Source organism: Lynx rufus, unplaced genomic scaffold (genome assembly GCF_022079265.1).
Source record: "Lynx rufus isolate CCGP_SWC_20201006 ecotype Redwood Valley unplaced genomic scaffold, mLynRuf1.p SCAF_29, whole genome shotgun sequence".
NCBI classification, from domain to species: Eukaryota; Metazoa; Chordata; class Mammalia; order Carnivora; family Felidae; genus Lynx; species Lynx rufus.
Window position 1 is genome coordinate 5,072,671 of NW_025814844.1, and position 71,936 is coordinate 5,144,606.

At 46.3% G+C, this 71,936-nt stretch overlaps 1 protein-coding gene across 2 annotated transcripts; it reads right to left on the reverse strand.

Moving 5' to 3' along the window:
* Positions 1–6,314: 6,314 nt before the first annotated feature.
* APCDD1 (APC down-regulated 1) lies at positions 6,315–40,146 on the reverse strand. Of its 2 annotated transcripts, XR_006964207.1 has the most exons (6): positions 40,028–40,146; positions 26,927–27,110; positions 23,353–23,884; positions 9,850–10,171; positions 7,704–8,385; positions 6,315–7,091 (listed from the first exon to the last, which is right to left on the reverse strand). XR_006964207.1 is itself a non-coding variant. In XM_047090324.1 (5 exons), exons 1-5 carry the CDS (start codon positions 40,083–40,085, stop codon positions 7,934–7,936), a joined length of 1,548 nt encoding a protein of 515 aa, XP_046946280.1. In that variant the 5' UTR covers positions 40,086–40,146; the 3' UTR covers positions 6,315–7,933. The 2 variants fall into 2 exon arrangements, 1 of the variants encoding a protein (XP_046946280.1); XM_047090324.1 differs by having other exon boundaries at positions 6,315–8,385.
* Between the last annotated feature and the right edge of the window lie 31,790 nt (positions 40,147–71,936).

Here is a 71,936-nt window from a genome sequence, read left to right on the forward strand (position 1 = left end):
TATAAAACCACTTCACCACCACCACCACAATAAACTGATTAACAAGTATTGGAGAAGATGTGTAGAGATTGGAACCCTTGTAACTGCTGATGAGAATGTAAAATGGTGCGGCCACCATGGAAACTAATATGGTGGTTCCTCAGATACTTAAAAATAGAACTGCCATCTGACCCAGCAATTCCACTTCTTCCTATTTGTTCAAGAGAAATGAAATCACTGTCTCACAAAGATATCTGTACCATGTTCGCTGCGGCATTGTTTATAATAACCAAGATGTAGAAACAACCTGAATGTCCATCAACAGACAAATGGATACATGGGGTATATGCATACCATGAAATTTTGCTCGGCATTAAAAAAGAAGGAAATCCTGCAAAATGTGACAACACGAATGAGCTAGAAGTACATTATGCTAAGTGTAAGAAGCCACTCAGAAGGACAAATGCTGTATTATTGCATTTATATGTGGTATGCAACATAGTCAAACTCACAGAATCAGAGAGTGGAATAGTGGTTGTCAGAGGCTGTGGGGCGAGGGAAATGGTTATTGTTCTTCAATAGGCATAAAGTTTCAGTTATGCGAAACATGTAAGTTCTAGAGATCTGCTGTACAACATCGTGCCTATAGTTCACAATACTTTCCTGTACATTTCAAATTCTGTTAAAAGCCTAGACATTCTCAATCTTCTTACTATAATAAAAAAATAATACATGTAACACACACCACGTTTTGGCATTGAACTCTTCATATTGAAAATAAAAGCGTCAACTAATTCAAAGTCATAGTGACTATGTAAGTCACCTACGGGAAGATTAATAGAGCACGCAGGCAAATAGAAGAGAGCTTGGGGTGAAAATGTGAAATCTGATCTGAATTAAATGATCAGTTACTCCCCTCCCCCAAGTGGAGAGTGAAGTTTGTGTAATATGGAAAATATTTTTCACTCAGCATGCCCTCATGGAACCTGAGCAGTTCAGCTTCTGGTCCACGTCTCTCCTCTTCTTGTTTGCCCCCTCCCCCTGTCCAGCAGTTAACCTGTCTCCATGGAAATGCGATCTGCAGTGTGAGGGGCCACCACATGTGTGGGCATGGGCCCCGGAAGATTGGGTCAGGTAAGGAAGGACTTTACTGCTTATGAAAGGAGGCAGCTCCTTGGAAAGGCTGCCACCAGATTCGCCCAGATGTCCTAGAAGTGCTAAGGCATCGTCTGAAAAAAAAAAAATATTCAAATGCATATTTATGTGTTCCCTCTAATGAGATCAGATGTGCCACAAAGATAGAAAAACAAAGCTGGTCACCAAAAGTGGGGGAAATGAAGGTTATTTATGAAGGAATGCACCAAAAATGAAGGGCAAGCAACGAGGGCCAAGCCTGGTGGGGAGCCATGCAGGGTGTGGGAGGAAGGGCTTCCAGAGAGAGCAGAGAAGACAGCTGTGTGGAGAGGACTGTCTGGTAGGAGCCGTGGCTCTGGCAGCTGACCAAAGTGAGCCAAGGGGGAGAGAGCCAGGGTTCCTACCAGCCAGTCCTCTCCACACCCTCTCCACAGACTCTCCCACCCCTCTCCTCCCACCTATACCCCCATTGGCTGAAGTCGGTCGGATGGCCAGGGAGTGCATGGCTGCCGTCCATGTGGGGACCCAGGCGGGGAAGAGTGGAGCCCAGATCCGGACCTGGAGAAACCAGCAGATACTACCCTGCTCAGCTTACCATGGAGTCCTTCCCCTGGACTTTCCTCTGGGCCTCTCCTGCTGAGCATGGCTTCTAGAACTTCATCCTCAAGACGTAGGTGAGCCTGTATACCTGAAATGTCTAGGCTATGGCCTGGCTGATAACACCACCCCACAAAGGGGAGCAATGGCTGAATATTTGACTTGGGTGACAGAACTGAAAGGCACAATGGAGAGCTGAAGTGAGCGATGGACTGAACGATGGCTATTTAGTCACCCTGGCAGATGTGGCTTTACCTGGACTGTGTGATAAGCCAGGGCCAAGATGAAAGTTGGCCTAAAATATACTTTGGCCCCAGAGAGCACGGACGCTAGTTCATGTACTTCTACCCAGAGGATCCCTCCCATGCACAACATGCTTTTTCTAAGGACTTTCACTGAGTGCATTAAATATCTCCCCGGCTTGACCCGAGGGGCTCAAATACCTGTTCCTCGAACCTTAAATATCAAGTGTGTGCTCGTGTGTGAGGAGCCCATCCTGAAGGCACCTTTACCCATTGGTCTAGTAGACCTTGGACCAACCAGGAAAGATCAGGACGGAATCATCTTGGGTTGGCTGAGGAACTGAGGGTCGTCACTCAAGCCTGACGAGGTTTGGAAGTTGAAAAGGCCCACTTGTTGCAAAGAGGGCATCGGTTGTTCTGTCCAGATGGTTCCCGAAGCCTTCTGGGAGGAAAGAGGCTCCCTCGGCTTTCCCAAGCCTGATCCTGGGAAGAATGATTGGGAGTTTCACTCTCAAACTTAAAAGCAGAGACTAATGCCCCCCCCCCCCCGAGTCTCTCTTCTCTCTCTATCCTGAGATCGGGGACTAACATATGCTTCGTAAGCTTTGCTTGCTGCGTCTCCACATGTTCTGGAAGGGTGGGTGATAAAGTCCCAAAAGAAAAACTGGTTTGCTTGTAGGGAATTAGGACAAGCAAACCATGACCAGACTTTTCAGCAAGAACTCCAGACTGCAAAGCGTGGTACTAGGTTGAAGATTAAACAAAGCAATATATGTAGACAACCAATTATGATGCAATACATTCGGTGAGCATTCAAGAAACGGCTGCCGTGCTTGAGAAAACCAGGCTGAACTGCTGGGGCATAAAAAAAAAAACACAACAGCTCACTAAAAGCTCTTTGATTCCCTAATCCTTGACCTCAGGGAGCTTCACCTTCATCATCTATAACATGAAATTAATAACGCCTTTTTGGTCTGCTCTAGAGCTGATCGAAGTTTCCAGGCAGTTTAATGCTTGTTTAAGGCTATTCGCTAGCCTTATTTTAACAAACATTTAACACCTAGTCAAATTTCATGGGCAATAGAATCTGGAACACATAATGGGGAAGAATTGATTTGTACGTTGACAAAATACACACACGGTTAAAAAAACAGAAAGATCTTCCCATTGATAAAGGGCCGAAAAAGCATTGAAAATGCATAAAGATGTCCACCGGAATTGGATAATGATTGCCTCTCTTTCTACATAGGTGGCAGAGAACTCTATAAACCAGGTTCTTTCTTTTTAATGGCCCACGGTGCATGTATTGCTGTGCTCTCCATCCGATATTAGGAAGAGAATTCATTTCAAAAGCTTAATTTGTGCAAAGGGATTTTAAGACAAAGCAGCCCTATGTGTTCCTAAGGTGTCTTTTGTTTCCAGGGAGAGCAAGGCAGCAATAGCGGAAGAGGTGTTTTCTTGCAAATACGAGTTTCCCAGGACAACCTGCTTGCTTCTAATACAATGCAATATACTCTCTTTTGCTTCGAGACTGCACACTCTTTTCAGGAATTTTTTTTTTTTTTTTTTTTTTTTTTAATGCTCTACTTAGGCACTATGAGTTGAGAATACTGCAAGGCTGGTTAACTATTTTCTTTTACGTAAGTGATGCTGGGACTGAGAGGGTAAGACTGCAACATGCAACCGATGTCCTAATTTTTCCATCTATGAGATATCTCAGTTTCAATGAGATATTTCAAGACTTCAAACTGATTCCAGGGCAGATGCATTACCCTGGGCCTAGCATATGAGAACACAGCCTATTTTAGTTAGGGAACAGGAAGATATTCTGCAAATGAGCTTTATTTATTTTTAAAAAAATTTGTGAAATGTTTATTCATCCATTTTGACAGAGAGGGAGCACGTGCACGAGAATGGGGGAGGAGCAGAGAGAGAGGGAGAGAGAGAGAATCCCAAGCAGGCTCTGAGCTGTCAGTGCAGAGCCTGACACGGGGCTTGATCCCACTGACTGTGAGATCATAACCTGAGCCCAAGTCGAGAATCAGACACTGAACCGATGGAGCCACCCAGGCGCCCCATAAATGAGCTTTCTTAATACAGTGTCCCTCACCTGTTTGTTATAACCTTGATCTTCTGAAGGTTACATATGTCCTCTCAATTGTCATACCTATGTTGCCTTATCTGCTGCAGAAAAAGCCCGAGCCTCAAGTGCCTAAAGTCCTCAGGAAATACAGTTCCCAGCCTTCTGAGGATCCTTCCCAGCCTTTCATATGGCTTGAGAGGGAGACACTTCAGGAGGAATAAGAAGGCCGGAGCAGTCCCTGAGCGGCTGACCGAGCTGCCAGGAGCCCCTCCAGCTCAGGAGGATGAAGATTTACCCACCGGATGCCACGGCGGCATGGAGGCCTGGGGCTGCAAAGTGCTGCTCTCTGTGCCCGCAAACCCTCTAACCTCTAAATTCTAAGGTAAGAGCTACACAAGATTGATTAAGTGAAGGGGGTGTGGAATTTCTCAGGTGGTGTTCCAGAGGGCGTAGGGCTCTCAGAGGTGACTGTGTGGCAGATGTGAGACACCAAGAGACCAAAAGGAATCCACGGAAACCATGGGGGTGCCCACCAGTCGGATCCTGCAACCTGCTGCCCAGTGTGCCGTGCATTGGAGTAAAAGAGCTGTGTTTGCTCAGTGTGGCACCCTTTGTGGAGCACAACTTGGTGTCGGGTCTCCCCTGGAGTAATGTGGTTATGTCACGTGAGCAATGTGACATAATGTCATCACGTCTCAGTCAATGGAGAAGCTGGAGGTCATAACCCACCCCCCCGCAGTATTTTTTTCTCATGATAGTGTCACTTACTTCTGCCTGCTGGAACACCGGGGAAATGGGACAATCATAAAATAGGAGTCCCACGTACCTTCAGAGACTGTTTACCCTGCAAGCCGGAAACACTCTTGGACCATCACAGGGATTTAAAGAATTAGTACTTTAGGACACGTGATTCAGGAAAGAGTGCTTACACATTTTCTCATGAATCCAGATATCAGTGAGAAACATCTGCCCCAGCTACCTTTATTTATTCTTGACGCAGAGGTATCCTTACGGAAGATGTTTGGATTCATGAAAGCTTCAATGTCTCGAAATGGCCGGAAAGTTCTGTGCCGGGCAGAGAAAGTCTGTGTGTGAGAGTGGACCCACTCTTGCTTGTATTTCCACCCCACATCCTTGCTCCAATACCACCACCTCGGGATGGTCTGCGTTTTCCTTCGAGGACAGCATCCCAAAATGCCCAGTGAGGTGCCATCTGTCGGTTTCTGCACTCCATTGCCACGTGCCTAGTAAGTCTTGTAGGGACGGGGGAGGGGGGGTTACCACGTTACAATAAAACATGGCAACGTGTGTGTGGACTGTTTTGAACACCATCTTTGTTTTCAAGATATATTTAAAGAGTTGGTGGAATACAGAATGGCTTTTTTATGATTGTGAAAGCCGTCCCTTCAACCAGGAATCACAGGACTTACATTAATCCAGTCATGTTTACAAGGTGTGTGTAAAGCCCCATTGAGGATGCCCTGACCCCCAGCCTCTCTTGCAGGCGTCCTTGGTACTGGGCACTGCTGAGAGTCACCCCCGTGGGCTGCCACGGCACTGTGGCATCATCGCAGACTGTTCAGGATGGCGGGATGGACATCACAGACACTGGGCCCGGTGTCAGCTACTACTCTCAGCAGATGACCAGATCTGTCATGTCCGCACAAGTGGGGGACTGGAGGCTCCAGGAGGCTTCTGAGTCCAAGGTCAACTTGGAGTTTACAATGCTTGCCCAAGGAACAACTTCCTGATCCTGACCATCATCAGCTACTACCCAGGAAGGGAGCAAGTCTAGTTGTAGCAGGCCAGGGAAGTCTGGAAGAGCCGTCCTTTATTTACTTACTTCTTTCACCAAACCTAGAATTTACACGTGGACCTGCTTGCTACTAACTTCCTAACCCTTATGTGTGTTAGCATGTCATAACCAAGACAAGATGTGATAAATGTGGGGGATACAGCAAGTGACAGGCATACACCTAACTGGGTTGATAACTTGTGAATAAATTATACTGGCCATTCTCTGTATAGAGTATCAGAAAGTGATATGACCACATGAATGCCACCTTGTCCCTAAGACACATATACATACACATACATTGTATGCATGTTAATACCTATGTATTTGGATATGTGTGTGTGTGTGTGTGTGTGTGTGTGTGTGTGTCTGTGTACTTTTTAAGAGTGTGAGCAGCTAAGTCTAGGTGAATGGCTGTGAATTAAATGGCTATAAATCTATCACTTTTATGGCAAATCACTGAGGTATTCTTTAGCGGTGAACATAGTTTTCCACATAATTTTATTGTATCCTTTAAAGATAGCATTAGTATTAAATAGATCCACAGGCAAAATGTATTCTGTGGGAGTATCGTTGACATCTTTGTTTATGAAACTTGGCAGACATTTAAGTTAGTATTTGCATTTGAATAAACCCCCTCAGTATGCACCACAACTTAAAATATATTCTAAAGATAAAGCACTTTGGTGCTCCATGCTATCCATTTAACTTATCACCATCCTGAATGCTACAGCATTTCATAAAGTTAATTTTTAAATACAAGTATGACTCTTGACCTTGATCATGGTTTGATGCTCACTTCCGGTTGCATCCAGGCTTTCAGTGACTTGCTATTTCCCTCCATCATAGCACTTGGTGTGCAGACAGCACCGTTTGTAATAATCCAAAGTAATGGGCAGACGTGACTCAGGCGCCCTCCCAGTGCCTGTGAGGAAGATGCTCACAGATTCTGTAGAAGGTGACCCTGAGACTCTCTGCCACACGGCCAAGGCAACAGCAGGACAGAAATCGAGTCAAGCTGGCATGTCCGACGAGAAAGCGGCTTTACCCAGAGCCTGGGTTTCACACGAGTCGAGGGTCTAGTGCAGCCCCCCCGTGAGGGTGCCTTCACTGCACTCTCTGAACGGCCAGGCCCCTTAACAGCAAAGCGTGGTCTCTGAACAGTCATCTTTGAAGTTAGCAGAGATGGCAGAGTGAAGACGTCTGGTCGCCCCTCACCAGAAACACCATGAGCCAGGACGACGGTCCCACGAAGAGGCAACTGTGGAAGGAACAGGCACTTTCTATCAGTAAGGTGGCATTTAACACACTGTGACCATCCCAGAGGTCACTGTTCCTGTCTGTACTGCTTTTGATATTTGCTCAACCGCCCTCGTCAACGGAGCAGGAATAAAGCAGTGTGCGTCCTGCAGCCACCCAGAAACCGAGTCTCCTTTCCCCACCAGTTAAAACAATGATACTTTAAATTATGTTGAAACTTTAATTATCAATATCTCAATATCTCAATATCTGAAAGCTTGGATTCCCTCCTTTTTTTTTGCATAAAGGCTGTCGAGGTGGTTAAGCTAAACCCTGTGTCTTTCCCTATGTACATATCTACACCCAAGTCTCTTCTTTATTAATGAAAGGTGTCTTGATTGCAGTTCCAAACCAACTCCACTCTGGATTCCCAGGTCGTAAAGCAGTTTTGAGGGAGGACAGGAAGCGACTGCGGTATAGTGGCAAAAAACGCCATAGCTTGATATCCATTTAAGTTTAACTCGGAAATTTAATAATAATTACAGGGAAGAAAAGAAGAGGACTTAGCTGTCACCCTGCCCCCTCTACCACACACACTAGCTCGACACTCTCTGCGGTCTTAAAGTGCAATTACTCTTGAGAAGGCACCCAGGCCTGGGATCCCATGGACGGAGTTCAAAGCAGGAACTTCAAACAGCGCTGCTCAGGACTCAGGCCGGGAGGGAGGGGGCCGGACAGCAGAAAAGGAGCCACAGTTCTCGGCCATTCAAGTGCATCACAAGACGTGTCCTTCCTTTTTGTAAAGAAAACCTGTAAGTTGTAAGGAATCCTGGTGTGGAAAAACATATAGCTTTTTAACAACTTCTATCTGAGGACGTGCCACTGCAGGAGAGTCAAAAGGCCAGCAAGCGTGGCCAGGAGCAGGGGACGAGCGCGCCTCCCTGGCGCCCGGCTCCCATACTGGTGACCCCGGTGGTCCTCGGAGAAGTCCTCGGCTCTGGGCGCAGAAGACGCACACTGGACTAAGGGCATCTGATAGGAGGTGGCTCTCTTCTCAGGCCTGTCCGGACTGGACCCGTCGCTGGGCCTCTGGCCGTTGAACAGCAGATAGCGGCCGCGGGCATCCTGCTCCATTTTGAAGATCTCGTATTCGGTGTGAGGTAGCTTGATCCCCAGCGCCACACAGCCGTTGGTGTGGGTCACGTCCTGCTGGACGCCCACCTGCCAGGAGCCCTCGGCCCCACACTCGTTCCCATTGAAGACGTTGAGGAGCGAGGCTGTGGCCGCATCCATGGGGGTGACCTTCATGTGGTTCACTGAGAAGGAGAGACGACAGGGTGGTGACTCTAAGGGGGTGGCGTGCGGTGAAGAAAGCACTCTGTCTGCACAGGCCACCTGCTCTAAACCCGACCCCGCGCAGCCACCCACCTGTCGCGGCCTCCCTAAAAGCATTCCCCGGTGGAAAGAGTTCAACGTGTTGGTCCGAATGGCCATCACATTGAATACAATGCAGGTAGACTGTATTTGGTGTATAAATGCGGAGCCCAGACTGTGGTTGACTGCCTGTTAGTGTGAAATCAAACTGTCACACGGAGGGTCTCCAAGGAGTTGTCTTTGGGAACACTGACTCTTCGGGATTGACCAAATATTCGACGCAAACTGGAATTTTATTTTTATGAAAGGTTTGGAGGTTTTTAGTTTTGCTGTCATGTCACACACCTATACTAATTAGCAGTCTTGGAAATTAATACTGGCCCATAGATCAGGCAACTAAAATAAGGCTGCGAGCAAGGAAAATGTGAGTAAACGCATTAAATAAAAAATCCCAGCGCTTGGAGAGGGCTGTGTTTGAAAGACCCCAGGGGATTATATTTTATGTATCCCAAGGCAGCTTCGGGGTGGAATCAGACAGACATGGTTGTTCTCTTGGCCAAATCTAGCAAAGGTCCATATTTCCTGGAGAAAATCTTTCTCTCTAAGCGGAGGGTTTTTAAGATGCCCTGGGACTTATCTGGGTCAGCAGAAATACTTCACATTAAAAAGACTGAACCACGGAATGCCATCCTAGAAGGGGTCACACCCAGTTTCTGGGCCACCTCTCTTTTATTTGTCAATGACATGACTGACTCCATCTTAAAAAGGTGTACAAGCCTAAAAGATTCTAGAAATAGAGGCCACAAGGCCTCCCTTGCTGATAACAGCCTGGTGAATTTCACCCCTCACCTAACCTTCCTCGCTTAGGTAATCATTGCAAATCTCAAACCTCCTCAACCCAAGCACATGACAACTCTTAAGCGCGTGACAAACTCAGCGCTGGAAAGGACAACTGTGGGAGCACCTGCGGTGTGACTAACACCTGCTCTTTACTGCCCACTCAAGAAAGCACACTGAATGCAGCAAGTAAGTGTGATGTTATCACAGGGGCAGCTCTGAGTCGCCATGAGCTGTGCACAAGAAAGGAAACATGCAGACCTGAGGTTTCATTACTAGGAGAACATGCTCCTTGACCACATCTGACACGGTGCACAGCGGGATGGGCGGCTCCAGCACTGTGGCCCATGGGCTGAGCCACTCCTGTTGGCCCCATTCTGAGCAGAGAAGACCTCAGAGGCTGTGGCAAATGATGAGCTTGAAGCAGAAAGTCCTGCCTAATCTCCCCCAACATCTCTACCAGAAGAAAAACCCTTTCCCTCAGGCTCTGCCTGGACAAAAATGTCCCCAAACTGCCCACTTTCTCACCCGTGGGGCTGCTCCGTTGGGAGTCGAGGCGGGAGCCCTACCTTTGAACACAAACTCAGTTCCTCCCATGACCCTGGAGGAGTGCACGCCCCGGCTGTAGCGGCCCTTGGCGTAGATGGTGAAGGTGGGGTGCTTGCAGACGGGGTCGGAGTAGTGGTAGTAATGCCCTTCCCAGGTGTTATTGTTGTCATGGAAGATGAAGTGGCGCGTGAGGAAGAGGACCTCGGGCCGCACCTCGCAGCGCTGGCTCACCCACTCGCCGTGCAGCCCGACAGTCAGGTCAGCCTTGGGGGGCAGGAGCGGCGGGCGGTGCTCATCTGACCGGTGGATGATGCGGCAGGCTATGCAGGCGTGGTCGTGGTTCTGGAGCCAAGAAACAAACACACGGAGAGACGTTTGTCTCCACGACAGAGCAGCGCACACACGCTTCCTTCAAGTGAGGCTCACCAGTGGGGCCGGGCAAGGCACCATTACTAGCCACCTGGGAACCCAAGAGACACCTGGAGCTACGCCCTTGGGCACAGACAGGAGGGTCGCGGTGGGTGTGTGTACGCACTGGTGTGGGCTCAAGAGTGCACCTGTGAGCACCGACATCAGGGACTTGTCTATTTCAGCCGTGATGTGTACTCTCTTTAGAATCCTATCACACGACCTGGACACTTGACTTCAGAAAGGCGAGCCTCATCTCATACCCGTTGGGACAGCTACTCTGAGAAACATCTGAGCCTAACAGTGTTGACAAGGATGTGGAGAAACTGGAACCCTCGTGCACTGCTGGTGGGAATGGAAAACGGGGCAGTTGCTGCGGAAAAGAACTACCGTAGGATCCAGCAACCCCACCTCCGGTTTATAGTCCGAAGAACTGAAACCAGGGTCTTGAGGAGATGGCACCCGTGTTCACAGCGGCGTTATTCACATGGCCAAATGATGAAAACAACCCTATGTGCACTGACGAGTGAATGGATAAACAAGATGTGGTCCACGCATACAACAAAATATTATTCAATCTTGAAAAGGGAAGGGAATTCTGACCCACGCTACAACATAGATGAGCCCTGACGACATGACGCTAAATGAAATAAGCCAGACACACTTTGGCTCAGGTGACGATCTCGCGGTTTGTGAGTTCGAGCCCTGTGTTGGGCTCTGCGCTGCCAGCTCGGAGCCTGGAGCCTGCTTCCGATTCTGTGTCTCCTTCTCTCTCTGCCCCTCCCCCACTCGTGCTCTGTGTGTGTGCCTCTCTCTCTCAAAAATTAAGTAAATGTAAATAAAAAATAGGCCAGACACAAAAGCATGAATAACTGTACCATTCCACTTCTAGGAGGGACCCAGAGTGATCAAAGTCAGAGACAAAGGAGAACAGTGGTTGCCAGGGGCTGGGGGGGGGGGGGGGGAGGGGGGGAGGGGCGGAACGGGGAGTTAGTGTTTGACCGGGACAGAGCTTCAGTTCAGGAAGATGAAAAAACTCTGCGGATGGATGGGGGAGACGGCTACACAACGGTGTGAACGTACTCCATGCCACCGAACCAGATACCCTAACATGGTTAAGATGGAAATTCTGTGTGTGTATTTGACAGATTTTTTTTCCCACTAAAAACAATGATGAGACACACAAAATAACACACACAAAAAGGATAACGTTCTAATTGCTGGGATGACAAGGGGAGCTGCATAGTAAGGCAGGGGTCCTTTCAAAGGAGGGCATAAAGGAGGAGGCCGGAAAGAGGGCGAGAGCAGCGGCCTCTGAGAAGTCAGCACGCACATCCATTTGTGTCTGCTGGCCCCGAGGTTTCAAGGTTTATGGGCTCTTCATTTGCTTCCTGCTTTATAGCTTTAAGCCACTTAATTAGTGCAAGATAGCTGCGGCTCTTCCAGGAGCGCCTCCCTGTTGCATTTGCTTCAGAACGCTAACAGAGCCTCGGGGACAAGGGCCGTCTGTTTAGGGTTGTGGCTTAGAAAACCTCCAGTGAGTAGAGGTGGCCAGGGACTGCCAGCCACATAAATGCTGTCTGCCTAGACGGCTCAGGGCTCCCCTCAAAATGCCACGGTCTAGAAGACAGCAGAGCTGGGTTCTTGAGCACCCGCGCCATTGCCTGGCTATCTGACCTCAGTCAGAGGACGCCTGTGTGCCAGGGGCTGCCTGCCCCTGGCCGTGGAGAGCGTCTCTCCGGAATTCTCCCTCCCACACTGGCTGTGGCAAAGCGGACAGAAGCACGAGGCAAATCTAATCAGTGCCGTCGCAGGAGGGTGACAGTTGTGGCCCGCTCTCAGGGGGACAGCTCCCGGACACCGGCCTGGGGCTCCCCCAGCCACGGGGCCCAGGGTGTGCAGCTGCTCACTGGTGTGGCCCCAGGCCCGAGTAACAGGGACTGGTAGGAACTCCCAGGAGGGCACACATGTGTTTCCCAAAGTCAGGAATCCAACTTCCCAAAGACTTTTCATTTCCAGCACTGACTCAGCGTGATGTTCCTGCGCTTGTTTGGTTAAGTGCTCGGATGTCTCCGAGAGCGAGGGAGCTGCCCTCCCTCCACATTCTCCTCCAGGGAGAACTCAAGGCTCACTAACTTGTCACTGTGCTCGTTAGATGACCCTAGAGTTGTCACTGAGGGGAGAGAAGGCTTCCTTTGCTAATACCGATTATGGCTTGTAGATGGTAAGATCAAGTGGGCCACCACAGAGTGAGATGAAGGCCAAGTCCTCACTGTGTTGGGGTCCCGATGCATCTGTTCCACATTCTGTGCACAGAAGGAGAAGTTCTGGCCAGGTCCTGGGAGCCACGGGCCAGCCCCATGTTTTCAGCAGTGACTGCCGGCTGAGCGGCTGGTCACCTTGGGCAAGTTACTAATCTCTATTCCAATGTCCTAATGTATAAAATGGGGGTCATTCTACTTGCATAACTGCTGCAAGAAATTAGCAGTAGATTAAGATGGCTCCCACTCAGTGCATCCAGAATCACTTTGGGGAGAAACTTCTCAGATGAGGCCCAGGGAGCTGGATCGCAGGCATGCACGGCATTTGACAGGAAGACTAAATAAAGGCATGTCTCCCACTATAGGTGCAAACACAGGTTAGGGTGGATAAGATAAAAATGTAGTTAAAGCACCACCGAATGCAAACTGGTGCAGCCACTCTGGAGAACAGTATGGAGGTTCCTCAAAAAAAGAAAAACAGAACTACCCTACGACCTAGCAATTGTACTACTAGGTATTTATCCAAAGGGTAGAAAAATACAACTTCAAAGGGACTCAGGCATCCTCATGTTTATAGCAGCATTATCAACAATAGCCAAACTATGGAGAGAGCCCAAATGTCCATTGACTGATGACTGGGTAAAGAGGATGGGGTATATCTATGCAATGGAATATTACTCAGCCATCAAAAAGGATGAGATCTTGTCATTTGCAACGATGTGGATGGAGCTAGAATGTATTATACTGAGCAAAATAAGTCAATCGGAGAAAGACAAATACATGTGGAATTTAAGAAACAAAACAGATGAATATACGGGAAGAGGAAAAAAGGAGGAGAGAGGGAAATAAATCACAAGAGACTCTTAACTGAGGGTTGATAGAGGGAGGTGGGTGAGGGATGGGCTAGATGGGTGATGGGTGTTAAGGAAGGCACTTGCTGGGATGAGTACTGGGTGCTGTATATAAGTGATGAGTCACCGAATTCTACTCCTGAAACCAGTATCATGCTGTAGGCTAACTAAAATTTAAATAAAAAATAAATAAACATAAATAAATAAAGCACCACCAAACTCAGTAGTTTTGTCATTATGTATTTTCTTAGTCAACTATCAGGAGGGGAAGAATCCAAACTTCTTACCCTGGAATGGGGTTCTGATACTCAAACTCTGGGATGCAAAGTGAACATAATGTCTGTAACACATATGAAGAGGAAGCAGCCTCTTAACTGCTAACAAGTGTCATCATGACCAGCACCTTTACCAAACCATACCTGCTGTCCCTGGTCCCCTGCCCCTGCCCCACACAGTCTGAGTAAAACCAGCCCAGTACTCAGATCCAAATCCCTGAGATTTCACAGACAGGACAGCAGCGTTCTGGTGCCCAGGCCTATTGTAATAGGCAAGGATGCTGAGCTGTGCGGAAGACGGCTCTGGAAAGAAAGAGGACCGTCCAGCCTGGCCCAGGCGGTTCCAGAAAGGTGCCATGGTAGCACCTGGAGTCCACTTGGCATTTTTAAGAATAGTGGGGCAGGGTCCTGACCTTTGAGATGGGGACCTGGAGGAAGAATTCCTGTTTGGCGACAGAGAAAAGCGGGCCACAAGCAAAGGAAGCTCGCCGTCCAGGAGTTGGGTCGGTGAGAATTTAGGGACACAATGGGAAGAACCTGGCCCTTAGGTATTGATCTTGCCAAATTCTTAAACTATTTTAAATGTGGTAAAATATACATAACACACAACTTGCCATCTGAACCATTTTTAGTGCACAGCTCCGTGGTACTAAGTACATTCACTCGGTTGTGCAACCATCACCACCGTCTACTTCCAGAACTTTTTCCGTCCTCCCGAATTGAAACTCGGTACCCAAGAAACAACAACTCCCCATTCTCTCAATCCCAGCCCTCGACAATCACCCTTGTACTTTCCCTCGACGCTAGGTCCCTCACACAAGTGAAAGCATACAGAACTTACTGGTTTTTTGGGACTGGCTTATCTCGCTTAGGATAATGCCCTCACGGTTCACCCATGGTGCAGTATGTTGCAGAATTCCCTTCCTTTTTAAGGCCGAATAGTATCTCAACATATGTATGGACCACACTTTGTTTATCCATTCATCTGTTGACGAACACTCCATTTTTTGGCCACTGTGCGTAACGATGCTATGAGCACAGGTGTACAAGCTACTTAAGACTCCACTTTCAGGAACTCTGGGCATGTGCTCAGAAGTGAAATTTCTGGATCACACTGTAATTCTGTGTTTAACTTTCGGAGGAACCACCATACTGTTTTCCACAGCAGCTGCGCCATTTTACACCCCCACGCACGGTACACAAGGGTCCCAATTTCTCCACATCCCTGCCAACTGGTATTTTTTTTCTCTTTTTGATAACAGCCATCGAATGGGTATGGTGTGTTGTACTTTGATTTGTGTTCCCCTAACGAGGAGTGATGTTGAGCATCTTTTCGTGTGCTTATGGGCTATTTGTGTATCTTCTTTGGAGACGTGTCTATTCAAGTCCTTTGCCCATTTTTTAACAGGGTTGCTTTTCTGGTTATTGCCGACTAGTAACTTTCGATAACAACTTTTGAGAAGGCATTAAAAAACCAAAGATGTAGCAAACAGGGGTGGGATTTTTGACCTCTCTGTGGATATTATCACCAAGAGACCAGTTTTAGTCATGGTTAGGTAAAGGGGAAACCACTCTGTTTTATGGACAGATTTTTAGATTTTTGTGCTCTTCATTCCCACCATCCTCGGCTTGAATAAAACCCAAAAGGCCTATAGGAACAATGATGGGGAAGCAGAAATTAAGACCTATACACTGTACTGGCTCTAACGTTTCTCTTTTTCAGGATGCTTTCCTTAAATCGCAGCTCTTCAACACTACTAAATGAGAAGAGTTTTTCGACATGAAGGGTCATGTGTAGTATGGAATATCACTTGCTTTATGGAATTGCTCTCTTTTTTGGTCCACACTCTGATACATGATTCTCCTCTGAGAAGCTGTCGGTTTGTAGGCTCTCCCACTGGGCTTCTTTCTACATCACTCCCCTCCCTGATTCTTAGAAAGGGCTGCTTTGAAGTCTGGGTTTCTGAACACAAAAGATCTGAAGGTTAAAGCAAAGGGACCAGAATATGTCTCCTTGTTACTACTCTTTCCACCAACCATAAAAAGCTTTAATTCTGAAGGAGGAGGGGAGAAAAAAAGATCCCTATGTAATTAACATCGTAAAAGAAAACAACCAAACTTACTCTAAAAATGAAAGATAAACCTTCAACATCATAAGCGAGCAATGTTCTAGGCAAAGAGTGGGGTTTTGCCCACTCTGTTCTCCTGCCCAGCGCCCTGGCAACACGTCAGCTAAGGGCAGCTTTGCACACACAGGACATTTGATTCTGAGGAGGTTCAAGTACACCATCCCCTTAGCTTTACAACCTTTCAAAGAGACCACGGGGACACTTCATAGATGAGGCCACCAAGGCACAGAGAGATAGAATAACATGGCCCAGATGACTTTACAAGCCAAAAGTAGAATCTGGAGCATAATATGGTCTTGGGCTTTGCTGAGCGCTACACCCTGGCCCCAGGCTGTCTCTTAGGCTGAGGTCCTGCAAAGAACAGATGTCTCCCTGTCAAGGACTCGGGTCCCTGGGTAAAGGTCTTCTCTGGCCGATGACTGATAGGGATTCTCTAGGCTTTCTCTCGTTCCTTGCCAATATTTATTTCTGGAGAGATTTGGTGCGTCGACAACATTTGCTGACAGTATCCACTTGTTTCCAGCGTCTTCCCAGAATGGAAGAAATTACTTGATATCATCTTGCTGTGAACAGATCAACTAGAAAAGCAGGATGAATAAAACATTTCTTGGTCTAAAAGTTTTGCTCAAAGAGGAGAAATGGGCACAGATGATGGAAAGTTCCTTTCACAGAGTTTTCTTCCATGGGATAAAAAACATTCATGTTTCTCAGGAAGAAACCTGCCAATGACTGAAGCTGAAAGCTTTTTTTTTTTTTTTTTTACAACTCCGAATCTCCACACATTTGATTAAATTTCTACTGTAGGTATTCCTACACATACAGACTTCTCAGGGCCTCTCCATTTCACTGGAGAACAACTTCATCAAGCCTTTTGAAACTAAGACCAAAGTACTCTCCCTTTCTCCGACTTCCCGTGACATCTGGGGGGAGCACGGAGGGTATGATAAAGGTTCGAGAGTGACAGCCTGATTGCTTGAATGCGGTCACCGGCTATTTAACAATATGAATAGATTAGGCCAGCATTCATCACAAATGAGAGCTGACCATCTTGTGGAAGGGGCCTCACTGGGTGCTTTTCAGATCTGGGATCCCAGGAGTTTGTGAACTTGGGCTCATTCTGACCACCTCAATGAGTCATGATGATTCTGCTTTCAGGAGGAAGCAAGGGGAACAGCCACGGTCACAGCTGTTGTGTCTTAAAACAGCAGCTTTCGGGGCCACAAGCGGTGGCTGATGGTGCCCACGAAGGGACGGGGGATGGAAGGCGGATGGAAGAACACAGGCCAGGTGGGTTGCGGACTCTCACGGATCACATCTGTCTCCCGAGCCAGAAGTCAACTCCACACTGTCTGCATCCTGGAGTTTAGAAGGGGCACATGTTTGGGGGCGGGGAGGGGGGTGTCTCTGGGAGCAACCCTTCATTTCCTAGAACCGCGTTCTCTAAGAAGTCTAGAATCTGAGAGGTTAGCCCACAAAGGCCTTTCCAGTTTGCAAAACATCAGCAAATCACACAAAAGACAATTTTGCCTCCACCTTGCCTACACGTACACATTATGTACAGACTCAACAGCCAGATGTAAAGGGCCCTAAGAGGCTGGTTCTTTGAAACAAATGACTTCAAAAACGTTTCAGAAGAACATTTCTCATAGATGTTTTTGCTTGTTTCTTATACTCTTATCAATTTAAATTCACTTAAATAGTTGAAGTAGATTCATTGTAATAATTAAATTAAATCTGCTGTAAATCCAGCAGACCCCAAGGTCTGGCCCATCCAAGGGTCCACCCCCCTTCCACTCTTCCCACAGAATGGGCTTCCTACAGACTTTGTGGATGGTTGATTTCTGGCACGCCCAGGCTCTCACTCTGTCCTCTGGGCTCTCTTGGTTTTTTTTTTTTTCTTTTTTAAAAAATTTTTTAACATTTATTTATTATTGAGAGACAGAGAGAGACAGACTGTGAGCAGGGGAGGGGCAGACAGAGAGAGAGGGAGACACAGAATCTGAAGCAGGCTCCAGGCTCTGAGCTGTCAGCACAGAGCCCGACGCGGGGCTGGAACTCATGAACCGCGAGATCACGACCCGAGCCGAAGTCAGACGCTTCACCACCCAGGCGCCCCTCTCTTGCCTTTTAAGGGCTGAAATGTTTACCACTTGTTCCGTCCCTGACAACAAGTATTTCCTGGTCTGCTAACTCCTTAAATAAAGCAACCTTGCATGTCTGTTTATCTGCTGAAACACTCTGGAGTCAAGAAATGTAATGAACTGTTTCTGCAGTAAAAATGTATGCCAGCAGCTGTGAGGCAGAGCAACTGTATGGCATTTCATACTTTGGCCCAAATAAAAGGTCCACACAGGCAACCCTTTCACAGTCAAGACCCCATCACTCAACCCCGGTCATCAGCTCTGTCTTCCCTTATGATGTGCAACATTTGCAACACCCAGCCCCGGCGAGCTGGGCCACGCTTCTCTTTAGGATTCATCCTTAATGCGAGACGGGCTTTCCTAGGTCATGACTCCTTGAGCTCTCCGGTCCTCTATCACCTCTTCCGTTCCCTGTCGCCTCCACGAAGCCCGTCTCCTTTCCCTACGCTGGCGGGAAGAGAAGGAACACGAGATCTTCCACAAACACCATGCACGGCTCCCTCAACTGTTAGTTCCGTGACACCCACTCACCCACCCGTCCGGGGTCCCCGCCAAGCACATGCCTAAGGAGGAGCCACTTCCCACGGCACAGCCATCTCCCGGAGCTGGCCCGAGAAGTGCGCTGCCCACGGCCCTGGTCCCCAGTCTCTCTGATGTCACAGATAGCAGAAAGTCTCTGTATTTCTCACATACTCTGAAAAGGCTTGGAAAAGCAAGCTCCCTCAAAACCGAATGCTCGTTCACAGTCTAGAAGTTTCTACAGAATTCAGGACAGAAAGCCCATGAGTATTTCCTTCTTCCTTTTCAGTCCTCAGCTACTCTTTAAAACACTTCGGTGCTTGTCCTCCTCCGATGTGCTATGCATGTGCTGGGGCAGAATACTTGAGATACGCGGCTTGCGGAAAGTTGTCTGGTTTCAGACAACCCCTTTGATTTACGACCCTGTGGCTAAATCAGTGCAGGATTTTGGCGAAAGACCAATTCCATTTGCTTACAAGTCTGATCCTGAGGCTCTGGCGTTTCCCGGGCAATCATTTGCTTTTAATTACTATTTGATTCTACCACTGAAAGAATTCGGCTGGCTAACCCTTCAACTGCACAAAAAATCTAGGCAGAGGGTGACAGCTGCCCTGATGTTAAGCTCAGTTCAGGCAAAGCCTCTCCTTTCGGGGTTATTTTATGCAGCCCTGATTTTTCGTAGCGAAGGGTAGCCAATTTCATCCTGAAAGAATCCTCCCGGCACACCTGATTCTCTTCAAAGGCAATGTATTTGCCAAAGGATTCTGAACCTCACAGCAAAGCTGTATAAAGCTTAGAAAAACAAGTTGATTTAAAGTTTCTATTTTTACACGGTGTCCCGTTTCCAGAGGGGCTGAGACTAGTGGTTTCAAACTCAATTTAGCATTTAAACTAATTTTCAGCCAGGTCTCTACGGACCGGCAATTAGGGGGAGGCAAAGAGTTCAAAGAGGCGGGTGGCGGGGGGAGTGCGGTCTCTCCGGATGTGCTCCCAGCCCTCCTCCTTCCCGTTCCCAGCGGGTGAGGCGACCCGCCACTGGCCAGCAGGCAGGGAGCACCTGGGGCTTTGCCTGCGCCGAGTCTGGAAAGGCACCAATGGCCAAGTCCGTTTATTCTTCTCGTAGCTGTCCTGGGGAAGGATCTAAAAACTTCCTGAGGACCTGGCGGCACGCTGCAGGCCAAGACGTTCAACGCCAGGGACAACAAGAGAAGAATGGGCCCTTTCAGCTCCCAGAGCCACACAGACCTCACTGGCCTTCGAAGGACGCCCCTGGCCACGCGGGCTGGCAGTCGAGGCGGTGGACAGGGCGCATCGGCCCTGGACGCCTGCCTGGGTCCTCCTCCCAGCCCTGCCGCCATCTTTAGCTGTGGCCACTGCACTCCTCTGAGCCTCAGGGTCCTAACTTTCCTAATTCATTGTAAGTTTGCATGGTGATTCTGTTTAGATAATACGGGTTCATGGCACAAACTGCAAAAGGTACAAAAAGGTATACAGTGTTGAGGCTCCGTCCAACTGTCCTCCAACTGTTCCCTTCTCTGGAGACAATCATTTTGTTTCTCACGTCCCCTTCCAGAAATACTGCCCCCTCTGTAAGCTTATCTTGTTCTCCCTTCATTAGTAGTTTTACACAGTGGTATCATACTGTTCATACTCTTCTATACTTCTTCTTCCTCCACCCCTTGCCCGTCCCCTTTCACCCTCCCCCTCCTCCTTCTTCTTAACAGTATGCCCAAGGTTCTTTCTACCTTTAAAATTTCTTAAATCAGGGCATTAGGATTGGGGCTTACAGGATCTATGTCTTAAGAATCTGGGTAAATGTCCTCACAATTGCCTTAGCAGGGGAGGGAGCAGAAAATGGAAGGAGATGCTTCATAGTGAGTCATCATCAAACACCTGGAGGCCCGTGGTCAATGTCATCCCTCTAGGAGACACCTGCCCAGAAGGGCTACCTACTCCAGGAGTGGGGAGAAAGGAGCATTGGTGGAGGGCCCTTTCCAGATGGCAGGCAGCATTCTGCAGACCAATCCAATCGATTCTTATAGTCTTACCACTTTATAGAAGAAAAACTAAGGCTTCAGAAGGTCAGATGACACAACCAACACCCCGCAGCTGATGGACACAGAAGAGGATTCCAGGATTGGCTACCACCTCCAAAGTCCATATTCTCATCAATTTATCCAGACAGTGTTAAAAAAAAAAAAAAAAAAGCATGTCTCCCACTTTTTTGTTTACAAAAATCCTAAGGTCAGCCTTACAACTGTCATCCTTAGTCCCTGTGCCAATGGTAATAACTCACAGTCAAGACATTTTTCCTCCAGGAACCACAAGTGTGTGCCTTTGCCCTCCCAACAGACAGGCTCTGTTCAGTGAGTCGACTGACAGCATGAGAAATCCCTCCTACAGGTCTGGGAAGGAGTGGGAGAGAATCTTCCAGAGCTGTAAGTCTTAGGAATACTGATTTTACCTGTCAGGCCTCCTGATGAGGCATGCCACAAGTACCACAGTAAATTCAGAGTGAGGGGGCAGAGGTAAGAAGAGAAAGGTGTTATGGTTAAATCTGTTTTTCTTTTCAGTCCTAAAAAGAGCCTCCATAGGCATCTGAAGCTGAGGGAAAGGAATCTGAACCTGAATGTGTGCAAGCTATCAGCCCAAGGTCAGGTGCAGACAGCAGAGCAACCAGACTCCAGCTCGGGCAGCTCCAGGGCTGCACCTGCCTCTTCCCACAGCAATTCAGCCTCCTCCCTCGGACTCCCTCCTCCATATTCAGTTCCCTGCCTCAATGCTCCTGCCTCTTGGCTGTCTGTTGTTGAGCAGTGTCTCTCTACTGGTGGGTGAGCACGCCACGAAAAGGACTCTCTGTGCATAGCAGATCTTCATAAAGCTTCAGAGTGGGACCCGGTTGGTGCTCTTGGCTTGCATAACGTTTCTGGATTATCTGTGGGCCATGACATTCTTACCTCTCATTACCATAGATAGTTGAAGAGTTGGCTAGATTGTACTCAGAGAAAGCCAGATGTTTGGAGGAAAGCTCCTTACCCTGCTGCTCTCTCACACCAGAGATATCAAGAGCAGTTCTATTCATAGGGCAGCAGGTGGCTCAGTTGGTTAAACATCCGACTCTTGACTTCACCTCAGGTAATGATCTCACGGTTTGAGAGTTCGAGCCCCACACTGGGCTCTGTGCTGCCAGCATGGAGCCTGCTTGGGACTCTCTCTTCCCCTCTCTCTCTGACCACCCCACTCACATGCTCTCTCAAACTAAACAAACATTAAAAATAAAAAGGAGGGAAGTGCTGTTTAGCAGCAGCATTCAGCACCGCCTCTGGATGACACTTCCACCTGGAAGGGTCCCGCGATGGTACTGGGAGCCCGTGACTCCTAAAAATCTCCCCAGAAACCGCACCTGTGCCCAGGTGCCACTGTCCTCTGGATGCCTTTGTGTGATGTGCATTTGAGTGGAGCTTCAGCTTCTCAGCTCCTCCCCCATCCTGAGGGGTGCTGGGGGATCCCAGGCAGATACTGGGACGAAGGCAGGCAGGAAAGGCCACCCTCTCCCTCACTGCCCTAACTCACTTCTTCCTCCTCAGTGCGTCTGGCACCTTACGGCAGGACACAATCAAGCCGTGAGCCCAGGGAGCGTCTGGGGCCCTGGGCCCTCCGTCTGGCTTCACCTCACACGTGGGGACAGTCCCTGGTGAGACGCATCTAGAGGAAGCAGCCTCCGCCAAGTGGGCTTCCTCAGCAGATTTCCCACAATTATAATAAAGGCGACTTTCATTACAGGAGCTCACAATAACACAGATAAATAGAAGATAACACCAAGTGGTCTTTGGCAGGGAAAGTACTCTGGGATATCTCTACCAGTCATAAATGAACTCAAAGGACTAAGAAAAAAAAAAAAAGATGAAAAATAATGAGTAAACTGTCAAACAGAAGTCAAATGGGGCCCCTCATTTAGAAAATCATTGTTCTAGAGAAGATTCCACAGAAGCCAATCTGATGCAGGGGAGCACTGGAGAAATCTCCCCTGGCACCCTCTCTGCACCCCCTCCCTGTCTAGAGCTTCCCCAACTTCTGCGGTGGAAACGATCATGTTACAGGCTGACACGGATTCTGAGCCCATGGGAAGGAAATGCTTTGTGAATTCCAAATATAATTACTGGACTATCATTCAAGAAAAGAACATTATAAGGTTTTAATTGTTTCCTGCCCCCCTCCGTCCTCCCTGGTGATTACAGTGACTTTACATTTCACTTAGTCGAATGGAAAGAATGTGGGGTCTGGAGAAAGAGGGCTGGGTTCAAGTTCCAGTGCAGAACCTCCCTAACTGGGTGACCTGGGGCAAAGGACAACCCCTTGAATCTCTGCTGCCTCTCCCTTCAGCCCAATAGGGTGGCGACATCTGCCTCAAGGGGTCGTTGTGAAGACTGACAGCAGTAACGTGGGTGGGTGTAAGACCACAGCCTTACAAGAGCCCTGTCGCTTTCCCTCAGGCACCCCTCCGCCTCCTCCAGGGCTGGGATCATTGCTGTCGTTGTCTCTCCCAAGTGTGGTTATAACATCTCCGAATTCCCTTTATGCTTTCCTCTTAGAATCAAAGAAGATATTCCTGGAGGGTCAGAGCTAAACAGAGCCTTATGAATCTTCTAGAATAACCACCCCAGGATCCCCTAGCACACCAACAACCCCACTACCACCACCCATGTCAACAGGAAAACCACAGCCCCTGGTCGCAGAGCAAGGTGGTGGCCCAGCCAGGTCTCCTGCTTCTGCTGCGCGTGCCTCCCCGTGCAGCCCTCCACATCTCCCCCATGACGCCGGGTGCTTCCTCTCATGGGGCGCTTTGGGCCCCACTGACACGTCTCCCTGCGGGCCACTCATCTTACTTAATAAAGAACAAACAGCCCGTAGGCCGGGAGGGCGGTCAGCTGCAGGGTACCTTGGCATTCTGCAGCGGGGGCTGGTAACTGGACGGCCGATAGAACATCCTCTGCGAGGCGTCGGTGTGGATGTCCCCGAGGAAGAGCTCCTCCACCAGGCGGTCCAGGTTGTGCTGGAGGTACTGCTTCTCCACGCGGATGAGCTGCAGCTCGTGCATGGCGAAGTTCACGGCCTTGGTGCACTCGCAGCCATTCTCTTCTCGCCACAGGTCATAGGGCACGTCCTGCACCCAGGGGCCCCCGGCGGGCACGAAGCCGGGGCACGTGCGGTTCACCAGCTGGCTGAGCCTCTCGGCGACAGCCTCCGTGTGGCAGACGACCTGCACATTGTGCAGCTGGTAGTCGGCCTCAGTGCCCCCGCGGATGATCCAGGAGGCCTGGCGCAGGCGGACCTTGCCCCGGATGACGAGGGTGTAGGTGGGGCTCGTGCACCTGTTGCCGCCATAATAGAACTGGTAGGCCTTGAAGGTGTTGTTGTGGTAGAATCTGTAGGACCTTGTGATGAACTCTGGGCCCGACCTCACTTCACAGCTGGAGGAGAAAAGGGGAAGGAAGGCATTTTAAAACCCAAAGGCATGCGGAACAGATTCGTTACCCTGTCAAGAAATCATGGTCATGATAACAAACGTTTACTCGGCCGGACATTACTCTCTGCCTTCAGAGACACCAATTCATTGAATTCTCACGACAACCTCTGAGGAAAGTAGCATTGTTTCCATGTCACAGCTGGAGAAACCAAGGCACAAGAGATTAGGGAATGTGCCCCAGGCTCCAAAACCAGCCAGTAGCAGGAGCAGACCAGGAATCCAGGCAGTCTGGCTGCAGGTCTGTGTTCCTGATCTCTCTACACCACATTCTTTCATTCATTTTATGAACAAGCCAGGAGAGCCCAATCCTGCCAGCCTCACTTCCACCTGGGGGCCTGACTGCAGAGAAGTGTCTTCCTTTCTGGTGGGACGAGGGAAGAGTCTAGTGCTGGCCTATGAAGGAAGTATCCTTATGCTAGTGCAAAAATAGTTGATTTCCTGAACAATTCCCTTTTATGGACCTTGTCTAGAGCAGGCAGGTGCTGGATGTCTGTCATCCTGAAATGGAATCCGGTCTGGGGAGAAGTCACTTAGAGGCACTTGCACATTCACCCTCCCATCTAGTGAAAATTAATTTTCCCTCTCCTGGAAAAACAAAGGGTCCATTAGTGAAAAAGCAAAGCTAACATAACAACAGATATAAGGGTCCCTTCCGTCTGTGCTGACAAAATGACAATGACAAAATGGTTTTATGCTGTGGCTTTAGATAAATGCTGGATTCCTAGGCCGGAAATACTTGGATGAGGTCTACAGGGCACAAATGGCTCACAGGAACTGATCACCGCTGTACCTGTGGCCAGTTCCTGTCTCTGCAGCACAGCCCGCACCAGAGAAATGCTGGAGAGTTTCTTCAACACATCGGCCAAAGAGCCAAAGACTCCGTCCTCTGTAACCCTCTGCTAGATCCCACTCTCAGTTATATCATGACTTACATGTCATCAGTTTTGACCTTATAAACCTGCTCCAATCTGTGATATGTATATATATATATAATATATATATATATATATACGTATGTATACACACACACATTTTTTCATATATATATATATATACACAATGTAATATCAGAACTCAATGTGATACACAATATATCACATATCATGTTATATCTATAGTATTTACTATATGTTATTTATAATAATTTTGGTTTGAGCAGATCCAGCATCGCTAAATCAAGCAGTGGGGCTGAAATCTCAAAGGCCCGTGCTTCTCAAAATTGCTAACATTTCCTTTTTTCAGCTCACACACTGGAAAGAGGTAAACATTACTCCAAGCGGGCGCCTCCCTCTGGGGAGGGCAGTCAGTGAATGTCCGATGAGGGTGCATGCACAGAAGGCACTCAGAGGAACTCGGCAGAGTCTGCAGAGACGGCTTGGAAGGAGACAGACATAAGGCTCCTCCCCCCTAGGAAGGAGGCTCCCTTTGGCGTGAGTGGTAAATGCAGTTTAACTGCTCATCTGGGCACTGGTGGTGGTGTGCCTCGGGGGGCTCCAGAGCTCGGCGCTCTGAGCATCTCAAGTCCTCCACACTCCACGGACCCACCACCTCCCTCACCTAGGCCTCCTCGCCGCTAGATGCACCTGCTGCGTCTTTTAATTGGTCAACCTCACATCACTTTTCTACCACTCAGCCAGGGTGCCTCGTATGAAAGCATGGTCTTTGCTGCAAACTCGTCAAAGACCTTCCAGTTCTGCTCTTGGATGGTAAGTCCAGTTCGGACAGACGTGCTCTGGCTGGCTTTGCCCGCCTCAGGAGCCTCCTCTGGAGCTGTTCTCCCCAGATCAGACACCCAGGTTTACTGCACCTCAGCTACCAGGATTCTGGGTCAGTTGTTTCTCCAACCCAGCCTTTGCTAGTTCTTCCAGATGGAAAGCTCTTCCCTGGGTCTTTGCACAGCTAACGACATCCCAGCTCAAGTGTCCTCTCCTTCGGTAGCCTTTCCTGACCCCACCCCCATCCTAAAATAAGGTCCCTGGTATTCCCCTTTAGCACCTGTTGTTTTTTTCCCTCTTCATAGCACTTCTTTGCATGTTTATTTGAAAAATTCCTGAAGACAGGGACCATGTCTTGTTTTGTTCACTGCTATGTACACAAAATCTAGAACAGTACTTGGCACACAGTAAATAGTTGTGCAATCAATAAATATTTTTTTTTGAATAAAATGATAAATTATTAAAAGCACATCGCGTTCAGGCTGTGCAAATATTTACCATCTCCTTATTTTAAGAAACCCCATCTTTAGAAAAAAATAAAACCTCTGGGTCTTCATCATCTTATAAAATTCCTTTTTTGTCTTCTCTGTGTGCATTTGATCCCTCCCCAAGGTACCTGGAGGCTGCAAGGGAGAAGTGATTAGATCCCAGAGTGAGCCTTGTTAATTCTCAACAATTTAATGGGTAGGGGAAAAACTGCAGGTCTGCCTCTAGGCTATTTTTAAAAGCTCTAATGGAAGATAAGCCAGAGCTCAAACTGGGATAAATCTCAGCTCTGCAACCTGGAAAAGAGTCCAAGATCTACGCCCTGGCTAGTAGAGGTAGCCTGAGTACTTTTTCACGTACTCTTAGAACCCTGAAGCCGTATATTAAATTACCAGAATATGGCTAGAATATTTAGACCATCAGAACCTTGCAAGTCATGTTTCAGGGTTGGTGAAACACAGACTCCTAATTTCACTTGCTAATGGTTTCTTTTCATACACGAGTGGTCCCACAGACTTCGGTAAACAAGGACCCATTCACTCACACCCCTTGGTTAACAGTGGTACATCTCTGCTTTAGCTAAGATTTCTACAGTACTTAGCTCTGTTTCTTTACCAACCAGAGTTTCAAAGTGTCGCTTGGCTTTTAGTTAGAACTTAGATAACACCTACACCATTGCAGATAGGAGAGAGTCTCTGTGCATCTGAGAAACCCTAAGAAAGGCCTTCCATAGACATTGTGCTCTCTGGTCCCTCCCTGGCCCGGTCCAGCCCTGGCCCTCTTACCCAGTGGACACCCAGTGGCCCTCGATCGCTGGTGGCATCTGCACAGTGATCCTGGCGCCATTGTGGAGATGTTTGAGCATGTGATGGCACTGTGATTCCTTGAAAGCCCTCCAGGCACTTTTCTCTAAGGATCTGGGATGGGATCTGCTGTCAGGATGAAGGAGGGCAGAACCCTCTCCCAGCCCTGAAAGAGAAAAGTGGAAGTTCGCTGAAAGGAGAGCTTGCAGCAGACAGGAAGGAGTCAGGCTGAGGAACTGCTCCTTGGCTGGAAATCACTGCAAGTGGGAAACGCACTCCTACCCCGCCATGCTTATCACTGTCTCTGTTCTCGTGGAGTTCACATCTCAAAGGCAGAGGTGTCCCTGGAGACCGTTTCCCAGGTGGGAAAGCCGAGGCCCATGGAGACAACACGGACTCGCGGGAGGTCTCTTGGCTAGTTCCTGGAAAAGCCTGAGCTCAAATCCGTGCATCTGTGAAGCAGCAAATAAGGTCGTGCATCCAAACGAGCAGCTTACAGTGCAGGCAAATGAATGTAACAGGGACTGAAGAGAGAAAGGAACATGTCCCAAGGGAGGAGTAAGAAAGGGGTCGTGCAGGGACCCATTTAGGGGAGGAGGGGGAAGAGTGTGGAAATCAGCCTCAGTGGAAAGGGAAAGGGAATTGTGATGGAGGGGAGAAAGGCCCAGGAACAACTCGGATAGACTCCCATCCGACATGTGCTCCCTGGCTTGGCTCCCAGCTGTTCCCGCCAAGCCTTCCATCCTCTGGTTCTGTCTCTGGATGCACACCCTCCACAGGGCTGCCCATCAGTCGGGTATAAGTCGTATTACCCGCCCTACAGTGGGGAAGTGTGGGACACTTTCCCCCAGTTACATTCCCACTCCAACTCTTCACACCCACAAAGTCGGTGACAATACAGGGTTCTAATAGGAATAACTACAAGAAGACTGTACATTTTTATTTCCCATGGGTAAAGGGATATTAGGACTAAGTTTGTCTTCAGTATAAGTGGTTTATGTTGCCGGACACTTAACCACGCAAAATAGTCACCAGCCCCACGTTCAGAATAAAGCCATGCTGGCAAATGAAGTTATACTCTGAAAACCCATTGTTTTGAGATTCACTCCTGAAGTAATTAACACATTAATACGACTTCATCGTGGACCTACTAAGTACTCAGCACCTTGTTAGCAACCCCCCCCCCCCCGCAAAACACCAGTTAGACAAATGTATAAAAACAAAATAGAAATATACACGAAATAAATAAAATACATCTGTTAGAATGCTACCTATGAGGGGGCAATCATATATTTTTTAATCAACACCTTAATAACTTCATAGAGAAACCATGGCTTACAAGAGAAAATTTAATTTAATTTAAAAATGAAACGTTAGACCCAGAATATGGTGACTTACAGCAACATGATGAAATCTACTGGGGAAACTCAGACCCACAGGTTGATAACATTCAGATATTTGTAAAATATTCAGATTTTCAGATATTTGCCATGATTCAGAGGGCTGAACGGATCCTTTGTGGAAAGTCCTTGGTACTGAGAAGACAGCAGTCTCCACGTGGGAAGTCTGGGGCTTTCCTCTGAGCAACGTGCTGGCCGTGGGCTAGAGCAGGGATTATTCTTATGTATCTTATATGAAGCGAACAGGGAACGAGGCAGAGACACCTATGGGTACAGTTCAACTAAATGACAAGTGTGAAAAAAGATTCTAAAACGAGATGATGGTGCTGTGTTCAAATGGCATGCAACCTCACCACCAACCCCGTGTCGCCCAGCCAGGTGATTGGGACCCCAGCCAGAATGAGAGAAACACTGAAATCCGAAATCCACGTTGGGTGGTGTCGATGCTCGTGGCTGTTCCATGAGGACCTTCTTTCCCGTGGCCCCTGCTTCCAGGGAGGAAGGAAGAGTGGCATTTCTCGGTACCCTTTCTGCCTCCCTCATTCACCCTTCCCCAGTGAAGCCTGGTGCAGGATGGAGAAGGAAACAAGTGTGTGTGACCACGCCCTTTTCTCTTTCTTTGCCAAACTGGCCTGTTTTCAAAATATAGTTCACCCTTGAACAACATGTTATATGTTTTATGTACTGTATTCTTACAATAAGGCAATCTAGAGGAAAGAAAATGTTCTCAAGAAAATCATAAGAGAAAATAAATTTATAGCACTGTAGTGTCTTTATTGAAAAAAAAATAGTCCACATGTAAGTGGACCCACTCAGTTCAAACCTGTGTTGTTCAAGAGTCAACTGCTCGTGTATCTTGATCAGCTCCCACACTCGCCACGTAGTAAGGACCCCACCCCTTCCGATGCTTGACTGTGGCACTAGGCCAGGTGGAAAGTCTGAAAACTTCAGGGGTGAACTGTTAGCAATCCTATCCTGGCCATCATCTATACGGTATCTTCTGATTTTTATCACAATCCTCATGTTTTCATGTCTTCATCTGTCTGAGACCTCTGTTGATCTGTCAGTTGGCTTTGAACTAGAGGAGGGAGAGGGGGTACTATGGACTATACCTCCCACCAATCCCACAAGTTGTAATTATCCTGATGATGGGAAGCATTTCCTGAATTCCCTGTCAGGCAATCAAGAAATGAAAGACAGTACAGCTTGCTGTCTCTGGTAGGTCAATGGACTGTGTGATCAATTACAATGTTAATTCAAGTTACAAAGCAGTGGGAGTTGGGGAAGGCTCTGCTTTAAATGCGACACTAAACATTTAGTAAAGAACCATCAGCTCGCTATCAACCAAGCTATGTTCTAAAATTCGATTTGTAAGCCCCTTTATACCCCGCAACTGTTTTCCTGTAAAGATGATGAAAGCCGGGAGGATAGTGGGTATGGGCGAAATATCTGGAGCTAGGCTGCGTGAGTTTGAAACTGGATCTGCCACTTAAAGGGTTTCTCTGAATCTAAGACGTCAAGGATTGTTAAGATGCATCATTATTTTACTACTAGTGACAAAACACTTGCATTTAAATGAGGACACAATGCCTGAACTACAGTCCCGAGATACCCCGAATCAGAGTAGCATTTGCTACTCTGACATCGCTTTTATCTGTTGCAAGAGATTTGACAATGTCTCTTGCCTCCGGCTGCAATGCTTCACACGTGACAGGCAATATGTTTGCTTTGCAAGGATCTCAACAGCAAAACAACAAACACAGCCACACCGTTTTGTGGGTATCTTCCTTTCCAGGTAATTGATCACTGCTAACATGAGAAAATATAGAATTGCAGTTATTCTTCCAGCGATAAGTATTTGCCTCATTGATGTCACACTAACGCTCTGCTGCTCTATTATGAGGCCACTCCAATTTTCACAGTGGTTTTTCTTTCCAGCGCAAAGAGTGTAATTTATCAGTAAGTTACAGAGAAAGCAACCAAGCATGCGGGGCTCAAACGTTTACTCTACTTTCAAAACCAACCTGTCTGCAACTAACCCATAGACATGGAGTCACAAGGAACACATAAGGGAAGTGAAGGGATGACAGTGTGTGCCACTATGTCCAGGTTCACAGAGGCAAAGGCCGTATCACCCCCTGACTGCTCCCGGCAGGCTAACAGGGACTGGAACCCCCATCGACCATAAGATGCATATCCACTGCAGAGATCTTAAAATGGGAAGAAAATGTGTTTCTTACAATCGATGAAACACACCATTAGCACTGTGACCTTAAACAAATGACTTAACCTCACCAAGCTTCTGTGTACTCATCTGTAAAAAGGGGATAACACTACCCATCTCTTAGGGCTGGTCTCAGGATTATCGGAGACTGTCTTCCTTAGCACAGGCACATAGTTCTCATTAAATGTGTTATTATTTTAAATAACGATTAGGCTCTTAGACTGCCCTCAAAAAGTCCATTCTAACTAATAGAACAGCTAAAATAATGGGAAAAGTCATCCAGAGCCAGGCCCCTCTGGGCTCTGAGAATGGCACGAGGCTCCCCGGCAAAGTTAACTGGTGACCCTGATGCAGAAGAAGGTGGGACCCAAAGCACCGGGCTCTGTGGTTGTTGACGAGTTCTACTCAGTTTAACAAATACCTATTCACTCTTACTTTGTATATTTCAGGAGCTGGAAGCATGACCAAGAATGAAGGTAAGTTTTTCTGACCTTGAGGCTCTTAAGGACTCATTGGCCTGGATGTCAAAGAACAAGGGTGGAGATGATGAAGGAGGGCTCTGGGAAGGAAGCTGGGAGTTCAAAGGCAGAGGAAGAGGGAGTGGTGGTCAGGATTTGCATGGATCGTTCATAAGGCCAGTCACACAGGAAGGGAGCCTACAGTGATGCTTTCTAACCGAGGGTGGAAGAAATAAAACCCCAGAACCGCCAACACACAAACCATTTGAAAGCAGGCAAAAGATCATTACATCACTTGGGTTTCTAGAGACATATCTCCACTTGGCCATCGCTCTCATCAGACAACGAGTAAAGCTCACAGACCCAGCAAGGCTGTCAGGGGAGGAGAGTGGTAGTGTGAGCAGCCATATGGAGAAGAACTCTTCAGTTAGCACAGCTTCTCAGCACACAGTGAGTTAGGGTTTGCACTCATGGCTGATGCTATATTTTTAGCGTAGAAAAAATGGGATTTGTTCCCTTTCTATCTTTGCCCTTTGAAGTACCCACCACCTTGGTTACCATTAAGGAGCAAAATTAAATGGGTCACGTGAGGGGCGCCTGGGTGGCTCAGTCGGTTAAGCGTCCGACTTTGGCTCAGGTCATGATCTCACAGTCCGTGAGTTCAAGCCCCGCGTCGGGCTCTGGGCTGACGGCTCAGAGCCTGGAGCCTGCTTCAGATTCTGTGTCTCCCTCTCTCTCTGCCCCTCCCTCGTTCATGCTCTGTCTCTCTCTGTCTCAAAAATAAATAAACATTAAAAAAAAAATGGGTCACGTGAAAGTAGGACCTGCTGTACGGTAGGAGAAACTCTTTGGTCTGCAGTCAACTGCCAACAGTGGTCTCCAACGTTTACTCGTTTTGTCTGGTGTGGAAACTCTGGGAGGCCTTCTCATGAGTGCTACTTCTATTAATTGGCTTAGAATTAAAAGGCCATTTGAAGCACCAAGTCTAGCTGCAATAGAGGTCAGGTATAATAGCTCTCCTTATCCCCCAAGACTTCCTCCTCTGTTTCAGCCATGGTGTGCCCTCCAAGGAGACCAGCCTTACTAACCCAGGGACCCCTTTGTTCATTGTATCGCTCAGAGTATGTCAACTCCAATTTGGGACTGAAACTAGTAACTCATTCATCAGAATGAGAAACCATCAGGATGGTTCTGAAGGGCCAGGCTCTGTTCTAGGCACTGAAGCTACACACATTATGCTCTGAGGGAGTCTCAGTTGGGCCAGAAACCAGACCCCGAGTGGGCTTGTAGAGGGCCTCATAAGGACAGCGAGAGCAGTCTCTAAATTCATCCTTGGAGGGTTCATGGAGGGGCAGCCATGTCTCGAACACTGAACCAAAGTGGTCTAGGCAGAGTGTGCAGCCTATCCAAACATAAAGAGGCGGACAGGAGGGGATCACATAGGAGGAACTGGGGATAGACTCAGGGAGGGGGGACCACAGGGCGGCCCATGACAGAAGAGCAGAGAGGCAGGGCCGTGATCAAGAGTGTCACGGTCATATTGAGTGTGCATTTCACTGGAAAGGTGAAGAGAAACCATCAAAACACTTTAAGCTATGTCACAGCACAATAAGAATTCCAATTGGGGAAGATCACTTTTCCCATTTTCGGAGGGATGGGAAACAGATAGGAAAGAGGAAGATCCATTATGAAGCTTCTACTATGGGTCAGTGTATCGTTTGGTTCAGTGTATCATTTTTGCCTGAATAAATGAGAAGGGAACCACTCTGGACAAATAGCAGTAAATCTCTTTTGTAGTCTTGGGAGTTTTTTGTACTGGCCATCTCTTGCGTGTTGTAGAGAAGGTATATGAGAAGTTATAGTCAAAGAAAGGAAAGGGGGGGGAATGGAGGAGGGGAGAAAGGAAAATAGGAACCTATACTAATTTAGCACTACATCTGAAATAAAACTTGTGCAAAATATTTCTATGTCCTACTTTAATTTTAAATTGTGTAAGTCCGTCATCCTGGTACTTAGCAGTGTAGTAATCAAGGATGGTGACTATCATAATGGTTCCTGAGTATTCCTATTATTTATACTAAACGCGCTTGTTATATATAACTTTTTTTTTTAGTTTTTTTTTCAACGTTTATTTATTTTTGGGACAGAGAGAGACAGAGCATGAACGGGGGAGGGGCAGAGAGAGAGGGAGACACAGAATCGGAAACAGGCTCCAGTCTCCGAGCCATCATCCCAGACCCCGACGCGGGGCTCGAACTCACGGACCGCGAGATCGTGACCTGGCTGAAGTTGGACGCTTAACCGACTGCGCCACCCAGGCGCCCCATATAATAACTTTTTAAAACCTCCACTTAATTGGATTACCTATGTAACTGGAAGTGTTGACTAATCACAATATCTAGTTGTTGAAAATTCTGCCATTGTGTGTTGAACGCAGTTGACATTTACGGTCTTGCTTTGATGATTTAGGTTCTCAAAGTGGCTCAAGGTCATTACTAGGAACATCAGTCCTTGTAGGATGGTACTTTGGATACAGAGATACTGGGGTGAACAGGTAATTACTCTGTTTAAGCCATGAAAGTTTTTTTTTCCTCATTTTTTTTAATAAGACAAGAGTGACAAAGTCTGTGTGTGGGAATGCGGGTGCGAGTAACATCAACAATTTGGTTCACTGAGGATTCTAGACATTTTGGCTAATTGAGAAGACTAGCTCATTGGGTTCTCATTTATTAAGATTTTTGCTGCAAATGAATCCAAGGGAAAGAGCATCTCAAAGGATTAAAAACCAACACCCCTACAATAAGAAAGTGACTGTGAATTCAGTCCCAAAGGCAGCTTTGGGTGGGTCATGTAATATGTGCCTTTTATCTGTTTAAAAGTAAAAATTATAGTAATGGTAATAATAACTAAAGTCGATGGGTTATATAGATTGCCAGTCTGCGACACCAACTGAACTGGAAGCTCTCCACAGCATCGTGCCCTGTCCGGCAGAGGTCCAAATCAGGAAAATGACTTCACCATAAAATGGTCTCCAGCATTGGGTGGGGGGGGGTCCCCTGCTGGGCTCAGATAAAATTATGATGACAAATACGTACTTCTTTCAAGTGAGTGTGGGGGAAATAAGTAGATTCTGGAAGGAAATTATTCATCTATTGAAAAAAAATTAATTCCTGAAGGTTTTAGGATGTAATTCTACAGATTACCATTTCTAGAGAACTAAATGAGACCCTGGAGCTCTGGAGGGTTTATTCACGTGTATGCCTGTGTGTGTGTGTGCGCACACATGCACACACACAAATGATTTACTCCCAGGGAATAAATCATTCTATACTAGTAATCCAAAATGACTGTAGAATGACCTTAACCACTATCATAATTGTAACAGTCTACTGTTCAGAGGCTGAAAACTCTCAATGATATCAATAAAAAAAACCATAGAGTTCCCAAAATGAAGCATAGGGTTGACCACCTACACAGAGATTTACACCCTAAATACAAAGCATATGGGACCAGGTGACTGTTTATACCACCGAATTCACCAGATTATGCATTCAGAAAGCAGTTCTTGGCACAGTTTTCAGAGGGAATGAATATAGTACCTCTCCTACAGTCATCCATGGCAAAGCTTGTTCCTAAACCCACAGTGTTGTCAGGAAGCAAGCCAATCCAGGGACAGGGACCAAACAGAAGAGTGAAGGGTGGGGGTTTGGGGAGGAAGCAGGGGCTACTTGCGTTTTGAAAGTCAATATTCATTCATTCACCAAGTAGCTGAGTGCCTACTACCTGTGAGGTTCTCTCTCAAGCATGGGACATTGTTTATAAATGAAAGGAAAGGTAGGTATACCCCAAGTCCAAATCGCCAACTTTTCAGTAACATTAAAATTTCTGAATTTTCTAGATATATTCCAGAGTTTTTCACCTATCTAGATTGAGAACCAAAAGCTCCAAACTGCTTTACGTGTAGTAAAATGCAAAATTAGTGGGGAAGGAAACAATTTTCCAGCACACTGGGACTGAACTAATCTTTGATCAGGTCAGTCTTTAGAATATGTGGTTGAATGCTTCAAAAAAATTTCAAGAGCTAAATAAGCATAATGTGAAAATATTAACAATGGTTGTCTCTGGGTAGAGGGTTTTGAGCGATTCTTTTCTTGCTCATTTCGCATGCTCCTGTTTTCAATAACGTGACATATATTACTTGGATAACCAGAATGAGAACGTATTCTCAAGTTAGAACTGGTGTGATATGTAAAAACCCAAAGCAGATAAAATGTGACTGATTAGATTAAATGAAGGTAATTACTTGGCCATGAAATTGCCCAGCCCAATTATATAAGCAGTCATTACTGTAAATGTATGCTTTACCCTGGATTCTGCTAGATAAGCCCCAGCACAGTTTTCCATGTGCTGGAATAAAAGCACGCACGCATTGCAGACAAACTGGATTTTACGACCGTGTGGGTAGCTGTGCCTACCAAACTCTTATCCCAAATTGTTTTTTGAGACAAAAGCTAAAAGAGCTGCTTTGCCAATCTTTAAGCCTTTTTATCTAAAGGATATTATATTATAATAAAGTCAAGATTTCAAATTCCTGGCTCCATTCAGCTGTCGTTGCAAAGGAGGTAATTTTCGATGTCCTTTTCTTCTAATGCCACAGTCCCCAGGCTAGACACTGGGGTTGAACTGGAGCCACAGACTGCGAAATTTGCATGTTGCCTCTGAAACTGACTACTGCTGCCTGCCACACCCGTCCTCTTCAGCTCGGTCGCGTGCATGTGCGTGCATGTGTGGTGCGTGCGTATGGAGTGTGTGCGTGGTGTGCACGTGGTACGTGTATGTTTGGTGTGGTTTGTGGCGATTCTCAGCAGGGAAAATACTGCAGTCATCTAGAGCCTGCCACGCTCCCAGCTCTGCTTTTGTTTCCTCGCCCTTCGATATTCTTTGGGGCTCTGCAGGAAAGGCAGTGTGCATCTCCTCACACCTCCTGTCCCTAGCATGCAGGGCCTCTTGGCCCAGAGTAGGACCTCATAAACGTACCTCCTGAACGAGTGGTTAGCCGAACGAAACGGGACAACTCCCACAGAACAGAATACTCTTAATGATTTTAGGGCGACATTGTATCATTTCTCTGACCTAGATACCTATCATGTGACTTTCCTGAAAAATTCTATTCCCGCATTAGAGAGAAGGAAACAAGGATCTATACACACAAAATCTTAACACGGCAAGAAGTTGTGCGTGGATGACGGTGGCAGGTTCTGTGCTTCAACTACATACACGAGACTCTATAGAAGACATGTCCTCCTGTGTTAGCTGTCAGCAGATGTATACAATCACTAACATCTCTTTTTATGTTTCTAGTCTTAAATGTTCTATGCTCCACTTTAATTGATTACATCAAGTTGTCATCAGTCTGTCCCTAAGCAGTATATAATTACTCAGTCATATCATCCACTTAATGGTTGATTCTCTTCTCATTTGGGGAGAAAAAAGAATAAATGTGGCTATTATAGATCTGCCTGGCCACATGTTTGAAGCAAGTCCATTTATTTCACAAGAGAATATTTAACATCTAAGACCCTTGCTCCCTGTTATGTACTAATGAGTCATATTTCTTTTCAAGATTTCATTTTATGACCAACAGGGAAAGGGCGCAGGAAACACAATGTTTTCTTGGTTACAAAACCGGTCTTCAGAAAAATGGTATTTCAAAGATTCCTATCTTACCCTAGTTAAGGGTTTCCTTAGATTTTGTTGGTGAAGGTATCATTTGGAAATCTACAGGTTTTGTGTGTGTGTGTGTGTGTGTGTGTGTGTGTGTTTCAAGTTTTGCTAGAATATGCTTGAATGAAAGGGAATGGCTCAAAAGTGCCTTCACCTTTCAAAAAAGTCAATGAATTCTGAACAAGTAAACAGCTCTGGGGAATAGAACATCTCCCCCAGCATCAGTTCCAAAACTTAAAATCAAAGGTTTCCATTAGCAAAGAGAGTCAGCACTTTGCTGCGCATTAAAGCACCACTTATTCTGGAATACCTCATGCTAATCTGTGTTTCTGGAGCCGAATGATTTTTGTGGCTTTTCATCTAAGCAAAGAAAACAGTGATAATGGACATCTTCCAGCTGCATTCTTCCGTGACATTCAATAGGTTTTTTTTGGATTAAGAAATGCAATTGTTTTCAGAAGCTGAAGGAGAAGAAAGTAAAACTGACATGTATACTTTTATTCCATCAAATTTTGAACTTGAGTTTTGCACTACATTTACAGCTTTACAAAACAGCAAAAACAAACCACAGGCTCGAGTCTAGCTGGAGCCTAACTTACTCACCAATAGGAGCCGGGGGTGATTTATGACTTGCAATGAGTTGAAATAAAAGTAACCAACAAACTGAGCAAAGACTGGAGGCCAAACATCATAGTTTCTACAGCATCCTCATGCAGAATCTTCATGAAGGCCCTGTGCCCTTTTAAATCTCATTAATGTGACTTGCAGGTGTAACAATCTATAAATGTCTGAAACTACATTTATTAAAGTTGGTCACAAATACACTCATAACTCTAGAAAATGTGTTTTTACCTACTAATAGTTACCATGAATAGACAAATAATGTCCTATGGTTAGCAAAATAAAATGCCTAGGTATCGAGGGAAAAAAATCATTAAGCCATTCTAAAAAGATCTCAGGTAATCTTCAGACTCATAACTATTAAAATATATGATCAAGTTCATCTGTCACTACCAAATTTGTAAATGCTTGTAAAACCCCTCCCTATAGAATAGGACACATTCATCAAGGCATTCTCCTGGATTAAGTTGATTAACACCCATTTTCTGTTAAAATTACTTCCATCGGGTAGAATCAGGAAGAAAAAGGGGAGAGGGAGCATACTCCATTCTTTCTTGGTGCTTTACACTATCCTAACGAATTATGACAAGCCCTTCTTAAATCCCAAGGATTCATGCATTGCACAACTATTCCATCTGTTTATTTTTTGTGCTAGGGTCCAACACTCCCTGCAGGATCTAAGTTGATCTTTGAGCAACTTCAGTGTTAATAATTTTGCCATTGCAGATTCACTTTGAAATTGGATAGCTTTTTGCAGGGTATCAATGTCATCCAATTAAACTTCGCAAACTCCTTTTTTATCTTACATCCTCTTCGTCACACAGGCACACACGTGCACACAAGCACGGGGTCTGCCCCCCTCCCCCTTCCTCGGGTTACAGTGCAGACTGGCCCCTTCCTTCCTCCCTCCCACCACAAGGTTCTCTCCCCAGCACCACCGGGTCTGGGTAAATCGCTCGTTCCAAGACGTTCAGGCCAACACGGACTCAAGTTTGGAGATTAGGGGCTACACTCACTAAGGATATACTTGGGCTCTTATTACGAACTATTAGTTACTATCCCAGCTTGGACTGGCGGGGCCCTAATTACAACCCCCACCTCTGAAAAGAGAGAGAGAAAGTTGGGAATGAGACGGTCCACACTGCACATCTGAGGACCACTTTTGTAGTGCAAAAGGCAATGAGCTTATGCGAAAAAATTCTGTTTATGCCAAACTCTCAAGTAATTTCTCATTTCAAAAGTCATTTGACCACACTGCCATTTTTGCTCACAGATATTACAACAGATTTTTTTAAGGGGACAATTTTGTCTGTTTCATCTCTCTCACCCTCTTTTTCCCCCCTGGTGTGTGTGGCAGCTGCTGTTTGATCTGTTCATTGGCTCTGATTTGTTTCATGTTTCAGCCAAAGATTAAAACTGCTCTGTAATTCTAAGCAGATGGGCCTAGGAGTGCAACCCTATAATTATACCTTCTCTCCCCGGCCCTCGAACTGCAAGCCTTCCATCCTGACTTTTAAAGTCTGGGATCACTGGGGCTCGGGGTACACACCTTGGCAATCAGGCAGGTCTGGCCCCACCAGACACCTTAGCAGGGCTGCAGGGCTGGAGCTGTCTGCCCTGAAGCCCTACTACAAAGAAAAGAGCCACTTCTAGCCCCTGGATTCTCCCCCTCTTCCCTTCCTAGATCTTGGGGGGGGGCCGGGGGGGGATGGGGGGCACAGCTTGGTCTTCAGTGCTGGCAACAATGCATTCTGAAGCTCCATCCTGCTGCAGATCCTCAGAAACCCAGAGTGTCCTCGAGGGTGCTCATCTGCCCTGCAGGGGTTGTGGAGGCCACGGCGTTGACGCTCTGCCGAAATGTCAGGTGTCCACCATTAGGGAAAGTTCACTCTGGATTTCTGAATCAGCACAGTGCGTTCTGCCCACCGCCTGCAGCGAGAATCAACACCAACCTACCACAAAATCTGCCTTATTTTTCTCAGGGCAATTCCTGGAACTCTTTGAAAGCGCTGATGAGTTCTCCGGCTAAGGGGTTACCGGAGCCCCTGAGAAAATGCGGCACACGAAGCGCAGAAACAAAACCATCCAGCGAGAGTATGCGGGAGATGAGGCGTCCCGTCCCGGAGAACCTTAGCAGACTGGTTTTAATGACTACACCGTGGCCATGAAAGTGTCCCCTGCTCCTTGAACTGCACCCAGTCCACTTGGGAGAGAGCCCCATCGCCACACCTCGGGAGGCACCAGTCCTCTCTGAGGCCACAGAGAAACCCGCGCGGGCTGCTTTTCCCCCTTAAACGACCACAGTTTCGCTTTACAGACCCACAAAAGCCTGGACCACATCAAGAGCCCCTCCGGCAGGCGCCGTGACACTTTGGAGACGGGATCGCCAAGCCTGCGATTTCATGACAGTCTGGACTCTGAAAATCCAACAGGCTGCGTAAAAGTTTTCCCTCGGACTTGAAGCAATCCATTCAGGAGCTAAAAGGTGTCTGTGTGTGAGCTCTGCACCCTTCCAGAAAGCAAGCTCCAGCCGCAAACCAGCTCCGGGCGCCGCCGGGGAACCCGGGAGCCCCCCTCCCGGGGGGGGGGCGGGCAGGGGATGGGGGTGGGAGCAGCGGCTGCGCCCGGGTTCCGCGGCGCCGGCGGAGGAACTCACCGTGAAGCAGGAGGGCCGGGAACAGGTACGCGAGCAGGAGGCGGCACAGACCGGACATCTCCAGTCCTCCTCCGGGACCGCGCGAGCCGCCCGCCGGCCAGGGACGCCGCTCCCCGGGAACGGCCGCGGCGCCGCGCGCGCTCTGTCCCCCCGCCTCCAGCCCGGAGGACGCGACGAGGCGGCGGCGCCCGGCGAGGCGGGCGAGGCGAGCGCGGCGGCGCGGGGACACGGGCGGCCGGCCCAGGCCCCGCGCGTCAGGCGGCCGCGGCGCGCCCCATGCCCCAGGGGCGCGGCGCGGGGGCTGCGGGGCGCGCGCTCCCTGGGCGCCGTCGGGCCCCGCGCGCCCGGCCCGGCCCTGTCCGCGCTCCCGGCCTTCAGGCTCCCGTGCCGTCCGCGTCCCGTCCCGGCCGCCGCCGCCTCTGCCGCCGCGCGCCGCTCGGAGCTGCAGTGGCCGCCACCGCCGCCGCAGCTGCAGCGTCTCTTCATATTTCCCGAGCGCCGCCGGCGGGGCGGCCGTGCCGCGGGCCGGGGGAGGGGCCGGGGGAGGAGTCGGGGCGGCGACGCCGCGCCACCGCCTCCCGGGCCGCCGCCGGGGGCCGGGGGCGCGGAGACTTGAAAGGGCGGGTGGGGCACCGCCTCTCCAGCTTCCCCTTCCAGCCTCCTCCTTGTCCTCCTCTCCAGCCCCTTCGCCTCCTCCCGCCTCCTCCCGCCTCCCCGCCTCCCGCTCCCCTCCACCTTCTTTTCCCCTCCCGTTTCTTATCCTCCTCCCTCCCGCCGGCGCCCCCTCTCCTCGCCCTGGGCTCAGCGCCCCTTTCCCCCTCCATCTCCTCCTCTTCGGCCTCCGCGCACCCGCAGGCCAGGAAAGAGGTGCCCTTCGCCGTCCCGGCCTCCCCCCGTTCTCCGTCTCCCCCCGGGCACTCTGGACTCTTTCTCTCCCCTCCCCAGAGGTGGAGGCACCACTTTTGAAAGTTGTTCCGAAAAGGGGCGGGGAGGGCGCTGTAGAGCTAGGGGGCTCATGGCGAGGGGGGTGGGGGTCTGAGAAAAGTCCACTTGCAACGATTGGGGTGTGTGTGTGTGTGTGTGTGTGTGTGTGTGTGTGTGGACGCGTGTGTGTCCGCGCGCAGGAGAGAAAGGAGACGAGGAGAGACAAGAGGTTACTGCAAAAAGAGGAGTTGTGAGTTCTGGAAAATTGCTCAGGGTGGCGACGCTGCAGTGCCTACTCCCTGTGGGGAGGGGGTGCAGTGTGCGCTTTAACCGGCCGTCATACCGGGTGAGCAAGGAGCCCGGTCACAGCCCCAACCTGTGAAGCGAATGGTGTAGGCAGCAGGAGCCCTTGCTTCCCCCGCCCCCCGCCAGCCTTCCAGGAGGCAAATGACTTGTTGAAACACGGGAGAAATCTCTGAGAACCACTCGCTGTCGATCTCCAAGAAAGTGCACAGAGGCCCGTTTTCTGGTTCCTCCTCTCTCCCAGCCCAAATCTTGATTTTGTTTATGTTCTGTGGGCCTTTGGGGGGTATGGTCAATTTTACAGACCCAAAGGCAGGAACGGCTTCCACTTTGTTCATTCCCCAGAGCCCTGGTACAAGCTGTTTGCCTACAGGGCAGCTCCCCTGGGCTGATGTGCCAGGGCTCCCTGATTTATCTGGAGGTCCCTCCTCTGCGGAGCTCCTCCACGGGCCATTCAGCAGCTCCCAGGAGGTTTAACCAGGCTCCTAGGCTAAATGTCACCTCCTCCTCACACTGGGATAAGGGAGCAGCCACGGGACCAGATGAATCAAGAGACCGTTTCTTGACTCTGCTGCTGTTTTTCATAAATAAAACACTTAAAAAGAATGCCTGACTTCCCAAGAGAGTTCTCTGCCCCTTTGAACAATGTAACAATTCAACTCCTTGTGCTCTAGACTTTCAAAACTAGTGGGACCTTAGCATGGGCGTACAATTTAGTAAAATAGATAAGAATACATTTGACAGTTTCTACTTTTCCCTTCTTTTCTTTCTTTCCTTCCTTCCTTCTTTCTTCTTCTTCTTCTTTTTTTTTTTTTTTTTTTGAGAAAGCCATGAGTCTTTTGATGTGATAGTGCTGACACTGTTTGATGTGCTTCAATTTTTATCACCATCATTATCATCTTTCCATCTTTAATACGAGGGATCATAGCATGTACCACCTGCCTGGCTCACAAGGATGTTGTGAGGGTTACGTGCCAATGTTTGCAAATCTCGAAGATGAAAGACTAGCTGTGTGTGAGAGAAGGGAAGGCAGAGCAGCAGCATTATTTTGTGTTGGGCTTGAATCTCTCTGGGCTCACTTTGTCCCCCGGTCTCCGGCTTGTCCCTGTTACGAGGTTTGGGTAGCAGACTATGACTGGTTGGATTTGAATGTTGCCCAAAGGTCAGTCGTGTTTAAAGCAGGAACTTGATTTCCTCACAAATGTTGGGCAGTTGGAAATGATGTAAACAGCATACTTGGCTGCTTAAGAAGAACATTAGCCTTGTCACCAAGAACACATACTAGGCAGTGTTTCGCTTTTCTATGCCTCCTGGTCATTTGATGCTTTTCTAGCCTATCTGCGAATATTTGAAACAAGCAAGCAACAGGACCGAATGTTAGGGTTGGTGTGTTTATGAATAGGCACTGGGTGGACAGTAATTGAAAAATGTTAAGGTCATTCATCACATGTTAGCAGAAAAATTAGGTAATATATTTAGTTAAATAATTACTTGATTCTGTTACTTAAAAGGAAGAAGGAGGAGGAGGAGGAGGAGGAGGAGGAGGAGGGGGAGGAGGAGGAAGACAAGGAGAAAACCAGCAGGCCAGCCAATAATTTGGTGTCATCTTGACAGTCAAATTGATTCAATTTTTGTTTTCCAACTGGTTTTACTGGTGTCATATAAACATAGCCAGGATGATGTCATCATTTGAAAATGTGTTTTTGCCAGTTTATTTTCCACATGTAGTGTCATAGGTTTAAATGTCCGACTCTCAACTCTCAGCATAACATCCAGCCAGAGTCTCTGCTCCCTCATAGCCTTCCGCCTTGTCGTAGGAGTAGGGTTCACTCTCTGTGTTAAAGTTTAGTTTTACCCTGAGTGTACTCTCTTCTGGAAGAGAATAATGAAAACGATGTTAGACATTTGTCTTAGAGTGATTACACAGTGTGTGGCTATCTGCTTAAAGTAATACAGTTGGGATGAGGGCCTTTTCTAGGAGGTAATAAGGTGGCTGTGAGCTCCAGCTCAGAGGCGGGCCCCTGCCACCTGCACGAGGAATTTCCCCAGGCCACTTGTGAGGATCGAGCCTCGAGCAGGAGCGTGTGTGGCCAGGTCCTGGTGATAACGGGAGAGTCCCTGGCAGGGGTAGGGGGACGGGTACCCTCAGCAGCATCAACAAGTGTGTTAGAATATTCAGAGCTACTGATAATTCACTTTTGCCGGGTCGATGGAGAAGAGCAAACTCAAAGGGTCTGAGTTCTCAGCCACGCGGCAAATCAGAGGCACACTTGGAACTCCGAGAAGTGTTCCATCACCGGCTCACGAGGTGTCTCACATGCTCAGCAAGTGGTATTTTCCCACGAACACTGCTGATCCTCACTCAGAGGCTCTACAGTTGGCCCCGTCTTTGAGTCAGAACCAGCCCTTCGCTCTTCCCGATAACTCCGAATCGTGAGCACATTGTCTGGAATGGACTGTGCTGGCCCCAAAGCTTGTGTCTCGGGTTTTAGTGAGCGCACAGTAGTGGACAGCTCAACAGCATTATTGCCCTGGGAGGTGCCAGGACCAATGTCCTTTAAAACCTGTGCTACAATTTGGTTTCCTAATCAGTCCTTGGGGAAATTGATTAAGGGTGGACGATCGTGCAAGCCATTTGCAACTTGGGGGATTCCATCTCTTTTGGTTCTCGAAGAAAATGATAGTTTTAAGAAGGGTCAGAGGAATGAAAACATTAATCTTGAAATATGTTCAACTATGAATAAGGTTGAAAGCATTTTACTACGGCCGCGTCCTCAGAGGATGGGAAATATCCCTGGGAATAGGCTTTTCTCGAAACTTGTTAGACGTCAATGCCCAGTCTGTGACACTGTGGAAATGCCTCTGAGTGTCAGAGTCTGGAGGATAGGAATGATGTCTAGTCATGACTTAACCCTTTTAGCACCTAGGCCAGTGTTTTCAGTGTTTTGCCCCAGCAGGACTTTAGCAGTTGATAGCAATATTAAATTTAAAAAATCTTTTATAGTTTCCTCAGAGACAGAGTTAATAAAATTATCCTGAGGAGTCCTTAGAAGGGGACGTACGTCTGAGTTACATTTTTACAACACATTAGTTTGAACAAACTATTTTGAAAATAAAGTGTAGTTCAGATATATTTCTGAGTGACATGGTTTTCTGAGCTTCAGAAACTAAAGGTTACCTTCCATTGTATACTCATGGCGGTTATCAAGGGAAACCACTAAAATGTCTGTGAGCTTAGCATTCATTCGTTCATCCGTCCCAACACATATGGACCACTGCCAAATACAGATGTATGCGTACAACGATCCAAAAATAAGGATAGGTATGCATGAGGATGGCCCAGTTTAACCACCCATTCATCCCATGTCACACGTCTATTTGGGGGGCTGATAACAAGACTGAGGACCCTTATCACCGAAGGAAAATATGAGATCAACAGGGACAGGAGGCAATAAAGGACCTTGGTAACATTTTGGTCTTTACTTTCATGTGCCTCTCGTAATATTCTTCCTTGTAGTGCTGGTCGCCCTGTATGTCTAACTGCTTTATCTGCTTAACGAGATTACTTGGCTCTTGGAGGGCGGGAAGAAAATTGGGTATTATGTTTGTATCTCCTCCCCCAGCCCCTCCGCAAGTCTTTCCATAATGGGCATTTGTTGGGCTGGTAGATGAGGCAGGATAAGATCAGACCATCAAGAAAGAGTCTTTATGAGGCCAACACTACCCTAAGCCACCGCAGCACACAACTACAGAAACAGGAAGACACAAAAACACTGGTATTCAATCCGAGCACGCCCTGTGTTGTTATGGAGCACATGGCAACGCTCAAACATGTTTGTCAAATGAGGCAGTGTGGCACAGTTGTTAAGGAGCCAGATTCGCTAGGCCCAAACCTCTCAGCTCCAGGACCTTTGGTAAGATATTTAACGTGGCCATGAGATGGGCGTAACGGTAACGAATACCTGCACGTAGCCAAGCACTATGTAAGCGTACCCTAAAAAATAACTCACTGACAATGATGACTTCAGACTAGACCATACGTTGTCAGTGATGGTGAATTTGCCCCCAAGAGGGTGCAAATTGAGTTTCGGTGCGGAGAGGGGACGACGACGACGACGAACACAGGGGTTTGTGGGTCTCCAAAGGGGCACGGTGCTTAAACAGGTGTAATGTATATCCACATTCCCTACAATTTGACGGGGGTGGGAGCAATTAGCAATAAATGTCTAAAAGGCTCGTTGGGGACCAATAACGAAAAAAAGTCTGAGAAACAGTACTGGAGGAATAAAGTTTCAGGTCAGTCCTATTATAGTTAATCGTATATCAAACATTTACTATAACTTTATTTCTTTAATCCGCTTGGTATGTTTTGATTACGTGAACCCAAATATGTTTTACTTCTGCTGGCCATCTGGTGTGGCATTCTACCGTCTGATTACACCCTCATCATATCACATTCAATATTGTTGGTCTGTGATTTAGATACTTTAACTATTACAAGCCACTTCACAGATGGGAACACTGAGGCCAAGGAGATTAAGTAGTTTGCCTAAAGGTCATGCAACTTTAGAGGGTAGGCTCCCTAAGAAGGTGCTATTTTCAATTCTAATGCTATACCGCCAAAGATAAATGCCTCTTACCTCTCAGAAGGAAAAGGTTTTTTGGGTTAGGTGAGTGTTCAAGCTAAAAAACGCATTGCCCTATAGGCTATCAGGACACTGATTGCAACTGCCGTCTGGATGGTTGGTGCCACGGTTCTCTGTTTTACATGTAAAACACCCAAACAGTCTAATCTCTAGAACAGATGATTGCAATCTGTAAACTAGGAGGGGTGAGCAGATGGTCGCGTGCTGCCCGCTGCTGTGAGTCTCCGAACTCAGCACTAGGACGTGCCCAGCCCTTTCAGAACATTCGCATCCGTGTTACTATGTTTTCGGTTGTGCACAGGCCGAGTGATGGATGGGCTGTGTGGGCGCGGCTGTGCGCAAACGCATTTCATCTCCCCGAAGCACAGGTCTCTAAAGCAGTGTTGAGCTTAAGCAAAATGGTACGCCGGGCCACCGACTGCGACATCACCAGGTCCGTAGTGATGCCTAACCTCCACGTTGGAGTAACACATCCCAGTTCTCAAAAGGCTTCCAAGTGCATGGTCTCGTTTGATCTTCGTGCAATTTTGTGTAGGCCACAGGACAGTCAGGCCTTTCGATTTAGAGATGCCAACTCCAGTTTCAGAGAGGATTACGATGTCTGTGCTAAGATCTCCTCATGACACAGAACTCAATTTTGCATCTCCACGCACCGACAACATTACTTTAGTTCTATCAGGGCAGAGCAGGTGCTAACTTAGAATCTTTTTATTTCCTTATACAGAACGTGGTGTCTTTGCTGCCCTTATCCTTATGGAGGCAGCAGGGGAAATCTTTTTTTTAAAGACAGACACAGCACTCAAACAGCACCAGAGTTTGGTTAAAAATAAATTAATCATGGGGCGCCTGGGTGGCTCAGTCAGTTAAGCATCCAGCTCAGGTCGTGATCTCATAGTTCATGAGTTCAGGCCCCGCGTCAGGCTCTGTCACAGCTCAGAGGCTAGAGCCTGCTTCAAGTTCTGTTTCTCCATCTCTCTGCCCCTCCCTCCCTCATGCTCTCTCTCTCCCTCTCAAAGATAAACATTAAAAAAATAAAAAATAAATTAATCCTATTAATCTAGGAAAACTGCAAGTGTATAGACAGTTTATTTTCTCACATTTCATCTCTAGATTTTCCATCTGCTTTAGCCTAAATTAGTAGCTATTGACAGATTCTCCATTGGTTAGATGGAACCTAGTGTTTTACTGTAATGGAACCATTGAGTCAAATGAAAAGCAGCAAATACGCTAGCAAATCATGCTGGAAACTGGATAAGGAGGTAAGAAACTGAGTCGTCTACACCAACCACGCTCATAGAATAAGATGTCAACAGCCAGTAAGTTCATCCAGAACAAAACATCACGCTTAGGAAGGGTTCTCCGGTTGTAGAAGTCTAACGCTGATCGGTTGGTTGACCCCACACCCCGCTGCGGGGCGGAATGGCACCACTGAGGACGGCTGCACAGTCACCATCACACATGGTGTCGGCAGGTGGAGTCGAGCAGGTGGTCGAGCCGAACAGTGGGGCTGTTGTCCTTTAGGCTGGAACTCGTTTCTTTCACGCTGGAATGGGAGAAGGGTTGAGTAACTCCAAAACAGTCGGAGGCGAAACAACTGAAATGCGGAATGAACACTCCCACACTTGGAGAGATGGAGTCTACCTGCGATGGGTGGGGAGGAGCCCTGGGGTTAGCCAGAGGGTTCACAGCCACGAGTAGACTGAGGGCCCTTGAACTCGGACTTTCCAGAAGTCCACAAGCTGGGGACCGGGACCAGACCCCGCATCCCCATCTCATCTCAGAGGTCTTTCACTCCCAACTGGTGCTTCAAATCTGTATTTTCTCTCTCGTAATGATCAAAAACTTGGAAAGCAGGACCTTACGAGGCATTGTTTGTTAAATTCATTATATTTGGGATTTCCTTGTAAAAGTATGTTCTGCATAATTAATTCTTTCCTTCACGGCATCAATTCTGTCCTTGCTCCTTCTGGAAGTACCTTAGATTCTTCTCTCCTGGACCCAAATATTTTCTACCTCATGAAAAACTCCTAGTTTATAAGCATGTAAGTTCATATTGTACTAAGTAATTGGACTTTATCTGTGGTACCTGTGATTTTTTTTTCTTTTTTGTGTCCATCACGGTAGCTGTTGACTTTGAGCCCCTCTGTGCAGGATGGCCATTGTGATTCTGTGAGATGAGCTGTGCTGCTGGGGAAAACTCTTCCTGAAGAATTCACTCATGTCGCAGATCAGGCCTGGGGAGAGATGGACAAAGGAGAGAAATTTGAAGCTACATTTTGATACGTATTGTGCCATACCTTCCTAGATCCTCTGACTCATCTTTCTAATATTTTAATGCAAAATGAAATGCAGAGACGTTTTCCTTGCCATTGCATAACTGGAAAGTATGCCCAGACTAGGTAGCTCTCCAAGAACACGGCAGGTAGAGAAAGGGGCAGTGGTTAATTCCATGCTTCACAGACGAGAAGGTAAGGCATTCCCAGCCCACGCTGAATTTAACATGGTGCCATGTTGCCATCAATTCCATGGAAGCCACTGTGGCAGACAGGCCCCCTGAGCCTGGATGCTTTTTAGAGGTGGGGCGGCTTGGTAGAAGCCCATTTGAAGAGGGCTGACCCCACATATTATAGTTGAATTCAATAACTCAGGTTTAAAATCTTAATCCAGTCCCCTGAACAAAGTTTGTGCACAGAAGACCCTCCATTCCCCACTGCCAAGCACACATCCGCTCCTCTGTCACAGAGAAATGACCTTGCCGTGGAGCCCAAGCATTTGTGCAGGGCTGAGTGTGGCTGCAAGGTGGGTGCTGCCACGGAAGAGGCGTAAAGCACTATATAGACAGCCATAGTCATTGTGACGACCACCAGAGGACAGGTGTCCACGTGCAGTTGTCTGGCTCCAACGCTTGTTGAATCCTCATCGTCAAGTGTCCATCGATAGATAAAACAGATAAAGAAGATGTGGTATATACACAATGGAATATTATTTGGGCACAAAAAAGAATAAAGTCTTGCCATTTGCGACGACATGGATAGAACCAGAGAGAATAATGCCAAGCAAAATAAGTCATCCAGCAAAAGACAAATCCCACATGATTTCACTCATATATGGAATTTAAGAAACAAGGCAAATGCATAAAAGGGGAGGCAGAAGAGACAGACCAAAACACAGACTCGTAACTCTAGAGAACAAACTGAGGGTTACTGGAAGGGAGGGGAGAGGGGGATGGGTTATGTAGGGGGTGGAGATGAAAGAGTACACTTAGAGATGTAAATTTTAAAAATAAAATTAAAAATAAAACATTAAAAAAATAAAGAGTACACTTAGTATGATGAGCACTGAGTAATGTATACTTGTTGAATCACTATATTGTACACTGGAAACTAATATAACACTGTATTTTGACTCTACTGGAATAAAAATTAAAAAAAAAAACAAATTAAAGAAGCAAACACCCCTCCCCTCTCCAAATCCTCATCTTGGATACTAAGTGATGCTGATGTCGCATTCCGTTGCTGGTCAGGTCAACTCAAAGTGAGAAGTTGGTGGTTAGGCATGTCTCTGACCAGACACTTTTGCACAAGCAATCCCTGAAATCCTATTGTCACAAAATAATTTGAAAACAAATAGCACCTGTCTCCAATAAGTCAAAGAACAGGAACAATCTAAGAGCGCAGAAGAATAAGGAAAACAAACATGACTGAACCATCTTGGAATAAAGTTGCTACACACAGAGAGCCAAACACAAAGAAAGGAAAACATTAAAAACCTCCTTTGTCCAACAAATACTTACTGAGAATTGAGCCTTATTTCCCCTCTTACACATCCATCAGATCTTTTTTTTTTTTTTGGAAGCATTTTTTTTAATATAATTTGTTGTCAAGTTGGCTTGGCAATACGTACAACATACAGCATACAACATATGCTGACACACGACATACGGGATGTAAAGTGTGCTCTTGGTTTTCGGGGTGGATTCCCATGGTTCACGGCGTACATGCGGCACCCAGTGCTCATCCCAACAAGTGTGCTTCTCAATGCCCATCACCCAGATCTTAATTCAGATGTCACTTCTTCCTGGAAGCCTTCCTGGACCTCAGGCCGTGGCCCACACGGCATTTCGCGGAGTGATGACACTTCACTTGACTCGATGGCTGTGGGAAGGCAGGGGCTCAAGCCAGCATCCAGGACAGGCGTGGCACAACTATAAATGAAATAAGTGCCTGTTGCATAATTAAAAGAACGAACACATGTTCTAGGTGTCTAGCTGGGCGCTGGGAGCTCACAGCCAATGTGAAGTGTGTGTTGAGAATCATAGTTTCTGCTGGACACATTCTGTTGATAACCTGAGTCAGGGCAACATGAGACCATGGGGAATCTGGGAGACCATGAAGGGGTAGGTGGGGTGGGGGTATTGTTTTCAACTCTGCTCCTAACAGTTAATGCTCTCAGTTTCCCCATTTGCGAGATCGGGGTTTCCTTAGGCCCCTCCCAGGACTGAGTCCTGTCCCGAGGAAGGAGCAGAAGAATTTTTATATCCACTGGTCTTTCGCTGGGAGGAGAAAATGGAGCCAGAGGGCGGTCACCCTAAACTTATTGGTTGTTTCACCAGCACTATGCTATGTACCTTTCAGAAGCCATTGAAGGCATAGCTTATGAACGTGATCCTAAGAAATATGTTCTCCAAAGGATATTGATTTTGGCATGAAGCAATGATGTTTTTATTCCGCATCTTTAAGTTTGCAATCAAGGATATACCCGGCGAGGGCATGTCTGTGAGAGATGGAAAAGACATAACCCAGTGTGACAGTGGCCGATTGCTTGTCTAACACCTATCCTAGCCCTTTGATTTAGTATCAGCATCCTTGTGTTTGGGGTGGAAATGTGGCCCGCTGAAATCCTGCATTTCCCAGTGTTCCTGACGGAGCGGCAGTGAGCTAAAATTTACATCAGGTTCAGATCAAGGAAACTCCCTCCATCCCTTGCACCTCACGTTTCCTTTCCATGCTGAGCTCCAGCTACCCTTGAATTAACTCATCCGCTTGTTCTCCCTGGTGAGCCATGAGCTGTTATTATCCCCATCTTACCCACAAAGCAACTGAGTACCACAGATTCCAAGGCTAGAAAGAGGCTGAACCGGATTCAGACCCAGGCATTTCTGAGAGATTCTCTGCTCCTAACTGCAGCACGGTACTGGGCTCAACAAGGCCAGCAGTCAAAACTAGAGATGTAGAGAATAAGGGGGCTGGGGGGGTGGGGGGTGGGCCTCATCAAAGAGGTGTGGGTGGAGCTGGGCCTTGAAGGGTGAGAAGGAGTTGAAGAGGTGTGCGCTTTTCCCTGGGAGACGGGGTAAGACCCCTCCTGTAAGCAGGGCAGTGAGAACCAGGAGGACCCGGCAGAAACTGTGCATAGAAACAAAGGCTGCTGCAGGACAAGACAGAGCAGAGGCAAAGATGGCCCCAGGAGAAGGTCCGTGCACAGTCTCCACCAGTCCATGCTCGTGCCCCACGATTCTCTGATGTGTCTGTCAACAGTCACTGTATAAGAGGTGAGGACAAAGGTGAGATGCCCCAGGCATCCGCATACACAAGCCTTTTCTGTCTCTGTCCCCGCCTCCCTCTTTTCACACGCGTACAGCCACACACGTGTGCCCCCCCCCACGCACGTGCACCTGCACATTTGCAAATACATGTGGCTTTGAGGACATGTTTGAAAATGAAAATCTCTGAGGTTACAAGGATAGTCACACACGTGTGAATATTAGCACGGGCAGATACACTCCTGACTTGAAAACCACCGGCTTCCAAAAATTTCCCACGAAGGTCTGCTACGTGATATCTACGCCCTTTCCAAACACATGTGATAAGAGTGGCGAGAAGCACACTGATACACAGGCTGGCGTATTTTCCCTTTTTCTACGACAAGGGAGGCAGCGTAGCGGTCAGAGGTGCGGGCTTTGGGTCCTGGCAGACCAGATTAAGTTCTGACTCTACTGTCTGTGAGCCCTTGTGCAAACCAAATCTCAGGCTTCTCGTCTGCGAGATGGTCGTAATAGTAAAATAGTTACCTCTTGGTGCTGGTGGGTGTGTTAGGGATGTGAATTACGTAAAGCACAGCGCCTGGTCCTCAGAGGAGCCTCACTGAGGTCCCTCTAGGAACCAAAAGGGGTGGGTCCAAGGGGCTGCATCTTGGGCTTTCTCCTTGTATGCCATCCCCTGTGCTGGGCCTCCTATTATAACTATTGCTTAAACAGCCCAAGAGCCTTCTGTGTCTACTTTAAATCATGCTTTTGTTCAATAAGCATTGACTTAGCATCCACTGTATTTCAGACACCGTTTACGTAAGTGCATCGCCGTTTTCACCAGGAAAACACAGAAGAGCATCGGGATTAGAGGAAGGGTCTCAAAAAGATGAATTTCCCACCCTCATCTCCCTGGTGCTGCTCGAGGTCATGCTCGGCGCTCATCTGACTTGGCTTCCTCCCTGCCTTCCTTTGTCCCATCCTCCCCAAAGATACCAGAGTGTCCTTGTGTCCTCTGCCCTTATTCCCTAACAAAACAAGAATTGATCTCATACACTCATTCATACGAAAACGCAAAGAATAAGTCCGTAGTGTCAGCATTTAAACTTCAGACAAAACCCTGACCCAGAATGAAGCTGGAGAGGTGGAGTTTCAGGCATCAGTTAGAAGTACAGAGGGCTATCCAAGAACCGTTTTGAGTAACCACTCGACGACCCCAGAGCATCTCAGTTGGAAGTACAGAGGGACATCCAAGAACCGTCTTGAGTAACTACCCTGACCCCAGAGCATCTCAACTTTGCGAAACACTCGTATTGCCTGTGAGCCTCTGTGCTTGTATTTAAGAGGCTGCTCGCTCCCTTGTGGGGGTGTGAGTGAGGGAGTGGTGGAGACTTGTTTATTTTGAACTCTGGGGAAGCCAGATTTCTCATTATGGCTCTGGTTGTTTTGTGTATGATTTCTATCTGGGAGTGGAGAATTTGGTGACACCACTGGGGTATCGTCTTCTGGTTCTGTTCTAACTTGTAGAAATTATCTAGTTCTATTCTGTTTTCCACTTTATGTAATATACCTTCAGCAGCTAGATTACCTGAACCATGAATTGGGTTGCAAAACCTTTCCCTTTCCCATGTGAAAACAGAGAGGAAGAGGAGACATGGCTGTAGATAGTCACCATACATATTTAGTTAGATTTAGAGGATCTTTTGCTTCTCATGTGTAAGAAGGTTCTATTCTCTCCCCCGCTTTTACTATCCTTTGGCCAGTCACTGTATCTTCTGTAAAGTATTACTGGGGAAAGGCTAGACATACGTGGGATAACCGAAAGCTCTACCTGGCTTTCATTCCATGGTTTGCTCAGATTGCCGTATCTTGGGTTCCCAGTGGTGATTTCCTCATCATCAGCAAGCCGAGATCAAGATTTCTGACTCCTGTTCTCTACTAGCCAATGGCATTATGGAAGAGGTCTCCTGTAATAGATGGGAAGTTGGTGCATTTCAAGAGCTGGACAATGATCCTATCGCTGAATAGGCCAATGGTGCTCTGTGTTGTCCAAGAGCACTTTATGAAATGGGAAAATGCAGATGACCCCTGGAAGAAGCACTTTGCGTGAGTCTTTTTTTTTCAGTGACGCAATGGACTTTACAAGCTCTAGATGGACCTCAAGATGGGTCAAAAACCCCAAATGTGGTGATGGTGGCCTGGGACTGGGGTTTGCCTAGCCTGAGATCTACGAAAATTACTCACTGTTTCAGTATTAACTAAGGAATATATAAATCTATTTTTACTTGTGGGACTTGGTATGATAACTCAGCTATAACAAACTTATTTGTAACGCATTATAAACATTAGTATACCTGGCTCAAATAAATAAATAACTAGGACAGACTCTGAAAACAGCTTCCTAGCACTTCTTTCATTTGGAAAGACGTTTGCCCTTTTGCAGATGAAAGCAGACATTTTCTTATCAGAGTTCCAAAATGATTTTTTTTTCAGTTTCTAGTCCTTTTGGATGCAGATCTCTTTGAAATTACAATAAATAGAAATTAAAAAACCCAGAAAACATAGTAAAATGAAACATATTTTTCTGGATTGCAGTAAGCCTGGTGATTCTTTATGAGATGGGAAACACAAAGAAAAGTATTTTTGTGGGTTTGTTTTTTTTTTGTCCTACTGAGAGGTGGGCTGTCCATGTTTATTTAAAATGTCCCCTTTATTTTCTGCTTTTAAAGCAGAACAATTTCTAGTAATCCGAAGGTGTCGCATCTTCAGTTTATTCAGGTAATTTCAAGCAGACGCAGAAGGTGTTACAAAGGAGAAATGGAGTAGTTTAGCTTTAACTCATTTGCTTTTCGGGGTTCGGTTTTACTTACAATCCATAAAATACACAGCGCGGCTAAAAGCTAGCCTGAAATTATGCACACAAAGAAAAATAATAATAACATTAAACGACGTTGTATCTCACTACACAATGAAGCTGTCTTCAGGCAGCTGCTGAACAATCGAGCTTTGTGTGGGTGTGAGGCCAGGGGTGGCCGCTCCATACGTTCACAGAATACGCATGATAATACGGATAAACTGGAGGAAAACAAAACCGAGCTGGATGAAGTTCACATGTCAGCCGGTTGACAGTCTCCCGTGAGCATTTTAGCACTAACATTCATACAAAGAGGGAAAATATTAAAACCGTAGCATAGAGAACCAACTCCCTTTATGAAGTGTAGGAAGTGTGGATGGTGTCACTAGATGAGACAACATGGCTTTGTAAAAGTAAACTAAACCATCTGCTGGGCAAGACCAGTGCGCAGGGAGGCGTGACGGGGACTTGTATGTGCATTGAAGGAGCATTCAGAGCGCTGATTTTCCATTGTCCCAACTTCAGTGATGGCATCGCTCGCCCTCAAGACGGCTGACAAGAGGGATGTTCAGTTAGGTAGCACCCACGTGGTCGGGACTGGCTCAGACAAGGCAGGAAGACTGTTGATCAGATGTTTAGGAAAAATTCTGATAATGTCTCCTGGTAGGTGTTGAGTAAGATAACACCACTTACTCATTGATGGGGGTGTCTGGCCCTGAGACAATACTGTCAAAGGGAGACCACAGACCATTGCCTGGTGGAAGACAGATTTTTCTTCTGCGGCTTAGGGCGATGAAGCCAACAGTGGTTCAGGCAGTTTTTTTCTTTTTTTCAGTGACACCGAAAGTCACGGCCACATCCATAGTGACCCAAACTGGCCGTGTTGACGGCTGTTTCTCAAACCGGCCTTGTATACAACAGCAACAGTCTGAATGGGCAGCTCAAAGCTGCTCCCAGGTTTCAGATCGGTTCATACCGGATCAGATTGTGGAGGGAGGTCCTGTCGGGGTCAGGAACATGTTGCTGGTCTGCGTGGTGGTAAATGATTGTGTGCCTGGGGGGAAAGCGATGCGTGAGACTGGAGGTAAGGGCGTGGACTTTCGTGTGCCGTGGGCCTCGTTTCGTATCTTTACTATAGCTGCGGGGCTCTGGCGCATTATCCAATCTCTCGAAAACCTTGTTTGCGCGTTTGTAAAATGGTAATGACACAGTGGGGATCTCATGGCGTTGTGCGCGGATTAGCTGAGCGACACAAAAAAGCTCTGTGCACCGTGCCTGGCACCTGGTGGAAGTCAATAAATGTGTGTTTAGTGGTGAAAGCTGAGCAGCCTTTGAGATAAGCTGAGCAGATGAGCTCCTAATGGTGCCAGCCCGTGCCAGCAGCCAGTCTGAGAGCCCCCTGCAACTCTTGATGTTTTCCTTGAAATCTGTTTGAGTCACTAATTGTACAAGCTAGCGTTCTTGGCTGTGAAGCAATACAGACCAACTTTAGTTAATTTAAACAGAGAGGCATACAGCTGGTCACTGCTATCACTGGACCACACTGTGTAGATTGCTCTGTGGACACCTTTGACACTGGACCCCGGGATGGCCACTAGAACTAAAGTGGTGACTAACTTCCCCCTAAAGTGGTGACTAACTTCCCCCGCTGGCCCCACCCACAGCAGAACGGATTCCTCGGGAACCCTTTTTGTCACCATGAGCTCCAGCTATAAACCTGGAGCGGGTGAGTTGGACTGGCACCTTGGGCACCCCTTGAAGTCACTCTTTGGGGAAAGATGGGCTCTTCTTGTTCAGACTGTCTGCACTACTGCCCCCTAGGGGCTGCCCAATTCTGTGGTGGGGATCCAGTCCGTTCCAGCACCTGGGACCCATGACTCAAGAAGAGATGCTTGAGGACTGGACAGCGGCGGGGCTCTGGATATTTCAGCCCACCCGTCTGTAATGGTCTCAGTCTTCCCTAAAGCTCAGAAGGTGGGAACTGGTGAGTCTCCTTGCAAAAGGCATCTATGGGGTTAATTGACAGAAAACAGTGAGCATAGAAAGCAAGTTTGCTTTGTACTGGAACATGAATGTGGAAGAAGACATCACTGAATTTTGAGAAGGGAGGTCAGCCGAGGGAACAGGCTGAAAATCCTGAGCATATCACCAGCTACACTTCCACACGGGGGTGGGGGGAGCACCTGGGTTGCAGGGAGGTCAGTCCAGCCTCTGCCTTGTCGCATGGCTCCAGCATGGGTTGAGTCCCTACCCTGTGTACTGATGAGGTTTGAAGAAGCTCCTCGTGCCCCTACCGGGTGCTCATGGAACTTTTACTCCTCCTTAAGCAGAGCCAGGAAAACCCATGGGAGATCACCAATGCTTTCCCTGCTCCCAGGTCCGTGACATGGAGGGGAAAGAGTCACCAACCTCCACTTTCTCTGGATATGACTGGCAGGGGTTGATCTGACATTATATAACATAGTTATACTTTTGCCTATGCCCAGACTTGAGATTGGAGGCAGGAGGACGGGATGCACAGACATGATTGGGAAAGCCACGGACGGTGATTTCCAAAGTGGTCCCTATCCACTTCCTGCCTCATGAGGGGACAGGAAGAAGATCGCAGCATTTGTGCTCACTTTTATTCCTGTGTTAAAATAAGAAAAGGATGCAGGTTTCCTCACTTTTCATACAGAGGCTGACCGTCACCTTCAGTTGGTCTGTGTGTCAGGGGGTCTCAGGTCTCAAATGCGCAGCCCTAGCAGGACCTTCACGGGTGCTGGCTATGGCCCACTGCAGCATTGGCAGTTTGTGTCCTAGGGGTCTTCGGTTGTCTGTTTTCACAAACTAAGAAATCTGTTTGTTTGTTTGTTTATTATTCTGGGAGAGTGAGAGCAGGGGAGGGGGACAGAGAGAGGAAGAGAGCGAGAGAATCCCAAGCAGGCCCCACACTTTCATTGCAGGGCCCGATGCAGGGCTCGAACTCAACGAACCTCAAGATCACGACTTGAGCCAAAATCAAGAGTCAGACGCTTAACGACTGAACCGCCCAGGTCCCCCACAAACTGAGAACTTTAGATGGGGAATGTTCATGAAACTTTGTAATGAGGTTGTGAGCTAATATACCTTTTGTAGCATCCTGAGGCTTACTGTTAGTCATATGGGAACGTTTTTAGGAGAGTCATCTATTATAAAATAGGTAGTATCTTTTTTCTTATTATTAAGGGACAGCATGCTTCGGAAACTCTGACCTTTTCTTTGACAATAAGTCCCTGCCAGTGGAAAGCTACCTGGCAGAGTTTGGGGGAGGGGGCAGATGGGAGGAAGATGAGGGAAGTAATCTGTTGAAAAGGCAAGACTCAAAAATAAGTAATCAGCGGTTATTTATTATCTTCAAAGCAAAGGTGCCTTTAAAAAATAATAAATGAGGAATAAACTGGTTTTCAAAACAGACTATTGCTACCCTCAAATATTCAAAATATATCTTGCAATTGTTTCAATCATTATATGATTTGTTGCTAAAATTGTATCAACGCCCTCATATCTCTATGGCTAAAACGCTTGGACATTTTCTAAACTGTCCAATTTAATGCCCAAACATTCAAGTGCAAAACTTTCTGATTAGTTTGCAATGAAACAGAACAGTTCAAAGTCATGACTGACATAAGAAAATGAAAGTTGTTCAGCCAATTTCACTGAAAACCTTGATAAAATTGGTAGACAGGATTGAAAAATGAGTGTCATGATTTAAAACACCCAACGAATACAACGTTTTTTCCATTTGGAGGGATGTAATTTTGAGCATTGCCTACTTCAGCCATCAGAACTATTACAGTGAAGAAAGAAGATAACCATTTAACTTTCTTTATCACAAAGTATCAAAGAAAGATTTTCAAAGATTTTTCAAGGGAGCATAGTCAATCACAAAGCAAAGAGAAAGTGTTTAATAGCATTAATACTGTTTAAGATACTGTTTAGTCTGCCCTTAGTTCATCCTTTTGAAAATCATACTCACTACGTATGTTTTATTACGGATGTAGCAGTGATGCCTTTTTTCAAACTGACAGGTGCATAAGATCAAAAATGTTAAGGGGCCGCAGCTCTAGATGTTGCATAAAACTGGCAGAATGGGAATCCCTTCCTATAGACAAGGCAAATGGAACATGGTCTTCTCTCCATTGGTTAGAGGCATGTACCATGTAAGGTAAACTGAAACCTCAATGGGTTTACTGAACTGTGCTCATTTTGTGTCTCAAATAAAAAGTTAAGGACAGAGTTGAGAGTATTAACTTGAGAAAATGTGTATAATTTTCCACGTTTAACTGTTAATAAATACATTGACTATTCAATTTGTTAAAACGTGCCCTAAGTAAGTGTCAAAAGTAGCTGGCCGTGGCAGAATAAAAATGACAGTAACACAGACGTGACTGACCGAGTGAATATAGTAAAAGGAATTTTATCCTGTTTAATTTCTATTTATCTTAAAATTTATTTCCAGCTTCTAGTCTTGACACATTTTAGATAATGGTTTACTAAATATCAGAGTCGTTTTACAAAAAGATTCTTATAAATACTGTGCTCTCAGGTGGAAGTTTGGGGAATATTTATGCCACATTTACCTTATCAAAAATATTGATATATTCTCCAGGTCCAGTGAAATCTACTTATGTTAATTTAGCTCTTCACGATTAGCATTTTACTTGATTTTGATTACAGACTCCCGTGGAGCTGGTAATGCAGCAGCATCTGGGTTTTTGGTGTGTTTACCTGTTTGCATGTCACTTCCAACTAGTTTCTCATTAATCACCACCCACATGTAATATATCTGTATGCTCTTTTCACATCACGTTTGTGAATATAGCCAAACTGCATGACCCTGAAATATGTGGTCTGTTCAGCTCCTACACACAAAACTAAGTTACAAAGGCAATATAGTACAAGATAATATCTGTTAGGAATTTACAATAGCTATTGAACAATTACTAAAATAGCCAATCTATCAAACATCTATAATGAGCCAACCACTCTTTCAGCAGTGAACAAATAAACCAACTAGTCAAAAACCTCATTTGAGTCATCATAAATCTAGGGCGTTCTCTGTATGCACTCCATTGTAGGTAATTACGTGATTGCATATGGTTTTGTTTTATGTCTATCTATTCAACAAAATGGCACAGATAAGCTCTTTCACCAACTATCAACGAACATGGGTCAAGCTGAACACATTTCAAACAAAATCTCCAACATTGCTACTAATGGCTTTAAGATAATTTTTAAATGAAGTTTTCATATTATTGCCTTAAAAACTTTCCACTTGATATTGACCCTAAGTTTTCCTAGTCCTTCCAGGGCCCTGGCATAGGATTTGCTTCCTATTGAGTATTGGGGAAGTCTTGCCCCAATTGCTTCCAGATGTCTCTCCCTCACCCATACCAGCAACTCTGGACCATATGCACTTGTTTGGGGGAGGGAATAATCCTTTTGAATCAGAATCTGTTTTTCCAATGTTCACTGTATGAAACTGGGCCATTAAAACTTGGACATTTGATGTGGTCCAAATTGCATCTCTTCTTGTGCATTTGATGAATGTTAATTAGTTGTTTTAGGTTTTCTTCTAATGATTTACTGAAAAAAAAATCTTCCCTAATGTATACTCTTTCAAGACAATGCTATATAAAACATACATCTCAAATGCCACATGTGGTTTGCTGAAAACAATTATGTTTCTTCACTGAAAGGTTTTTTTCTTTCTTCTTTTTTTTTCCCCCATAGTTTCACTGAATCTTAAAATGTCAAGTAAAAATGCTAGGGGAAAAAAAATCAATTACATTATATTCAGATGAACAAATAACATGTTGCCTCAAAAGGCAGAACTATTTGTTTGACCACAACATACAAATATCAATATCAATGTATATGCACACACTCATATGCTTGTGTGTGTGTTTAGATCTGTATCTTCAGACCCTAAATGGCAATCATAAACTTTGAAGATTAGGCCTAGTTTAAAAAACAAAAAGAAAAAAAAAACTATAAAGGGGAAGAAAGCTTTGAAACATGTCTGTAAACCATGTGAATTGCATTTAGGTTTTTCAAAGAGAATTGAAGGCTTTTAATTTCAACAGAAGTAAATTTCTGTCATTATTAATAGCAGACATGTGGCAGTGTTTTTAATTGAGACCAAAAGTGTGGGTTCTTCATAGCACAAAGACAGTGAGAACTCAGAGGCAGTGAAATATTCAAGATCAATTTTTAGTCCCCCAGAGGGGTTTTTTTTTTAATGCCTAAAAATTCAGTGTGCAGCCTTAGAGCTCAAGGGATAAGATATTTTGAAAAGTAGTGATAATCCTTTGAGCAGGAAGAGAGTGTCTATCATTAAGATGAAATGAGAGTAGCCAAGAATTGTGTCTTTTAATGAGAATGAGGGTAAAATTTACTCATACAGGTGAACACCTGCTTCTTTGTCATTCTCTGATCTTCTTTCTCCCACTTCTCTACAGCATGGTTTGACTTAGGGAACTAAGTACAATTTAGTAAGTCTGTTCCCTTAATAAAAGAGTTAATAAAACTGCCCAAAACTTATCAACATGGACTAATATCACCTAGAACTGGCCTCCTGGTCATGTAGAGCAGGGATTTGGCAAGGCTGCTTGGGCTGGGGCCCTTGCTCAGGAAAGGTTTCTGGAGCAGTGGTTCCCATACTTTAAGAAGCATCAAAATCCCTTGAAGGGCTTGTTATAACATAGATTGCCAGGCTTTACCCCATAGTTTCTGATTCAGTAGGTCTGGGGTGGAGGCCCAAGGATACACATTTCTGACATGTTCATAGATGATGCTGAACCCCTACTGGGGGCCCACCCTTTGAGAACCCCTGTACTGGAGGATGAGGCTCTTGGCTGGGTTTTGTAAAAGAAGAAAGAGAGGATCATTCTAGGCTTACACAATACCAAGGGTGAAGGCCCAGATAGGGATCCTCTAGGGAGCTATAATAGCCCTTAGGGCTGTAGAGAAGGGCCTCAGTAGGGATAGCAATCTTACCAGTTGTTGAGTGACTGGGAGGTTCCCCAGGATGCAGGACTAAAACCAGGACAAACCTGGGTGAACCTAGATGGTTGGTCTCTTGGGAACAGCAAGGGATAAAGCCAGAAAGGTGGGCATAATTCACACGCTGGTCTTCCTTGGAGCCAGGTCATAGGGCTTTAACTCCAACCGGGAAGCCATGACACCCATAAAAAGGGCCTTCAGCAGAGGAGAATCATAATAAACTTTGTGTTTTAGAAAAATCACTTCAAAAGGCTCATGGATGTTCTCGATTAAAAGAGGGAGGAACAGAGGGCAGGCAGGGAGGAAGCTGCTGTAATGAGTTCAGGGAATCCAGTGAGAACCGACATGACCCGAGGCAAGGTGCTTGAGGTGTGACGGGTAAGGGGCAAAAATGCCAAATATGCTACCAGACAGAAACACTGGACCTGCTGCCCTGGCTTCCGGGCATTGAAGACCGGAGGGTGGCTCCCGGGTTTGTGGTTGGGGGTTGAGTGGATGGTGCTGATAAACAGATAGGTATAGGAGACTGTGAACGTTTAAACCATTGGCCGAGCCTACAATATCCACTACGGGAGGAGCCACACTGCTTCTTTGTCCACAAAGTGTTTACGGTGACTCCGACATCCTCCTAGTGGGGTGGGTATAGCGTTCGTCGTGGTCTTTAAGGAGCACAAGGATAGGAGTAGAAGTGAGAAGCTGCTTCAGCAGCTGTACCCAGAACACTCTCTACTCGTGGACTTCCTTTCAGGGAGCCATTTTGCCCCTTCGGGGAGCGCCATTTATTACACCTCATTTGTGGCTCTTTGACTCCTGCTCTGACCCCGTGCATGCTGGTTTGTTCTAATCTTTGTTCCAAGTTTCGCATCAGTGAGGGAGTGTGCGGACTCGGGCTTTGTCCGCCTTTGGGAGTACACTAAAGTGACTAATACTGGTTTTTAAGTGAATTTCTATTGCACAGAATTAATCCCTTCTCCATTTTCGACTCACTGGGCAATAGTGCTTCCAAACATTATCTTTGTGAACCATGTTGACACAGTGGGAGTGTTTCAAGACTGCCCGAGGAGCACCTTCTACTTAACATCACTGCTAATTGGAAATAAATCCCGAGTTTCAGCGTGAGTCAGCTAGCTTAATAGGAGCTCAGTGTCGCCTCTATACCACGGCTGCACAAACAGAGGCCACGCAGGCTTTTTGCCTTTGGCTAGGGTTAACCAGTTTAAAATTCAGACACAGGTGAGGGTCTCGGAAATGGCTGTGTGTACAGAGTGACCAGCACGGATATATCCCCACCCCTGGTCACAAGGAGACCGACACTTGCTACCTAAACAGACGTTTTCTAGTAGCTCTTAGGCATCTTTGCCTTGGCTTATTTTAAGGGGTGTGCCCTACAGTTCCAACAGGGGCAAGGCTAGCTGGAGATAGGACAAAGGGTGAAGGCTACGAGGTTGATCTTTGGGGCTTGATTACACATTGCCCTTCTCTACAGACACCCCTCCTTTCAAGGTTACGCTTTGCCCCGCTTGCCGTGGAGCCTCAGACGTCTCCTGCCACTCCCAGGCTCTTGTGGGATCCTGCCCAAGTGAGCCCCATTGAGACCAGGCCTAATATTTAAGCCTTATGACTACACTTCTGGGGGTCCCACATCGGCAACTTGAACCTGTAATGTGAGCCAGTGGCCTCCCAAAGAAGAGTCTGGCAAACGACTCTTGCCCAAAGGAAATTACTCCAGTTTCCCCATCTTGAATTTATTCTTCCATCCTATCTGTCCCTTAGTTCTTCATTGACTTTAGTTTTCAAACTGACCTCCTTTGGTGACATATTCAGTCTTTGGAGTCTCTGCTTTGCAGACACCTTGTTCCTTGGCCAGTTCTGCCCATCAGCTCTGCTTTCTTCCATCCTCGTTCCCCCACGCACCTGCTGATCTTGGGTATGGTTTTTCCTAGCTCCGTTCAGGCTTCCAGCAAACGTCTGTCATCCCTTCGGATCTTTGTTTTTCACTGCCAGCAGGTTGATAAAAGATTTGATAAATGAATTCATGTGGATGTAACCATAACTGATAAGTCAAAAGGATGATAATTTTTGAAGGGCTGGTGTCATTTTATGTCCTTCAAATTACACAATATAGGCAGGTGTCTTCTCTACTTGTCTTTAAAGTTAGTTCTGTGCCCAGAAGTGATTAGTGGTGTATACAACCCTCTCCTTCAGGTCTGCTAATTTTTTACCCCCTGAGGCTTATTTTTTTTTTAATTTTTTTTAATGTTGATTTACTTTTGAGAGAGACAGAGACAGAATATGAGTGGGTTAGGGGCAGAGAGAGAGGCAGACACAGAATCTGAAGCAGACTCCAGGCTCTTAGCCGTCAGCACAGAGCTCGATGCGGGGCTCGAACTCACAAGCTGTGAGATCATGACCTGAGCTGAAGTCAGACGCTCAACCGACTAAGCCACCCAGGCGCCCCAAGGCTAATTTATTTTTCTTCAAGAATGACTACTGTATCCTTTTTGTAAAAATGGCTCATAGTTGATATAAAAGTCTAAGCAATGTAGAAAAATATAAAGAAAGGGAAAAAATCATCCTAAACCTCATCACAAAGAATTAAGTGTTATTAGCACTCTGTGAACAAATTTCCAGCAATCTTTCTGGGCATATATACAAATCAAAACCAGACGAAACATTGTCTTATAAACGTGAGATCATGCTGTGCATTCTATTTTTTAAAAAAGAATGAAAAACAATTTTTCTTCAAGCAAGCACAAATGTATGTAAAGTAATGGGATTTCAGGAATTCAGATCAATTTGTTTCTCCATGAAAGAGCCTTTCCTGAAGATATTCTTCTATGATTGATGGAAAAGATCAAGACAACATTAAACAGCAGGAGGCATTTGTTGTTTTGAAGTACATTTCACATTTAGATGTGAAAAGTGGGATATTTGCGTACATTTATTCTTCCTGCCTCCTCTCTTAGGTCCTATATGATTTTAAGATTTATAACATTGATATTCCATTTTCTAACCCTAGTTCTCTTTGTAAATGATTCCTTACTCACCATCTGTTCTTTTACTGTGGTTATTCCAGTTCTTACTTCTTTACTTTGATTTATCACTTAATTGGCTGGATTTCATTCTTAAATTCTTGAAAGGAAAACTTGGCCAGATAGCATATTCCTGGATCACTTTTCTTTAGAATCTTGTAAACATTGCTTCAGTATTTTCTGGCATTAAGTATTAGTCCTTGGTTTCTCCATTTATTCATTGGTCCATTGGTTATATCAATACATAGTTTTTCAAGAAGGACTCAAGGATACCGTATTTCCGGAGCTCTTTCATGTTTGGGACTTTTTGTATTTGAGTGATATCTTGGTTGGGTGTAACATTCCTGGATTGTGCTTTCCTTCCCTAATAACATTGCTCCAACATATTTTGGCTATGAATGTTGTTGTGGACAAGTCTGAGGCCAGCCAGATAGTCTCTAGAAGCTTCTCTATTTGGATGACTGAAGAATTCTTGATCTTTGCGTGGAAGGTTAATAACAATCAGGAAAAGTCTCAGCGGTCATAATTTTTGCATCGACTTTCTGGAAAACGTGTCCCTGTGGTTCGGAGGTTCCCTTTTCCCTGCATCTCAGGAAAATTCACTTCTTAGTTTGAATACTTTTTATTTATTTATTTATTTATTTATTTATTTATTTATTTATTATGAATCACTCCCTCGTTTTTTTATTTTTTTAATATGAAATTTATTGTCAAATTGGTTTCCATACAACACCCAGTGCTCATCCCAACAGGTGCCCTCCTCAATGCCCATCATCCACTCATTTGCTGACATGTTTCTTTAAGGACACTAACTTATGAATTACGTTCTCTTTGTTGTAATTTGTCTTTTTCCTCTCCATTTACTCTGATTATTGGAGTCCATTATTTTATGTTAGCAATTGACTTCTGACTTTAACTATTTTGCTGCTCGTTATTTCTAATCTATGTACTGGCTCTGTAATGGTGTTCTTTCCATGCTCAAATTATTTCTTCAGTTGTGTGATTCTATAATCCTTACCCTGCGTTTTTCCGAAATCCTATTTTACCTATTGTTTTCTGGAGTTCTTTATAATGTTAAAGCGGTGACTTTAGGTACAGAATGGATTACTCATGAGATATCGGCTTAAAAGGAAAATTGACCGACAAAAATCACCAATGTTAAAATATGATTTCGACTTTAAGTTTAACCCACAAATCGAACGGTTCTATGTATAAATATAAAGCAAAGCCCAAAATTAATCCTGTAAGTTTGAGTTACTTTATCTCTATACTTATTGTTCAAAGTCCCATGGGTTGATACATTTCTATACTCAGCAAAGAGGTATCGTCTTTTTGCCTTCCCACGTGACTAGGGTTTCCGGGACCAAACTTCTAGGCCTGGGTGGAGTTGCTCGTCAATCAGGGATCCGAGAGAGCATGCAGGAACTGGGGGTGACGCTTGCAGGATGAATTTATCCAAGTAAAGACGTCAGGCATCGTTGTGTAGGTGGTGTTTTGCACCGGGGTATCTTCACGGGAGGATTATGGGAGCTGAAATCCAGCCCGCACTCTGCTAAGCCGTGGCCCCGGCAAGGCCGTGCGTCAGCCTGGAAGAAGGGCCCTTTCGCCAACTGCTCTGCCCAGGACGCTTTCCTTTTTCTGGTTTTTGTTTGTTTGTTTTGTTTTGTTTCATTTTTAGTAATCTCTACCCCTAACGTGGGGCTTGAATTCACAAACCCTGAGATCAAGAGTCGCATGCTCTACCTACTGAGCCACCCAGGCGCCCCTTGCCTTTTTCTAACCGGTGTAGCCAGACAGGCACTTTTTTAATTCATCAACTTATTCTCCGGTTGCCTGTGCCTTTTTTCTAATTTGCACAAAGGCACCTTACACGGTCGAGTGCTAGTGATGATACCAAGCCACAGGTGAATATACTCCACCGGTCTCATGGCAGTTAGGTCAGTAGAGAACCCCAAACCCCCACTTTTAGGTGGAATTTACTTTTCCAACCAGCCCATCCCGTGCTCACTCTTCCCGTGTCCAGTTCCGCTCTTCTGTTGAGTGTTAATCCCTGACTTGGACAGATGGAATTCTGCACTGTGCTCATGTTACTGCCAATTTATTTTGTGACATCATAGATTCAATTAACCTCGCTACTGCCTTGTTGGATTCGGCATTATTTATTTATTTATTTTGGCAAGATCACTGCCATTCTACAGTCATTTATTAACATGTGTTTTCAGAATTCCATAGTGCGATGCACTTGAGGAATTTCTTCTTTTCCTTTAAGTTATATTTAAATTTCTTCCATTTCTTAAGTTATGTGTTTTTCCTGATTGGGTCCTTTGTCATGTAATGCTTTTTTCTTCCCTTCCTACCACACACACTCTTTCTTTCTCTCTCTTTGCTTTTATTCTTTCTTTCTTTCTTTCTTTCTTTCTTTCTTTCTTTCTTTCTTCCTTTCATCCCCCTTTCTCCCTTCTCTTATTTTGTTGCAACAGATTTGTACACTAAGAGGAGGCTTTTCTTTCTTAATTGAAACACTTTTTAAAAAAATCGGTTTTAAGTTTACAGAAAAAATTAAGGAAAAGCACAAGAGTTCCCACATACCCCCCTCACTCTGTGCCCCAATTTTCCATTATCAATGTCTTTCACTGGTGTGTAGTACATTTGTTACCTTCGATGAGCCAATATCAATACACTTTTAGTAACTAAAGTCCCTGGGTTGCCTTAGGGTTCACTCTTTATCGTGTACACTCTATGGATTTTGACAAATGTATCCACAATTACACTATCATACAGAATAGTTTCATTGCCCTAAAAATTCCCTGTGTTCCCCGTCTTCACCAGAGGAAGCTTTTATCACCTGAGCTAGTTTTGGTGGCCCCATTGATGGTCCCTAAGGTTCACTGAAGTTCTATCTATACCACAAATTGTAAAGAAGTTCTGATTCCTGAGGATTAATAGTAATCTTCAAAGTATCAAGCATTCTGCTCTGTGCTGTAGGTAAGAGGGAAGCCAATTGGTAGAAAGAGGGGTTGTCCCTCCCAGGATGGAAATTGTGGGTTCCATGACTATGGTCCCCACTTAAATGGAAATGACCCACTTAAGTCCTGGTAAAACCAAGCTGGCAAAAATGAAGCTGGTCTACAAAGTATTTCCTGAATAAAATTTTCAGTAAAATATGTTTTAAAATACTTGAAAGAGGGGCGCCTGGGTGGCGCAGTCGGTTAAGCGTCCAACTTCAGCCAGGTCACGATCTCGCGGTCCGTGAGTTCGAGCCCCGCGTCGGGCTCTGGGCTGACGGCTCAGAGCCTGGAGCCTGTTTCCGATTCTGTGTCTCCCTCTCTCTCTGCCCCTCCCCCGTTCATGCTCTGTCTCTCTCTGTCCCAAAAATAAATAAACGTTGAAAAAAAAAATAAAAAAATAAAAAATAAATAAAATACTTGAAAGAAATGGTTCACTCATGAGTGCAATTTATCTGCCCTTATTTATTGGCATGAGGGGAAGTTTGTTAAAATCTACTAGAAATGTCTTAAATGTCTCACAGGGAGACCATCTTTGGAGCTTGTTTCCCTCATGATTCTAATAACACTATTTATAATATGTAAGAATTAAAGATAGGATTTTGACATCTTCGCCGGTAATATTACTGGCAATGTCCTACGAAAACATGAGAAGCACCGAAAGTTTAGAGATGTGAAAACGGCCCCAACTTTCAGAAGAAGGGGGAAAGGTTGATGGCGAAACCCTACAGCAAGTTATTTAGGAGTGATGTTATGAGTATTTCTTAAACAAAGGAAGTAACGGTTCCGTGGTGTGCCATGAATGTGGAATGGGGGGCAGCTCTGAGTAGCCCATTCTGGCAAGTTTCTTGGCATTCTGAAGCATCTTTGGGAAGGAGGTATATCCTTGCTCTCCAAGCCTTTCAAGCTTCCTCTTGACCTCACAAGGAAGTTGACATTTTGTTATACGACATAGGGAGCCACAGAGAAAGGACAGTTTATGTTACCTGTTTAGCTCTGATGTCAACCAGACCTGTTTTTGAATCCTGACTGTGCCAGTTACTGGTTGTGTGCCCAAGGGCAAGTTAATGAGCAAGTCTAATCCCCAGTTTCCTTATTGTTTTGAAGGCTGAGAATATGCAAGTAAGGCTTGGCATGATGTGTGACACCTAGTGTGCCTTCAACAGATGGATGCGACTAGTTTTGTCAAGGTTCTTTATGGTCATGCCATGGACACCTCTTCAGCTGGAAAGTCCCTCATCCTTGCAAAGGTTTCGTACATCCTGCCAGGGATATTTTAGAGAAAATTCCCGGATTGACTGAATGTTGGGCTAGATGATCTAAACATCTCTTCCAGCTCTAAGATTCCAGGATTCTTGGGCTCATACAAAACCACAGTTTCCAGGCAGAACTGACATGGTATTGGGCCCCAGAATGACCCCCCCCCCTTTTTTCCCCTCTCATTTGTGATACTTGTGTTTCTGTGGCTGCCTCACTAGCTATCACTGTGACTCTTCTACACCAGCGGATGACTCTTTTGGGGAGAAAATAATGCTCTGACACCCCTGACTTCAGAGATCAATTTGCTGCCTCTTACGAAAGCCATAGGAGAGAACTGGGCAACCTGTATCCCATTGGCCTTACATGGAGGAGGAAGGACAGGGTCAGAGGGATAAGCTCTCCCCCCTCAGGAATCTCTGAAAGTAAAGGCTGCCGCAGTTTGCTCTTCCTTATGAATGGAGCTTCCTCACCCACTCCACCTCTGGGCGTACCCATAGGGTCATACGACAGTAGTTCATAGAGTCTGTCCCCCAGAGGGCGGAGAACTGTCTACTGCAGCCTGCACGCATGTGTCAGTTCATCCAACAAAACGCACGTGCTCTTCTTCTTGGTCACTGCAGAGGAAAACCCTCAGCGATGCAGGAATGTCAACCACAACTGTCACGGGGAGCAAAGACGCCCAGAATGGTGGTGCCTGCCACGAGGTCAGGCACCGTGTATATTCATGGCCTCAATGAGCAGGGCTCAGTGGGGGTTGTGGGTGTTGGGGGGATGCTTTCGCTGCCATTCCCCAATCTGGCAAAGGCAATTTCTTCCTCAGTTGGGAAGAAATTGTGTCTAATTGGAGATACTCAATCCTTTAATTCTGAGAAGCTGAGCGTTTCCCAGGATTTGGGAGGAGGGGACATCAAGACGGGTGGGGTCATCAGAAATACAGTCAGGCTGTTAGGAGGAATGTGACAGTAACTCTAGTCATGCCTTTGTTACCACACATGTTTATAAATGTAGATCTTTAGGCAGAATAGCCCTTTCAGCAATTTATACTAGTGCTGGTTACGTCTCTGCTTATAAAGAGTGCTTTGCCCTCAAACCTCATTTTCAATCCAAGTTTCAAAAACAAAAGAGATCAGAAATTTCAACTATAATTTTTTGATTAAGTGCCTTGGTTTGGCATTGCAGCATGTTCAAGAACATCATAGCTCAATGTCAAGAGTTCTGGTAGAGGTCACAACTAAGGAAGGAAAAAATCAAAAGCAGCAGCACAGAGTGATCCGAACATGGAAATCCTGCCAAAATATATCCTTCCAGTGACATAAAACTGAAACAAATCAGTAAATTTGCTTTATAATGAAACGCATACTGCTTTTAAACTGTGCTGTCTTTTCTGGAACATTTATGATTTCTGAACTTGTATGTTCATTTGTGGGTTTACCATTTGAGAGCATGTCCCTTTTTAGTCGAAGTGGCTGTCCCGGGGGTTTTCTGCGTGCTTGCTAATCTATAGTAGAGTTGGCCACCCGTGGAGGTCAAAGAGAAAACTGCCCACTGCCCACAGCCTGCCCCACACCCTCTGTCTCATTGTGTTGTCTCTGAGTGGCTCCATGCTGAGACCCTTACTTTTATCTGAAACTGAACTTCATTTTGGAGCCTAAAATCTGACCTTTACACTCATCTTCTAGAAGTGCTTTTATTAGTTCACTGTTTAGGATAATTCCCTTATCTATCACACACTGCTTTTGAGAAGGTGAAAAGTGAAACATTAGGGTCCTTACCAGTGTTAACAACTCCCTCTTTCTTCCAGAACATATTTATTGAGGACCAGCTCTAGGTTGATCACCATGCCGGCACTGTGGACACAATTCGAAGGCAACCACCAAGGAGAAAGATTAAGTATAAGATTAAGGCCAAGATCAGGCAACCATCCTCTTCGCTAGAGCTGGCTTCAGGGTTTGAAGGACTCTGGGCCAATAGTTTTTGAGAGCTCCCTGTCTGTACAACTTGCTTGACATATGCATTTCAAAATTCAAAAGTCCATGACACATATAGTGATTTATGAATAAAGATTTAGAATAATGGAGGGAGAGACGTATTTGCTGGTGTATTGACTGTCAATGAATGCACTTCGTATTCTCCAGGCACCCTTTCTCTGTGTTCTTTATGGTTAAGTCGCCATTCCTGGCTAATGGCATAGCTCCTATTTTGAGAAAAAGTAACCCTGTGGGGTTGGGGTAGGGTGGAGGGTGCATGCTGAGGTCAAGGGGGCTGAGCATATTTTGTGCAGGCCAGGCCAACCTATAAAAGTGCCTGTCAAGGTACAGAAGGTGATGCAGCTGACACCGAACAAAGGCCATGGGGTTGTGTGGAGTATTGTGTTGGGCAATCTTGGGTCACTTCCAGGGGACATGCTGTTAGTGGAGCTGCATACCCAAGCAACTTTCCAAGCATGTAGCAGTGGGTAACCAAAGTCCATTTCTTTAACCAAGAGTCCCAGGAGGAGTTGTATTTGCCATCATAACTCAGTACCCATTAACTTAACCAAAATGATGTTTCACAGGATAACCGTACCCTTACTACATAAAATATTCTTCCACACTATCTTATTCTATCCTATCTTATCCTTCAAAAAGCTGGCCTTGGAATAGCTCAAGGAATTTCTCCAAGTTTTACCACTCACCACCCTTCTGTCCTGTTGCCCCAAACGTGATTCCCCTTGTGCCTGGCTTCTTCAGTCTGATCCTCATTTGGAAGGACTGCCGTGCTCTTGATTTTGGTTTCTACATGAAGTGTTTTCTCTTGCCTGGTTCCCTTGTCTCTAAGCATCAGAGCCCAGGGGCAAGTTCTACCTGAAATGCCACACCCAGTCTTGGCATGAGGACACCACCCACCCCAACTCAGGTGCAGCGCCCCAGGTTCTGCTGTGTGGGAGGAAGGCTCAGACAGTGAGTGACAGAACTTACGGGCTGAACAAACTGGGAGTCTAGTCCATGCTTCCTGAGTCAGGGAAAGCAAGCTTTGTGACTATGAGCACAATGGCTCATTGTCTAGGACCCTGGAAGGGCACAGTAGCCAAAAATAAAGGCACAAAGACACAACTGAATGACCAGGTGAATTGGCCAACATTGTCTGGGCCAAATTCATTCCATTCATTGGTTTGGGATTTTCATGCTGCCTGTCTGTCCCGGTTGACTTTTCCTTTGGGAGTGTTTCAATTTCCAGCCGCTTGTACTTTTCAATTTACTGTTTATATAGTGTGTGCAAAGGTGTCACAGATGTAGGTGTAGCTCTTACACAGCTCAGTGCGTACTTACTGATAAATCAGGGAAAACCTCTGTCTCTCT

Excerpts from the sequence above, each read along its gene's own strand:
- APCDD1 (XM_047090324.1), bottom strand. The coding sequence starts at position 40,085 with ATGTCCGGTCTGTGCCGCCTCCTGCTCGCGTACCTGTTCCCGGCCCTC. Across the intron at positions 23,885-26,926 it reads GGCCACTGGGTGTCCACTGG|CTGTGAAGTGAGGTCGGGCC; the intron begins GTAAGAGGGCCA and ends TTTCTCCTCCAG. Across the intron at positions 8,386-9,849 it reads AACTGAGTTTGTGTTCAAAG|TGAACCACATGAAGGTCACC; the intron begins GTAGGGCTCCCG and ends TCTCCTTCTCAG.